The sequence below is a fragment of the Pleuronectes platessa genome, chromosome 9, assembly GCF_947347685.1.
Source record: "Pleuronectes platessa chromosome 9, fPlePla1.1, whole genome shotgun sequence".
In the NCBI taxonomy this organism is placed as follows: Eukaryota; Metazoa; Chordata; class Actinopteri; order Pleuronectiformes; family Pleuronectidae; genus Pleuronectes; species Pleuronectes platessa.
The window spans coordinates 26,796,172-26,861,886 of NC_070634.1; the positions used below are offsets into that span (position 1 = coordinate 26,796,172).

The 65,715-nt window shown below is 44.5% G+C and overlaps 7 protein-coding genes across 10 annotated transcripts in view; 1 reads left to right on the forward strand and 6 right to left on the reverse strand.

Moving 5' to 3' along the window:
• Positions 1-11,222, reverse strand: part of tut4 (terminal uridylyl transferase 4) — an 18,709-nt gene extending 7,487 nt beyond the window's left edge. Inside the window, exons 1-13 of one of the 3 annotated variants that reach the window (XM_053430317.1) lie at positions 10,429-11,222; positions 7,048-7,604; positions 6,808-6,959; positions 6,118-6,231; positions 5,829-6,006; positions 5,215-5,303; positions 5,066-5,117; positions 4,669-4,738; positions 3,545-3,671; positions 3,114-3,233; positions 921-1,115; positions 623-797; positions 14-534 (exon numbers count right to left, since the gene is read on the reverse strand). In XM_053430317.1, the coding sequence (XP_053286292.1) occupies positions 14-534; positions 623-797; positions 921-1,115; positions 3,114-3,233; positions 3,545-3,671; positions 4,669-4,738; positions 5,066-5,117; positions 5,215-5,303; positions 5,829-6,006; positions 6,118-6,231; positions 6,808-6,959; positions 7,048-7,522 (2,268 nt within the window). In that variant the 5' untranslated portion in view covers positions 7,523-7,604; positions 10,429-11,222. Of the gene's footprint in view, positions 1-13; positions 535-622; positions 798-920; positions 1,116-3,113; positions 3,234-3,544; positions 3,672-4,668; positions 4,739-5,065; positions 5,118-5,214; positions 5,304-5,828; positions 6,007-6,117; positions 6,235-6,807; positions 6,960-7,047; positions 7,605-10,428 lie in introns of all 3 variants that reach the window. The other 2 variants (XM_053430316.1, XM_053430318.1) reach the window with 2 other exon arrangements.
• gpx7 (glutathione peroxidase 7) lies at positions 10,172-14,874 on the forward strand. Of its 2 annotated transcripts, XM_053430319.1 has the most exons (4): positions 10,172-10,353; positions 11,674-11,774; positions 13,423-13,684; positions 14,413-14,874. In XM_053430319.1, the coding sequence occupies exons 1-4, from the start codon at positions 10,314-10,316 to the stop codon at positions 14,574-14,576; spliced, it is 567 nt and encodes a 188-aa protein (XP_053286294.1). In that variant the 5' UTR covers positions 10,172-10,313; the 3' UTR covers positions 14,577-14,874. The 2 variants fall into 2 exon arrangements, with proteins under 2 accessions (XP_053286294.1, XP_053286295.1); XM_053430320.1 differs by lacking the exons at positions 10,172-10,353; positions 11,674-11,774 and adding an exon at positions 10,819-11,528.
• A 2,731-nt stretch (positions 14,875-17,605) lies between these two features.
• On the reverse strand, positions 17,606-19,542 carry LOC128448729 (integumentary mucin C.1-like; the record flags this gene model as incomplete). The annotated part of the gene is made up of 2 exons (XM_053431500.1): positions 17,606-17,655; positions 19,200-19,542. Coding segments are annotated over 2 exons (393 nt in total), but the record flags the coding sequence as incomplete, so codon positions are not given.
• Positions 19,543-30,762: 11,220 nt separating this feature from the next.
• On the reverse strand, positions 30,763-31,956 carry LOC128448730 (integumentary mucin C.1-like; the record flags this gene model as incomplete). Its single annotated transcript, XM_053431501.1, has 2 exons — positions 30,763-31,320; positions 31,630-31,956. Coding segments are annotated over 2 exons (885 nt in total), but the record flags the coding sequence as incomplete, so codon positions are not given.
• Positions 31,957-41,652: 9,696 nt separating this feature from the next.
• Positions 41,653-42,795, reverse strand: LOC128448731 (mucin-2-like; the record flags this gene model as incomplete). The annotated part of the gene is made up of 2 exons (XM_053431502.1): positions 41,653-42,207; positions 42,478-42,795. Coding segments are annotated over 2 exons (873 nt in total), but the record flags the coding sequence as incomplete, so codon positions are not given.
• An 11,400-nt stretch (positions 42,796-54,195) lies between these two features.
• LOC128447908 (uncharacterized) lies at positions 54,196-54,774 on the reverse strand (the record flags this gene model as incomplete). Its single annotated transcript, XM_053430321.1, has 1 exon — positions 54,196-54,774. A coding segment is annotated over one exon (579 nt), but the record flags the coding sequence as incomplete, so codon positions are not given.
• Positions 54,775-60,900: 6,126 nt separating this feature from the next.
• On the reverse strand, positions 60,901-62,559 carry LOC128448732 (phospholipase A2 inhibitor and Ly6/PLAUR domain-containing protein-like; the record flags this gene model as incomplete). The annotated part of the gene is made up of 4 exons (XM_053431504.1): positions 62,497-62,559; positions 62,231-62,398; positions 61,990-62,106; positions 60,901-61,067 (listed from the first exon to the last, which is right to left on the reverse strand). Coding segments are annotated over exons 1-4 (477 nt in total), but the record flags the coding sequence as incomplete, so codon positions are not given.
• Between the last annotated feature and the right edge of the window lie 3,156 nt (positions 62,560-65,715).

The following is a 65,715-nucleotide window of genomic DNA, read 5'->3' on the forward strand; positions in this document are numbered from 1 at the left end:
TTAACATTATTACCTTCCCACCAGTGAAAATCATCTTATCAAACACATAGTGCAGATCCTCCGATGAAACATTCTCGTCCTTCTCTGATTCATCGTTTTCCTCCTCCCCCTCCTCGTCACTGTCCAGCAGGCCATTGGGACAGAGGGAGGGTCTGTTCCCCTCATTGAGAACCAGGTCCATGAGGCTGGCATCTAAAGTCCTCTCGTTTTTCTTTTTGGAAAAATCAGAACCATCTTCATCGTCGCTCTCAGGCTCCTCATCCTCCCTCATCCTCTGCTGCCCTCTCTGACTTCTTTCACCCCTCTCTTCGTCTTCCTCGTTGCTCACAGATGCGGCCTCCTTCCTCTCCGTTCCTTCCAGTTTATTTTCCAGTTCTTGCTTGCTGACTCCTCTGCTTCTCTGAGGGCCCCGGTGACCCCGTCTCTGAGGGCACGCAAAGTATTTGTAAGCGGAGCGGAAGCGCTCCTGGATGTACTCGAAAACCATTTGGCTGTTCAAGCTTCGTGCAACATTCCTCTTCAAGGCAAACGGATCTAAAAACGAAAAGGACACAAACACAGAGTGAAGTTCTGTTTTTGTCTTAAAGCCTTTATAGAAATTTCCAACAGAGAGGTCTCCTACCTTCAATAGCGAGCCTGCGGCGAGGCCAGTTCTTGGTTTCTCTAGAGAGGAGAACCTTTAAGCGGATGCTGATGATGGATTCTTCAAGCGCAAACTCCAGTGTGTAGAAACGCAAGAGCTCCAACCACAGCTGGCCCAACGTCACATCTTTACCCAGGTCTAAGGTTAAACGGGTCTATGAGGGGAGGTAACTGAGGGTTAGTTAAAAGCAGACTGAGAAGAATAATCAGTACAGTCCTTCATAAGAGTAGGAGAAGAATTCTAAACCCTCATACTGCGTGTGCTGTATGTGACTCACCAAACCCTCAGAATAATGAGAATCATCCAGTTTGCTCTTCTCCGGTTTGGAACCACCTCCTCCTCTGGCCTCGTTTCTGGTCTCCCCTCGTCCGTCTGTGGAGCTCGGAGGTCTGTGCTCCCATCGCACAAACATGTCCAGCGCAATTCCAGTTAGATGATACTCATCCACATGTTTCACATCGAAGCCTTCGATCTGACAACGCAAAAGAAAGTCAAGCTATCAGAGAGGACGTGTAAAAAAAACATGACTGTTTTTAAAGAGCCGTTACGTCATGACAGAAAAGTGAAAGTCGTCCAAAGCCAGTCAACGTAAAAATGTTACTTCATCATATAAACAATTTAAAAACCACAACAAGCAGAATAATTTCCTCAGAATATAAATCCTGATATTGGCTGAAGAAAACAAGTACACCAAGCTGGAAAAAACATTTCAGAACCAAAATGATACCAATGAACTAACGCACATACTACTGAGAACTTTACCCTATCACTAAATGCCACGGGGATAAAATCGCTCTGCCGCTCAAGTCTTACGCATCTTTGGTTTCAATGCTTCAGGTAAAAACAGTGTAGCCACCTCATGGATTCTGAAAATGATCATTTGGTTTAAGTGGATTTGTATGAGGGAAGCTTTGGCTTCCAGTTTCTTCACGTTGAGCTTAATCTGAGAGAAACCTGAACACAACATGTTTTAGACTCACAGGCTTTCTAATCGCAAGAAAGGCTCGGGGTCCAAATTGCATGAAAATCCAAAGCAGCGTTTTTTCCCTAACTTCAAAGCTGAGCATCAACTAAAATAACAATTTTATTTTCCTTGATTTTTCTAAAAAAGGTAATTAAATGAACAAATGACAAATATATAACCTAAGCTCCTGACCATAAACAAGAGAACTTGTGATCATGATTCTAATAACTATAATAACGCCGCAGATTTGTGACAATGGTTTGGTGCAGGCACGTTCTGAGTGGCGTGGCTCATGCAGGTAGCTCCTTCAGAAGACTCGACAGACGGGATAAACCTGCTCCTCCTTTACGTATTTAGACTCGTACATGCCACACTAATGGGGCCTCTGCTGCCGGTTATTAATTAGAAAATTGTCTATAATTATACTGAACTATTATTCAAAAGCAATACTCGACATTAAGCTCTAACATAAAAAATCTAACTCAGATCTTGTACAGAATTAAAGGAGTTTGTCCTTTAAAACTATAAAACTACTGAGCAGCAACACTTAGCAGTTAAACCCAGTGTATCACAGTGAATTATTAAAGTGATTAATTTTTCTTAAATATCAATCAAAAAAACGGTAAATTAGATCTAGAAAATTCATATCCTGAATTAGCTTCACTATTGTCATTATTCTCTGCAGATACCATGCAGTAAAGCTACTGATTCACGTGGGAGTCGTCCGATCCGTCCGGTTTAACCAGCACAACAGGCAGCTGTGACACTCCCCAGGTGGAGTCATGACACTAACCGCAGAATGACATTCTGGCCTCGGGATGCTATTCATGGAAACCTGTGGTCGGATGTTTATAATATTCTCTACAAGGAACTCGTCGCACTAAAGCCTGAGGGCGTCAAAAACAACTCCACCCGTCTTGAAGATAAAATCTCATTTAGAAATAGGTCATGAACCACAAATATTGGGGAGCAAGCACGACGGCACTAAATATAAGTTATGCTATTATGAAGAAGTTATAAAGTATGCAGCCAGGAAGATAAATTCACAAATATTTACACTTTTTTTCCATTTAACTCTGTATGTCCGTCTATGAGCAACTAAATGTGACAAATGCTAATGGGATCCAGGCCTGGTGGGATATGTCCCTCCAGGGAGTTCTGGGTCGACCCCTGCGACTCCAACCAGTTGGGAGTAACCGCATTCTGATAAGAGGCCTGAACAAATCTAACAGACCCTTTTCAAAGAGGATCAGCGGTTCTTACCCTGAACTCTTTAAAAACCCATTCTTTGGGTCTCTACCTCTCATTCATTCATGCGTTTAGAAAAAGGTTTAAAAAAGAAGAAACGCTGAGTCGTGGAGAGGATGTGGTGTCAGTCTCCATCTTACTCCCTCCTCATTTCCTGTTATCACTCTACTTTCAGCTACTGTTAAGAATAATAAAGAGAAAGAAAAACAAAAGCCGAGGAGGGGGGAAGCAGAGTGAAGAGTGCAACACTTCACCTACCCAGCGGCCCAGGTAGACGGGGAGGATGGGCTCTTTCCTCTGCTGCAGGAAGAAGATGACCATGAGGGCGAAGGAGTACGAGGGAATGCCACCTTCAGACTGGCAGTCGATGTGACACAGCTGCAGAGATCAAAACAAATGAAGTGGTTCAATTGTAAAATAATCACTTGTTATACTTTTAATATTAAGACAAATTACACACATTTTTCTCTGTTTCTTTCCTGTTAAGTGTTCTGAATGTAAAAAATCTAGTATCCTCCTTTGAAACGTGTCAAGTATCATTGAGTGACTCTTTAAAAAGCAAGTTTAAAAAAGAACTCAGACGTTGAGCCTTTGCTGCAATGTGCAGGAAAATAAGAAAACACTAAAATTCACTTGAATATCTTTATCATTTCTATTTCTCCTGAGGTGTCAGTCGCTCGCTGCCTTACCCTTGCCCAGTAGCGGAAGGCCAGCACCAGGGGGGCCAATCGGGGCTCCAGTTTCACCAGGGCTGCAAGGTGATTGGTGGTGAGGCAAGCGATGTCATTACCTGCACTCACTTTACAGATCAGGCCGCTGCACGGAGGTAAAGAAAGACAGCAATGAAACGCTGGAGACATTATTAAAAGGGAGTTATGTTTTCATTGCTGTTGGTCTGTTAGCAAGAATAAACTAAAACTGTGCCGATATCATGGAAACTTGGTGGAAGGGTGGGGTATGAGCAGAGGAAGTAGTAATTCATTTTTGTAGCTGATTTGATAAAGATGGAATTCTTTCTTTAGAATATTTAGAAGGCTGATATCTACTGAGTGCTTCTGGTTCTTGTTAGTTAATTCTGTATTTTACTGCCCAGGTGTGGCAGTAACAGGCTGTTGACTCTGGACATTAACTTAATGCTGCTCATTGTTGAAGGTCTTACAAGAAACTTTTAATTGTTGTAGATCTCTGCGACTCTGTGGACTGAGGCGGTGGCGTTTCCACTGTGACCCGTTTTAAAAATCTCGGTCCAGACACAGACATTTGTTTTGGAAGTAGTTTTAAAAACAAGACACAAATCCTGAACATATTCATATAAAAATGAATATACATAAAATATGAACCCATTTGTAAGTAAAGAAAATCTTCTAACAATATTATAACTGATTGAACAAAACCATTGAGCATTAAATACATTTATTCAGGTATGGGAAACCACACTTTCCCCTCCTCATATCTCCCCAGTTGTCTCATTTGCCATTTTAGTTCATACAGAGGCAGAAATATTGAACTAAGACCATTTGATGACCAGTTCAAAACTCCTTGTTGGGGCTTTAATGTAATTTTTCCTGAATGCGACCAGATATTTTGAGGATCCCTGTAGCACTGACCAAGTTGTAGTCATAAAATGTCCTTGAAAGTTGAAAACAAATACATTATTATAATAACAATTATTATATGATAACTACATACTGCAAACTAAAACTTAAGTAAACTCCCTTTCTTGGTATGAATGAAAATATGACAACTAATTAAAAATTAGGGAATATAAATTTAAAAAAAAACAGAAACCATGTGCATTGAAACCAACACTCACCTGATTGAGTCCCGACAGAAAATTGCAGGAACTTTGGCGTGAAAATCTGACTCAACCTCAGAGAACTCCGCTGAAGAGGAGAAACAAAACTGTGAAAATGAACTTCAGGAAAGTTTAAAAAAAACATAAATTACCTGCAACAACGCGGACAATAATTATGGATACGGTCTTAAAGGATTATTTATTTTTTTATACAAGATCAACGTAGATTATGAATTTCTAAGCAATGCATCTTGAAAATGTTCTGCTGTGTCTACATTTCATGCACCTTGCAAATACCATCTGACACATACAAGGCAACCTCATGAAATCCAGACCAACAAGAGGAGCCGGTTTCAGCATATAATGAACATGCGATTAAATCTGATGTCTTAACCGCAACCACAAAAGCACTCACGGCTTCTTTTGAGGATTTCCAGCACTTGAATCAAGACCTCGGGTTGTGTCATCTGGACGGAAAGAAGTAATTAGAGAGTGACAATGACGGACGTGTGTTATTACAGAGAACACTTTCTTTGTTTCGTGAAACACTAGAAGCTGACTCACTGAGGGAGGGTGCGTCACATCGATATTGATGTCGCTTGACTTGAAGGCAAATCGGGTGAGACATGAACCATAGAGACGGAGACAACAAGCTGCAAAACAGAGGGAAAGATATTTAGAAAATATGCACTGACTAAACTGAATATATGTTTGAACTTATCTGGAACAGTCATCCTGAAGAGGGCAGCAGAGTACAGAGAATCTTCTTGAAGCAACCTCAAGAACCAAAGGCTTTAAACACAATTTTATTAAGTGTATTTATTTGTTTATTTATTTAATACATCTTGGACTGTTTTATAGATAGATCACTTTATTATATTTTTAATAATAATTATTGTATTAACACACTAACAATACGAATTGTTTACAATCCTACATTTTCATCTGGTTTTACTCCTCACAGCATTTTATGATATTATCTTGTTCTCGTCTGTTAGTGTATTATGATTTTATCTGGATTGACAGATTGCCACTGGCTGTTGCCATCTCTGAAGAATAACCGGACAGAGAATGAGGAAGGTCTCATCTCAGAGAGACTTTAAATTCAAACATTCATCAAGTAACTTCCTTTTTAACACTATAAAAGACAAAGCTGGACGACATCACAGCATTACAACCTGAGAGATGCTTCTTTATGATCTCCTCCATCTTGATGACCACAGCCTTCCGAACCTCAAAGTCTTCCTCGGAGATCCCATGCTGTCTTGCTGTTTCTATGACGGCCGCGTCCACAGCCCCGAGCTGGGCAGCGGAGGGCGGCGGCAGAGCACGCAACTCGTTCTCCTCCTGTTTTTCCTGGACAGAAAATATAAATACCTGAATCCTAAACCTTTTTTTTTTCCAAAGAGCATTAACAAAATTTGAGTCCGAGGACAGCCAACACAAAGTACAATATAATACCCGTACCATGATGTTCTTCTTGTGTCTCTTCTCCTTGATGTGTTTGTGTGCTCCTTGAATGTTCTCAATGTGCACAGAACAGAGCTTGCATAGGTATTGATAGTTTGGATACTCGGGGGACTGCTGTCAAAAAAGAGGAAGAAGCAAAAACCATCAGTTGCTATGTTCTCTCGCAGTTTGAAGATTTTGTCGAGACAATAAACATCATATCCATCAACAATAAAATGCATTTTCCAGGAATCTCAGTCTGCAAAAAAGACTTTAAAGAAGCGTTTGAGACGATGATTGACGACCAAAGCAATGGGAGAGATATTAAAGCAGATTACAGATTTCATTGAGGAAAACACTGAAAAAGATTCTGATCCAGACGATGTTCCTGCTGAGCTGCTGACCAAGGCTCACTCAGAAGGAGACATGTTTGAAGAAAAGGCCAGCTTTGCAATATGCACCTGAATAAGCATGAGCTGATGTTGAAAGATTCTGCTAAAAACAACCACATCTGCAATTGTATTTTCCCTTCTCATTCTTATGTACACTCATACGTGGATATTTGAATTTCATAGTCAGTTGTTGTTTTTGTCCAATTTTGACTTTAACTAAATGAGTTAGAATAGTTATGCGATACAGAGACCAACTGTCCCCTGACAGACACCCAATGCCTCCCAGGCGTTTTCTATACATGGATAAGTTACTAACTTTGAGCAGTCGGTGGATGTAGTCTCTGTAGAGGCGCTCCTCTGCCTGTCGGAGGCCCAGCTGTTGCTCTGTCAGGGGTCTTTCCTCCACAGTGGGTCTCACCTCTGTGGCCTCATCAGACCGATGCATCAATGTTGCAGCTTTCATCCCCCCTACAACAGCCAAGAACATGCAGTTTACTTGACCCACATTTGGTGACGAAGAAACTACCCTCTCAGGAAAACCATTGTGCAAACCTACCATGGGACTTCTCCTTTGCAGGATTTATAATGGAGCTCCTGCCCTGCACTGCGAGCCCCCCCTCAGGTGCATCAGTCACAACAGGAGAGGTGGTCTCTCTGTTTGCTGAGGGGTTGCTGTCTGCAGAAAAATAGGCGCTGGAGTCGGGAACCTGTGACGTCAGCTGCTGCTGTGAGTTTGCTCCTTTGCCTCTCTCTCCAGAACTTGTTCTTCCAGTCAGTCTATTCAGCCTGGGCGGCCGTCCTCTCCTCTTCTCCTGGGGCGTGTCTGTGGTGCCTTTGCCTGGCCCACGGCTCCCCTGGCTGCCTATAATCTGGTCATCCTTCACACTGGTGAGGTGCTCTTTGCCGCGAGGTGCCGGTTTGGGGCCCTCTCTCTGCGCAGGAGCTTCTTTATAGGACTTCTCGCTGGACAAAGCTTTGGCTCCTCTCTGAGTCTGATTGACGGATTTTACTGGACCTATGGACTCATCCATCCCTCCTGTCCAGCTGCTGCTGCTGTCCCTGGTGGAGTCAACACCACGCTGAGGATTACCAGGCAGGCCGGCCACCTGAAATCTAGATTAAAAAAAACAATAAACCAGGGCTATCAATCTGAGTAGTGGGAGAAACACAACACAAAGCATTTAGACAGCCTGTACGTTTTTTTTTTTACCAGGTCAGTTGAAGAAAACTAAACAAATACACAAGTGAACATACATTGAGTGTAACGAGTTTATAAAAAGATTTTTACTACAAACGTATAAAGAATAAAATCCAACAGAAAACAAAACAATTGTCATTCTATTCTTTAAATCCTGTTTGGTTAATCCATCTTTTTTCAAAATAGTGGTGTAGTTGCATTTTTTGCGTTAGTAAAAACACACACACGTGTTTGTTCAACGTTTTCACATATGAATACATTCTTTCAGATCTGTCAATAATCAAACAATGGCAGTGGAGAAGTAATGAAAGATTATAGGGTTAGAGCTGTTTCTCTTGCATGTTATTATGTAATGACACATCTTTGGTCTTTCAGAATATGAAAGCTGGATTTTCCTTAAGAATTTGTTATATTTCAAAAGCTAAATCGCCAGTTGATAGATCAAAAATCAGATGAAAGGATAAATAATATTTTTTTGTTTTGGCCGAAATACAGATTTCCCAAGGTCTGGTGAAGAATTCATCAAATTCTTTATTCAAAGTAAAATTACATATATCTCACTGTATTTGTCAATGCTTGCATAGGGATGGGATTATATCACAGTATTACTTTATTTTCACGTTTTGGGAGCAGAACCCTATCCTGCCAGGTGATGTCCTTCCATCTCTTACTAGTCTTGTCACTCCTGGCGTGGCAGCGGTAAACGATGCCAGGAGTAACACCGGTGAGGTTTTGGGACGTGCTCTACAAGCGCTGGCTGTCTGCATGCTGGATGCAGCCTGGGTGCTGGTAGCCTCCTCATATTCACAATGTGTTAGTTTTAAAGTGACAGTTTCAAACAAAAACGTACTGGTATGGACATGGCATCAGAGGGGGACCACAAGATTCAAACCACTCATCTGCATAAATAATTGTAAATCCTGATTGAAGTTTGCCAAGAGGTACGGAGCCGAGCCACAAGGCTCTGAAACAAAGTGTTCTGACCTGATGAGACCAAGACAAAGTTCTCCTGTGAAGCTTGATGTGGTGTCATATCTGGAACTGTGTTAGAATCTTTACACATAAAACTCACGCTGGGAACAGCAGAATGAATTCACAAGTCTACACAAACATTTTGTCTGCCAGTTTACGGAGAAGTGACGCAAACTTCATCAACAGCACAACAATGACCCACTAACACAACAAAGGACTTCATCAGGGGGAAAAGTGGAAGGTTTTTGAGCAGCCAAGTCAGTCGCTGAACACAACAGAGCAGCATTTCACCTCCTGAAGAGGAGACTGGACTGAAGAGGCAGTGAAAAGCTTCACTACTGAAGGATGCCACAGATTGGTGAAGTCAGGGGTCCCAGGCTTGACAGTTAAAGCTTATGCAACCCATTATTAAATGTTTTTAATTAAAGTTCCTTTAAGGCAAACTGCTCCTTTACTTTTGTATAACCGTTCGGTGAGTCAAAGTCTGAAGCCGTAAAAAACAGGAAATAAAATCTGAACTCTTATCTGATATCATCATCATCTTTTGATATTTAACTCTAATGTCTTTATTATTATCTTAAAAAGGAACTTAGTGACAGAATTAGATTTTTTAATAGTGATGCATCAATGCGTAAACAGCCTCTTTAGCATTTCTCCGACATGAGCTCTGTAAAAGTGGGTCTGGATATAATCTGTTGTGTTGTTGTTTACAGCTCATCCACGTCGGCGTCACCAAAAGATCTGGAATCTCCTCGTCTTTCCAAGTTGAGGTCTTCGTCTTCTACGCGTACGGCTCCTCTTCTTCATCCTGAGATATTTATATTCTTCCAGTTTCACATCCATCACGTGTCAGAATCATCAGCACGTCCTCTCGCTCTCTGTGAGGCTTCCACACATTCCCCTGCTACATCTTTACATGGACTCACTCTGGCATTTCCCTGTTGTGTTTTACTGATGACTTAATTACTAAGGACTATTATATTATTTTAAGTAAAAAAAAATAGTCAGTGTGTTTTGTTACATCCCATCACTGATGGAGAAGTAGACACAAGCATATACTAAAGAGAAAATAGTGCTGGAGAGGAACAGAAGCAGTGATGTCATCTATTTAGTGGAGATTTTGCTTAAATTTTTACATTACATCGTGATGGGGGGGGGGGGGGGGGGTAGAGCAGAGGTAGGTTCAGATGAGACTTGAGTAAAAGTACACACGTATCCTCCATCAATTTTCTTAAATGTTAAAAGTTAAAGTACTTATATTACATAAAGATTGCTCCTTTTGGGCTTTTACTATTATTATTGCTGTTATCATTATTACTATTATTATAAGCTAAAGGAGGAGGTGTTGTCCATTTGTATCTTGAGCCGTTTAATGTACAAGTACTGCAGTAACCGAGGTACTTTCCACAGCTGCTGGAAACCAACACGCCCCATGTGCACAGAGGCAGAGCCGTGCAGGGGCGTTTGATCCGATTCACTGGTGGTACTGGTCCTGACTGCATGTGTTGATCCAGGTCACTGGTGGTACTGGTCCTGACTGCATGTGTTGATCCAGGTCACTGGTGGTACTGGTCCCGACTGCAGGTGTTTGATCCGGGTCACTGGTGGTACTGGTCCCGACTGGAGGTGTTTGATCCGGGTCACTGGTGGTAATGGTCCTGACTGGAGGTGTTGGAGCCGAGTCAGGCTCAGGTGAGAGGGGGGGGGGGGGCAGACTTTGACACAAACCACAGCACACGGAGAGGATCGACTCAAACAAACGCTCACCATTAAAACCAGCAGAGGATCCCCCGCGTTGTTTCTGAAGGGCTCCCGGTGACACCCAGGCGGCTCTCCGCTCAGCCGACTCCTCCGCTAGCTGCCCCGGCAGAGCTAGCTGCAGTTAGCCGCCGAGCCCCGGTCCGGCTGCGATAACAAATAGTCCCGGAACCGAGTGGTTAAACCCACGAACGCCCGGTGCCGACACGACCCACAGGAGCGGGAGAGGAGTCCCGGTACCGCCGGGAAGCTGCTCCGGTGTCACGGTCTAACTTCCTCCGCGCGTCTGCTCCTCTTCTTGTTTTTCTGGTCCCGCGGCCCCGCTCACAACAACCGCCGCCATGTTAGTTCACCACCGCGCTGCATGCTGGGAGTTACAGTGGCGATAAAGAGGCGCGCGCTGCGTTCAAGGACAATTGTGTAGTAAAGGACTTTCTTTCTCTCTCCTTCCATCTCCTTCTCTCTTTCTCTATCTCCTTCTCTCTCTCTTTCTCTTTCTTTCTCTGTCCTCTCTTTTTCTCTTTCTTTCTCTCTCTCCTTCTCTCTCTCTCTTTCTCTGTCCTTCTCTCTCTTTCTCTTTCTTTTTCTTTCCCGGTCCTTCTATCTCTTTCCCTTTCTATTTCTCTTTTTTTTGACCGTCTGTTTCGCTTTCTCTCTATTACTTTTTTCTTTATTTTTGTATTATTAAAACCGTTGTTATTGTTGAATTGTGACTTTATTCTTGTCATATTAAACTCCTGTTCACTGTTAAATTAGGACTCTATTCTTTTGGACTGTGTCCCTGGTCTTTGGTCTTATTTCCCTGCTTGATCCATCTCATGTGGTTGTTTGCTTCCGGGAAATGATGAAGGTGCACAGGAAGTGAATGGGGGGTTTTATTTTGAAGTGCAGCACATAGACAGTGTGTGTGCAGCCTGACTCCTGCAGGACTTTGCAGATCTGGTGCATGGTGATTTTAACAGTTTCCAGAGAAGATGATGCTCTCCGGGTTTCTCACCGTCCTACTGACTGTTCTCAGCTTCACTGAGAGCAAACAGAAAGACATGTACACCTTCAAGGTGGTGAACAGCAGAGGGAAGTTAGTTTCCCTGGAGAAATACCGGGGCTCGGTGAGACTTATAAATCAGACTCTCTCTCTCTCTCTCTCTCTCTCTCTCTCTCTCTCTCTCTCTCTCTCTGCATGTCTCGAGTCTTTGCATGAATGAACTCTGCATGGGAACTTCTTATTGTTCCGTGTCTCCTGTCCGACTGTAGTAACTAACCCTGTAGACAGAGGATCAGCTGATGTCCCATCATGCAGCCCCGCTGGTCTACGTGGCATCAGGCCTGAGCAGCAGAGTCTCCGTTCACAGCAGGTACCGAAGCCTTTTACGAAAGAAACACACAAACAATGTTCTCTGGGTTTATCAGGAGCCACTTAATTTAAACTTGCTGTTTCCCTTTATTCCTGGTAAATTAAAACTTTTTTCTCGTCACATTAAAACTTTTTTTCTCATTAAATTCCGCCTTTATTATCTTAATGTTACATTTCCCCCCTCGTTAAATTGTGACTTTATTCTTGTAATATTCACTTGCTTCTCGTTGTTTTAAAATGTTAAACTCTTACAATTGTGTGTGGGTGGGGGTGTGTGTGTGTGTGTGTGGGGGGGGGGGGGGGGTCCTCATTCAATTCGTACTATATTCTCTTAAAATTAACACTCTGAACCAATAAATTGTGACTCTATTCCCGTAAAATTAAAACCATTTTTTCAAAAGTATTCTAGAACACAATTGAGAAACCCATGGCAATAAACAAAATAGAGAAAGTATACAATTTGTGGGCAGCACAGGATTTATTTTACAGAGCTGAAGTTCTCCTACCTGACCTTTTCAAAAATCTTAAAATTGTATCCTCCCGACTGACCTTACATGGTTCCAGATTCTCCCATGACCGCACAGTTAGTCACAGTATTTAAAGCACTTCTTATATAGTGTTTCCTATTTGGGATTTAGTGGAACATACATATTAAATGAGATATTCTGTGGTGAAGGGAGCTCCTCCACACACAAGCTCCTGAAACACCTCGTCAGAAGAAGTGTAGATGAAGTGATGTCACATGATCACAAATAATCACACAAATTAAAGTTATTAACCCGTAAGATGAGCAGAATATGTTTCCTTTAAATCCCATGGTGCATTATCAGATTTGTCCGACTTCAAATTGCTTCCCTAGATTACGGTATCACAAGTCTGTCAGCGTGCGGTCAGACTGAGAGACGATAAATACAGAGAAAGCATAAACTTACTTTATCTGTGATGAGCTGCTCTTCTGTCCAAACTCTCCTGTGCTGACTGAGCTGAAGCATGAAGCTGTAACATGTAGTAACCTGCACTAACAGTTTCTCTGCTGTGTCTGTACTGAGGTGCATCAATGACCTCTGCACTAACATGTAAGATAAACAGGTAAACATCAATAAATAAAACGAAAAATACGTATTCATGGGAGTGGTATTAGATGAAAGAAGAATCGTTATTGTCCATTATCATCCAAAGATGAAAATAAGTGTTTTCCAGACACATCGCAGTTTTAGACACATTAAATCAGTTATTAGTTAAAGGTCCAGTGTGTAAGATTTAGGTGAAGGGGATCTACTGGCAGAAACTGAAGATAAAATAATCCCAGTGATGTTTTCACTAGCGTGTTTCATCTCATGACACATCAGCCCTAGATGTCACTAAATTCTACACACTCAACCTTTAATAATTAATAACAGTTTTGGTTTGTCTGTTTTATATCACTGCAAATTAAGTAAGTAAAATATTGTGTGGTCTTAAACTGCAGCTCCAATAAAACTGTTCTTATTTGACATGTATTCATATCTGAAAACATGCTTACAAACAAATTGATGACGTGTGCAGAGCCTGTTCTGTACATCACAGGTGTGAAACAGCTCTTGACACTCCCCTGGGTGTTGTTTGCTGACACTCAGTTTTAGTTTTACAGTAAGTTTCTGTGGCTTCAGGTGTCCCTGGTGGTGAATGTAGCCAGTGAATGTGGCTTCACAGAGGAACACTACAAAGACCTGCAGCAGCTCCAGCGGGACTTTGGGCCATATCACTTCAACGTGCTGGCATTTCCCTGCAACCAGTTTGGGCAGCAGGAGCCCGGCAGCGACAAGGAGATTGACAGCTTTGTGCGCAGAGTCTACGGCGTCTCCTTCCCCCTGTTCAGTAAAATCTCTATTGTCGGAACTGGAGCCAACAATGTCTACAAGTACCTGGTCGGTGAGTGACATGACATGCTGGTGTTATTTCTTTCTTAAATCACATGAAGCAAATTAGCTTGAAAGTCAACCAGGGTTCTATGAAAGACAGTGGAACCTGGTGGATCTCATACAAGTGACGAGAATGAGTATGACACGGAATACAAAACACAGAATGTACTGACATCATATGAGGAGGTATCAAAGTGTTTACCACATGAGAAGAGTTTATTTGTGCTGGTTCCTACAAAGGTGTAGTAGTTTAGGAGCAGCAATAGGAGTTGCAAGAAGAAGAGGTTTGTTGTGAGTCAGCAAACAATAGCAGAGACAAAAGGAAGGAATGATTAAGTGCCACTGATGGTACACACACGTTCACACCCTGTTTACTTTCTTTAACAAATGATAATCAATTCTAAAGGCATCGTGGGAAAGCAACATATGTGAGGGATTAGTGATGTAATAAAAAAGGAAGATTCAAAGCTTTAGAACAATAACATTTTTTTATATATTTTTTAAAAGTGCATAACGTCCTTGGAAGCTCTGAAAAAAGGGCATAAATAATAAAACGGTTGTGTCTCTTGAGGATGTAATCTACCAAATGTCTACGGATCCAAAGTTTTGTAAAATGCTGGAAACAAGTCAAAGGTGGTGTCACCTTTATTGGGGGCTCTTTACTTCAAGAAATACAATTCAGGGGGAAAACAGAATGTTTTTAAAATCTTTGTTTTCTTCTTCTCTGACTTTCTGCAGAGGCTTCTGGAAAAGAACCTGACTGGAATTTCTGGAAGTATCTGATTGATGTTAACGGCAAAGTGGTGGACACATGGGGACCAAAAGTGCCTGTGAAAGAAATCCGACCTAAAGTAGCTGAAATGGTGCGGCAGATAATCCTAAAGAAGAAAGAAGAGCTTTAACCCCTTGTTTCAACACAGTGTTTTGCAGAACGAGATTCAATACGAACAAGACGGACAAACGTAAAGCTTGTATGTTGGTTGTACAATCTGACTGTTTGATATGATAAAGCAATGGCAAATTCTAATTGCTTTCAGAAAGCACTGATGTAACACCACTATGTTTTTACAAGTCAATGTTAAGTTGTATCAGGTGCATGACTTTAGAAAGTGAGGTTATATGCCTAGGAACCCCTGTTTCCCTGTTTGTAAGTCATATGGATTTTATGTCTGATTTATGGAATAAATGTTTGATACCTTTCTTTATTTATAATACTTTTTGGAAAACAAATTAAGAACAACCTGATTGTTAATAGAAAGCCCATACAATATAGAAAGCAGCAAATATTTCATTAGTTTGTAATTTTACATACATTTATACCCATTTACATGTTTTTTTCCCCTTCCTTAAATTTGAAAGTCCAATTTGAGTCATGTGAAAGAGTCACCACCACAGTTTATTAACATCTTAAGCAAAGGAAAATATAATTTGATAGTTGAAAACAATTAAAACTATAAAGACACAATATTGGTTTTCAAGTTCTCCCAAAAACTTAACTGAGCTGTGATTTTGATTTAAATCTTGCACCTGTATAGCCTGACGTTGTCATACTCACAATTCTAGTCAGAATGTGAGTCTGATACCGCTCCATTGGGCTGTGATTATGGGGCGTGTTTCAACCGAACCAGGAAATAAAATTCCTCTTCGCTCAATTGGATAGACCTACAACCAATCAGAGCAATGTAGTATGTGACGTATGTAAAGCGATGCATAGTTGTTGTCAACAGAACTCAACTGCACGCACGCTGGAAGAAGTAGAAGAGGATCAATGAAAACGATTTTTGCCGGGGTTGTAAAACAAATTGAGAGAAACAGTTAATGTAACAGTCTTAATGTAAGATTTTAGTGCATTTGAAATACACAGGTTTTGGAGGAAAAGTTAGTAACTTCCACTTTAATTGGAAACATTCCAGTCAAATTAAAGCTGATGAATAAATTCAAAACTTTACACTTTTTACATTTTTTAAGTCATTAAAGTTAAATTTGAGTTGTGTGTACATAGTTAGACATCAGACGTCATCTGGTGGCTTCATAGTTCCTTCATCATATTCTAAAATAGGATGAAATGAAGGAATCTAATCAACAAATGAAGCATTCCCATCGTGATATAACAGGCATCACTGGCAGAGGCTGTAGCTGCCTGTGATGTTGAGTTGGAATTTGTTGCTAGGGTGGAGGACATTGCTGTTGTTAGAGGGACAGTAGATGTTGTTGGGAGAACAGTTTCTTCAGAAGATACAGTTGGAGAAGTAGTTTTAGTTGTTGGTTTAGAAGTTGTTGTAGTTGGTGCAGTAGCCTCAGATGACCGACCCCAAAGAACATGTACTCATTGTTATATTCCACAAGTTGACGTAAAGACATTTACACACTAGCCGATGTAGTGGATCCAGCAGTGGAGGAGAAGGAGTAGAGGAGGTCTGCCAAAGCTGTACATGTAAAAGTTGTCTGACTTGACATTTAATAAATAATATCTTTTGTTTCTATAGCACTAGAAGAGGAAGGTGTCATGATCCACTCCCTGGCCTTCTTTCCTCCGTGTGTGTGTGTGAATGAATGAGCACTGATATGTGTGGCATGCCTAGTATGTGTGAGTGTGATTGGTGCAGGTCTGGGAGTGGGTGGGGTTTCCCTCTGGGGGTCATCACCTCTAATCACCTGCTGCCATGTGTGTTTGTGTGTGTGTGTGTGTGTGTATGTGTGTGTGTGTGTGTGGACCGTGGTCTCCACGCCTCTCACCTCCAGATTATACAGTCTGCAGTAGTATCAACCAGCATTGGCTTGAAATCCTGCTTCGTATTCGTGGTGTGTTCAAACTGCTTCCACTTTGTGTCCCTGCTCATCCCAGGTGACTAATCAGCCAGCAGGTTAGTCACCTGTCTCTCCTGCTTGTTTCCTGCGGAGCCACTGGGCTTCCTCTGCTGTCGCTCCACAATTCAGCCATTCCGTCCCTCGAGACTTCCTGTACCAAAACCATTTATCATCATTGAATAATTATTAGAAAACTTTTGCTATACTGCCAGTCGTTGTCTGAGCTGTGTTTGGGCATAACTCCGGCTTCACCAATGCAAGAAGAAGCATGTGACACATCCTACTGCTGTCATAATAATAAAAAAAAAATTACGATCTCAAATACATGTATTCAAATTATGTATTTATGTCCATATCTAGAATAGAAAAGGTTTCTCTAGTAAAGCAGCTGGGAAAACTTATAAAGTATTATTTGAAGAAGCTGGTCCCGATATGATTTTATCAGGAAGATTGACAGCAGTAATGAAGATGTTTTTTTAAGTAGTTTAATGAATGATTACAACATATAATGCAGTAAATATTTTCTTCTTTTGTGTAATAACACACATTTATCATCATTCCCATCTTTTATGGCCTTAATCTAATATGAAAGCAAATTGTGTCATATACAAAAGAGTAACCACAACAAGTTTTTTCCTACATTTTCACCATGAGAAAAGACTAAAGAAAAGCAGTGAATTAATTAATTAATTGAGAGAGTTAAAAGATGGTATTTATTTGATTAGAATTTCACACGTGTACTGATTCACATATTATTATACAATTTAGTATTATAATATTTTTAAATAAGGTATCATAGTTGTACAAGTTGCAAAAAAAGTTAAATAAGGTCAAATGTATAACAGTATTCAGTCCACTTTAAATATAAACACAGATTTGTGAAGAAATCCCCAGTGAGTATGATCCCGTGAAGATATTTATGTTTCACTTAAATTAAGGTAAATAAATTGAACAAAAGTTAAAGTTTTGTGTGCATGTGTCTATATCATTGGTGCTGACTTAGCTCACTTTAACTTCACCCAGACCCTATCCCCTTTTGACTAAATAGGTATTTTATAATCTGTGTGACTACCAATCAAAGATGGCAGCAAGTACACCAAAGACCAGACTTCTAAAGGTTATCTCAGAGTCCTTCCAGTGGATTCAAAGGTTCATCCACATTTGTCCTGAAATCTAAAACAGGATGAATATGAGAAGTCCAATCAGCAGATGCAGCATTCCCATTCTGACACAACAGGCATCACTGGCAGTGGTTGTTGTATTTGTAGCTGCCTGTGTCGAGGTTGTTGTGGATGTGGTGGCAGCAGCAGTTGGGGTATTGGCTGCTGAAGTTAGGGCAGTGCTTGTTGTCGTTTGGGTAGTGGTTGGTGTAGTTTGTGTAGTGGTTGTTGTCATTGGGGTAGTGGTTGTTGTAGTTGGCGTGGTGGTTGTTGTTGTTGGGGTAGTGGTTGTTTTAGTTGGGGCAGTGGTAGTTGGGGTTGTGGTTGTTTTAGTTGGGGTAGTTGTAGCTGTGGTTGGGTTAGTGGTTGTTGTGGTTGGGTTAGTGGTTGTTGTAGTTGGGGTAGTGGTTGTTGTAGTTGGGGTAGTGGTTGTTGTAGTTGGGGTAGTGGTAGCTGTGGTTGGGTTAGTGGATGTTGTAGTTGGGGTAGGGGTTGTTGTAGTTGGGGTAGTGGTTGTTGTAGTTGGGGTAGTGGTTGTTGTAGATGGGGTAGTGGTTGTTGTAGATGGGATAGTTGTTGTTGTAGTTGGGGTAGTGGTTGTTGTAGATGGGGTAGTGGTTGTTGTATATGGGGTAGTGGTTGTTGTTATTGGGATAGTTGTTGTTGTAGATGGGGTAGTGGTTCTTGTAGTTGGGATAGTTGTTGTTGTAGTTGGGGTAGTGGTTGTTGATGTTGGGGTGGTGGTAGTTGTAGTTGGGCTACTGGTTGTTGTAGTTAGGGTAGTGGTTGTTGTAGATGGGGAAGTGGTTGTTGTTGCTTGGGTAGTGTTTTTTTTAGTTACGGCCATGGTTGTAGGGGTAGTGGTTGTTGTAGTTGGGGTAGTGGTTGTTTTAGTTGGGGTAGTGGTTGTTGGGGAAGTGGTTGTTGTAGTTGGGGTAGTGGTTGTTGTAGTTGGAGTAGTGGTTGTCGTTGTTGGGGTAGTGGTTGTTGTAATTGGGGTAGTGGTAGTTGTAGTTAGGGTAGTGGTTGTTGTAGTTGGGGTAGAGGTTGTTGTAGTTGGGGTAGTGGTTGTTTTAGTTGGGGTAGTGGTTGTTGGGGAAGTGGTTGTTGTAGTTGGGGTTGTGGTTGTTGTAGTTGGGGTAGTGGTAGCTGTGGTTGGGTTAGTGGTTGTTGTAGTTGGGGTAGTGGTTGTTGTAGTTGGGGTACTTGTTGTTGTTGTTGGGGTAGAGGTTGTTGTAGTTGGGGTAGTGGTTGTTGTAGTTGGGGTAGTGGTTGTTGATGTTGGGGTAGTGGTTGTTGTAGTTGGCGTAGTGGTTGTTGTAGTTGGGGTAGTGGTTGTTGTAGTTGGGGTAGTGGTTGTTGTAATTGGGGTAGTGGTAGTTGTAGTTAGGGTAGTGGTTGTTGTAGTTGGGGTAGAGGTTGTTGTAGTTGGGGTAGTGGTTGTTTTAGTTGGGGTAGTGGTTGTTGGGGAAGTGGTTGTTGTACTTGGGGTTGTGGTTGTTGTAGTTGGGGTAGTGGTAGCTGTGGTTGGGTTAGTGGATGTTGTAGTTGGGGTACTTGTTGTTGTAGTTGGGGTCGTGGTTGTTGTAGTTGGGGTAGTGGTTGTTGTTGTTGTTGGGATGGTGGTAGTTGTAGTTGGGCTACTGGTTGTTGTAGTTGGGGTAGTGGTTGTTTTAGTTGGGGTAGTGGTAGTTTGGGTAGTGGTTGTTGTAGTTGGGGCAGTGGTAGTTGGGGTTGTGGTTGTTGTAGTTGGGGTAGTGGAAGTTGTGGTTTGAGTAGTGGTTGTTGTAGTTGGGGTAGAGGTTGTTGTAATTGGGGTAGTGGTTGTTGTAGTTGGGGTAGTGGTTGTTGATGTTGGGGTAGTGGTTGTTGTAGTTGGCGTAGTGGTTGTTGTAGTTGGGGTAGTGGTTGTTGTAGTTGGGCTAGTGGTTGTTGTAGTTGGGGTAGTGGTTGTTGTTGTTGGGGTCGTGGTTTTTGTAGTTGGGGTAGTGGTTGTTGTCGGGGTCGTGGTTGTTGTAGTTGGCATAGTGGTTGTTGTAGTGGGCATAGTGGTCGTTGTATTTGGGGGAGTGGTTGTTGTTATTGGGGTAGTGGTTGTTGTAGCAGGAGTGGTTGTTGTTGGGGTAGTTGTTGTTGTAGTTGGGGTAGTGGTTGTTTTAGTTGGGGTAGTGGTTGTTGGGATCATTGTTGTTGTAGTCTTGGTAGTCGTTGTTGTGGTTGGGATCGTGGTTGTTGTTGTTGGGCTAGTAGTTGTTGTGGTTGGGGTAGTGGTTGTGATAATTGGGGTAGTGGTTGTTGTAGTTGGGGTAGTGGTTGTTGTAGTTGGGGTAGTTGTTGTTGTAGTTGGGATCATGGTTGTTGTAGACTGGGTAGTCGTTATTGTGGTTGGGGTAGTTGTTGTTGTAGTTGGGGTAGTGGTTGTTGTTGTTGGGGAAGTGGTTGTTGTTGTTGGGCTAGTGGTTGTTGTGGTTGGGGTAGTGGTTGTTGTAGTTGGGGTAGTGGTTGTTGTTGTTGGGGTAGTGTTTGTTGTCGTAGGGGTAGTGGTTGTTGTGGTTGGGGTCGTGGTTGTTGTAGTTGGGGTAGTGGTTGTTATTGTTGGGGTAGTTGTTGTTGTAGTTGGGGTAGTGGTTGTTGTAGTTGGGGTAGTGGTTGTTGTTGTTTGGGTAGTGGTTTTTGTTTTCGGGGTCGTGGTTGTTGTAGTTTGGCTAGTGGTTGTTGTAGTTGGAGTAGTGGTTGTTGTAGTTGGCGTGGTGGTTGTTGATGTTGGGGTAGTGGTTGTTGTTGGGGTGTTGGTAGTTGTACTTGGGCTACTGGATGTTGTAGTTGGGGTAGTGGTTGTTTTAGTTAGGCTAGTGGTAGTTGGGGTCGTGGTTGTTGTAGTTGGGGTCGTAATTGTTGTAGTTGGGATAGTGGTTGTTGTGGTTGGGGTAGTGGTTGTTGTTGTTGGGGTAGTGGTTGTTGTAGTTGGGGTAGTGGTTGTTGTAGTTGGAGAAGTCATTGTTGTTGTTGGGGTAGTGGTTGTTGTTGTTGGGGTAGTGTTTGTTGTCGTTGGGGTAGTGGTTGTTGTGGTTGGGGTCGTGGTTGTTGTAGTTGGGGTAGTGGTTGTTATTGTTGGGGTAGTTGTTGTTGTAGTTGGGGTAGTGGTTGTTGTAGTTGGGGTAGTGGTTGTTGTTGTTTGGGTAGTGGTTTTTGTTTTCGGGGTCGTGGTTGTTGTAGTTGGGCTAGTGGTTGTTGAAGTTGGAGTAGTGGTTGTTGTAGTTGGAATGGTGGTTGTTGATGTTGGGGTAGTGGTTGTTGTTGGGGTGTTGGTAGTTGTACTTGGGCTACTGGATGTTGTAGTTGGGGTAGTGGTGGTATTAGTTAGGCTAGTGGTAGTTGGGGTCGTGGTTGTTGTAGTTGGGGTCGTAATTGTTGTAGTTGGGATAGTGGTTGTTGAAGTTTGGATCGTGGTCGTTGTCGTTGGGATCATGGTTGTTGTAGACTGGGTAGTCGTTGTTGGGGTAGTTGTTGTTGTAGTTGGGGTAGTGGTTGTTGTAGTTGGGGTAGTGGTTGTTGTTGTTTGGGTAGTGGTTTTTGTTTTCGGGGTCGTGGTTGTTGTAGTTGGGCTAGTGGTTGTTGTAGTTGGAGTAGTGTTTGTTGTAGTTGGAATGGTGGTTGTTGATGTTGGGGTAGTGTTTGTTGTCGTAGGGGTAGTGGTTGTTGTGGTTGGGGTCGTGGTTGTTGTAGTTGGGGTAGTGGTTGTTATTGTTGGGGTAGTTGTTGTTGTAGTTGGGGTAGTGGTTGTTGTAGTTGGGGTAGTGGTTGTTGTAGTTGGGGTAGTGGTTGTTGTTGTTTGGGTAGTGGTTTTTGTTTTCGGGGTCGTGGTTGTTGTAGTTGGGCTAGTGGTTGTTGTAGTTGGAGTAGTGGTTGTTGTAGTTGGAATGGTGGTTGTTGATGTTGGGGTAGTGGTTGTTGTTGTTGGGGTAGTGTTTGTTATCGTAGGGGTAGTGGTTGTTGTGGTTGGGGTCGTGGTTGTTGTAGTTGGGGTAGTGGTTGTTATTGTTGGGGTAGTTGTTGTTGTAGTTGGGGTAGTGGTTGTTGTAGTTGGGGTAGTGGTTGTTGTTGTTTGGGTAGTGGTTTTTGTTTTCGGGGTCGTGGTTGTTGTAGTTGGGCTAGTGGTTGTTGTAGTTGGAGTAGTGGTTGTTGTAGTTGGCGTGGTGGTTGTTGATGTTGGGGTAGTGGTTGTTGTTGGGGTGTTGGTAGTTGTACTTGGGCTACTGGATGTTGTAGTTGGGATAGTGGTTGTTTTAGTTAGGCTAGTGGTAGTTGGGGTCGTGGTTGTTGTAGTTGGGGTCGTAATTGTTGTAGTTGGGATAGTGGTTGTTGTAGTTTGGATCGTGGTCGTTGTCGTTGGGATCATGGTTGTTGTAGACTGGGTAGTCGTTATTGTGGTTGGGGTAGTTGTTGTTGTAGTTGGGGTAGTGGTTGTTGTTGTTGGGGAAGTGGTTGTTGTTGTTGGGCTAGTGGTTGTTGTGGTTGGGGTAGTGGTTGTTGTAGTTGGGGTAGTGGTTGTTGTAGCTGGGGTAGTGGTTGTTATTGTTGGGTTCATGGTTGTTGTGGTTGGGGTAGTGGTTATTGTGGTTGGGGTCGTGGTTGTTGTAGTTTGGCTCGTTGTTGTTGTGGTTGGGCTAGTGGTTGTTGTGGTTGGGGTAGTGGTTGTTGTAGTTGGGGTCGTGGTTGTTGTTTTTGGGCTAGTGGTTGTTGTGGTTGGGGTAGTGGTTGTTCTAGTTGGGGTCGTGGTTGTTGTAGTTTGGCTCGTGGTTGTTGTGGTTGGGCTAGTGGTTGTTGTGGTTGGGGTAGTTGTTGTTGTAGTTGGGGTCGTGGTTGTTGTAGTTGGTGTACTGGTTGTTGTTGTTGGGATAGTGGTTGTTGTAGTTGGTGTAGTGGTTGTTGTAGTTATGGCCATGGTTATAGGAGTAGTTGTTGTTGTAGTTGGGGTCGTGGTTGTTGTAGTTGGTGTACTGGTTGTTGTTGTTGGGATAGTGGTTGTTGTAGTTGGTGTAGTGGTTGTTGTAGTTATGGCCATGGTTATAGGAGTAGTGGTTGTTGTAGTTGGGGTAGTCGTTGTTGTGGTTGGGGTAGTGGTTGTTGTGGTTGGGGTCGTGGTTCTTGTTGTTGGGGTCGTGGTTGTTGTAGTTTGGCTCGTGGTTGTTGTGGTTGGGGTAGTGGTTGTTGTTGTTGGGGTAGTGGTTGTTGTAGTTGGGGTAGTGGTTGTTGTAGTTGGAGAAGTCATTGTTGTTGTTGGGGTAGTGGTTGTTGTTGTTGGGGTAGTGTTTGTTGTCGTTGGGGTAGTGGTTGTTGTGGTTGGGGTCGTGGTTGTTGTAGTTGGGGTAGTGGTTGTTTTTGTTGGGGTAGTTGTTGTTGTAGTTGGGGTAGTGGTTGTTGTAGTTGGGGTAGTGGTTGTTGTTGTTTGGGTAGTGGTTTTTGTTTTCGGGGTCGTGGTTGTTGTAGTTGGGCTAGTGGTTGTTGTAGTTGGAGTAGTGGTTGTTGTAGTTGGAATGGTGGTTGTTGATGTTGGGGTAGTGGTTGTTGTTGGGGTGTTGGTAGTTGTACTTGGGCTACTGGATGTTGTAGTTGGGGTAGTGGTTGTTTTAGTTAGGCTAGTGGTAGTTGGGGTCGTGGTTGTTGTAGTTGGGGTCGTAATTGTTGTAGTTGGGATAGTGGTTGTTGTAGTTTGGATCGTGGTCGTTGTCGTTGGGATCATGGTTGTTGTAGACTGGGTAGTCGTTATTGTGGTTGGGGTAGTTGTTGTTGTAGTTGGGGTAGTGGTTGTTGTTGTTGGGGAAGTGGTTGTTGTTTTTGGGCTAGTGGTTGTTGTGGTTGGGGTAGTGGTTGTTGTAGTTGGGGTAGTGGTTGTTGTTGTTGGGGTAGTGTTTGTTGTCGTAGGGGTAGTGGTTGTTGTGGTTGGGGTCGTGGTTGTTGTAGTTGGGGTAGTGGTTGTTATTGTTGGGGTAGTTGTTGTTGTAGTTGGGGTAGTGGTTGTTGTAGTTGGGGTAGTGGTTGTTGTTGTTTGGGTAGTGGTTTTTGTTTTCGGGGTCGTGGTTGTTGTAGTTGGGGTAGTGGTTGTTGTAGCTGGGGTAGTGGTTGTTATTGTTGGGTTCGTGGTTGTTGTGATTGGGGTAGTGGTTATTGTAATTGGGAAAGTGGTAGTTGGGGTCGTGGTTGTTGTTGTTGGGGTCGTGGTTGTTGTGGTTGGGGTCGTGGTTGTTGTAGTTTGGCTCGTTGTTGTTGTTGTTGGGGTCGTGGTTGTTGTCGTTGGGGTAGAGGTTGTTGTGGTTGGGGTCGTGGTTGTTGTTGTTGGGGTCGTGGTTGTTGTAGTTTGGCTCGTGGTTGTTGTGGTTGGGCTAGTGGTTATTGTAGTTGGGGTAGTTGTTGTTGTAGATGGGGTCGTGGTTGTTGTTGTTGGGGTCGTGGTTGTTATCGTTGGGGTAGAGGTTGTTGTGGTTGGGGTCGTGGTTGTTGTAGTTGGGGTAGTGGTTGTAATTGTTGGGGTCGTGGTTGTTGTTGTTGGGGTAGTGGCTGTTGTGGTTCGGGTCGTGGTTGTTGTAGTTGGGGTAGTCGTTGTTGTTGTTGGGGTAGTGGTCGTTGGGTTCATGGTTGTTGTAGTTGGTGTAGTGGTTGTTGTAGTTTGGGTAGTGGTTTTTGTAGTTGGGGTCGTTGTTGTAGTTGGGGTAGTGGTAGTTGCAGTTGGGGTAGTGGTTGTTGTAGTTGGGGTAGTGGTTGTTGTAGTTGGGGTAGTGTTAGTTGTAGTTGGGGTAGTGGTTGTTGTAGTTGGGGTAGTGGTTGTTGTAGTTGGGGTAGTGGTAGTTGTAGTTGGTGTAGTGGTTGTTGTAGTTGGGGTAGTGGTTGTTGTAGTTGGGGTAGTGGTAGTTGTAGTTGGTGTAGTGGTTGTTGTAGTTGGGGTAGTGGTAGTTGTAGATCGGGTAGTGGTTGTTGTAGTTGGGGTCGTTGTTATTGGTGGGGTCGTGGTTGTTGTTGTTGGGGTCGTGGTTGTTGTAGTTGGGGTAGTGGTTGTTGTAGTTGGAGAAGTCGTTGTTGTTGTTGGGGTAGTGGTTGTTGTTGTTGGGGTAGTGTTTGTTGTCGTTGGGGTAGTTGTTGTTGTTGTTGGGGTCGTGGTTGTTGTAGTTGGGGTAGTTGTTGTTATTGTTGGGTTCGTGGTTGTTGTTGTTGGGTTCGTGGTTGTTGTAGTTGGGGTAGTTGTTGTTGTTGTTGTAGTTGGGCTATTGGTTGTTGTAGTTGGAGTAGTTGTCGTTGGGGTCATGGGTGTTGTAGTTGGCGTAGTTGTTGTTGTAGTTGGGGTAGTGGTTGTTTTAGCTGGGTTTGTGGTTTTTGTAGTTGGGATAGTGGTTGTTTTAGTTGGGGTATTGGTAATTGGGGTCATGGTTGTTGTTGTTGGGGTAGTGGTTGTTGTAGTTGGGGTAGCGGTTGTTGTTGTTGGGGTCGTGGTTGTTGTTGTTGGGGTCGTGGTTGTTATTGTTGGGGTAGTGGTTCTTGTAGTTGGGTTAGTGGTAGTTGTGGTTTGGTTACTGGTTGTTGTGGTTGGGGTAGTGGTTGTTGTAGTTGGTGTAGTGGTTGTTGTAGTTATGGCCATGGTTATAGGGGTAGTGGTTGTTGTAGTTGGGGTAGTTGTTGTTGTAGATGGGATCGTGGTTGTTGTTGTTGGGGTCGTGGTTGTTGTCGTTGGGGTAGAGGTTGTTGTGGTTGGGGTCGTGGTTGTTGTAGTCGGGGTAGTGGTTGTAATTGTTGGGGTCGTGGTTGTTGTTGTTGGGGTAGTGGCTGTTGTGGTTGGGGTAGTGTTAGTTGTAGTTGGGGTAGTGGTTGTTGTAGTTGGGCTCGTGGTTGTTGTGGTTGGGTTAGTGGTTGTTGTTGTTGGGCTCGTGGTTGTTGTGGTTGGGTTAGTGGTTGTTGTTTTTGGGCTCGTGGTTGTTGTAGTTGGTGTAGTGGTTGTTGTAGTTATGGCCATGGTTATAGGAGTAGTGGTTGTTGTAGTTGGTGTAGTGGTTGTTGTAGTTTGGGTAGTGGTTGTTGTAGTTGGTGTAGTGGTTGTTGTAGTTGGGGTAGTGGTTGTTGTAGCTGGGGTTGTGGTTGTTGGGGTCGTTGTTGTAGTTGGGGTAGTGGTAGTTGTAGTTGGGGTAGTGGTTTTAGTAGTTGGGGTAGTGGTTGTTGTAGTTCGGGTAGTGTTAGTTGTAGTTGGGGTAGTGGTTGTTGTAGTTGGGGTAGTGGTTGTTGTAGTTGGAGAAGTTGTTGTTGTTGTTGGGGTAGTGGTTGTTTTAGTTGGGGTAGTGGTAGTTGTAGTTGGTGTAGTGGTTGTTGTAGTTGGGGTAGTGGTAGTTGTAGATGGGGTAGTGGTTGTTGTAGTTGGTGTAGTAGTTGTTGTAGTTGGGCTAGTGGTTGTTGTAGTTGGGGTAGAGGTTGTTGTTGTTGGGGTAGTGGTTGTTGTAGTTGGGGTAGTGGTTGTTGTAGTTATGGCCATGGTTATAGGAGTAGTGGTTGTTGTAGTTGGTGTAGTGGTTGTTGTAGTTTGGGTAGTGGTTGTTGTAGTTGGGGTAGTGGTAGTTGTAGTTGGGGTAGTGGTTGTTGTAGTTGGAGAAGTCGTTGTTGTTGTTGGGGTAGTGGTTGTTTTTGTTGGGGTAGTGGTTGTTGTAGTTGGTGTAGTGATTGTTGTAGTTGGGGTAGTGGTTGTTGTAGTTGGGGTAGTGGTTGTTGTAGTTGGAGAAGTCGTTGTTGTTGTTGGGGTAGTGGTTGTTTTAGTTGGGGTAGTGGTAGTTGTAGTTGGTGTAGTGGTTGTTGTAGTTGGGGTAGTGGTAGTTGTAGATGGGGTAGTGGTTGTTGTAGTTGGTGTAGTAGTTGTTGTAGTTGGGGTCGTGGTTGTTGTAGTTGGGGTAGTTGTTGTTATTGTTGGGTTCGTGGTTGTTGTTGTTGGGGTAGTGGTTGTTGTAGTTGGGGTAGTTGTTTTTATAGTCGGGGTCGTGGTTGTTGTAGTTGGGCTATTGGTTGTTGTAGTTGGGGTAGTTGTCGTTGGGGTCATGGGTGCTGTAGTTGGCGTAGTTGTTGTTGTAGTTGGGGTAGTGGTTGTTTTAGCTGGGTTTGTGGTTTTTGTAGTTGGGATAGTGGTTGTTGTAGTTGGGGTATTGGTAATTGGGGTCATGGTTGTTGTTGTTGGGGTAGTGGTTGTTGTAGTTGGGGTAGTGGTTGTTGTTGTTGGGGTCGTGGTTGTTGTTGTTGGGGTCGTGGTTGTTATTGATGGGGTAGTGGTTCTTGTAGTTGGGTTAGTGGTAGTTGTGGTTGGGGTACTGGTTGTTGTGGTTGGGGTAGTGGTTGTTGTAGTTGGTGTAGTGGTTGTTGTAGTTATGGCCATGGTTATAGGGGTAGTGGTTGTTGTAGTTGGGGTAGTTGTTGTTGTAGATGGGATCGTGGTTGTTGTTGTTGGGGTCGTGTTTGTTGTCGTTGGGGTAGAGGTTGTTGTGGTTGGGGTCGTGGTTGTTGTAGTTGGAGAAGTCGTTGTTGTTGTTGGGGTAGTGGTTGTTGTTGTTGGGGTAGTGTTTGTTGTAGTTGGTGTAGTGATTGTTGTAGTTGGGGTAGTGGTTGTTGTAGTTATGGCCATGGTTATAGGAGTAGTGGTTGTTGTAGTTGGGGTAGTTGTTGTTGTAGTTGGGGTAGTGGTATTTGTAGTTGGTGTAGTGGTTGTTGTAGTTATGGCCATGGTTATAGGAGTAGTGGTTGTTGTAGTTGGGGTAGTGGTTGTTGTAGTTGGGGTAGTGGTAGTTGTAGTTGGTGTAGTGGTTGTTGTAGTTGGGGTAGTGGTTGTTGTAGTTGGGGTAGTGGTAGTTGTAGTTGGTGTAGTGGTTGTTGTAGTTGGGGTAGTGGTAGTTGTAGATCGGGTAGTGGTTGTTGTAGTTGGGGTTGTTGTTATTGGTGGGGTCGTGGTTGTTGTTGTTGGGGTCGTGTTTGTTGTAGTTGGGGTAGTGGTTGTTGTAGTTTGAGAAGTCGTTGTTGTTGTTGGGGTAGTGGTTGTTGTTGTTGGGGTAGCGTTTGTTGTCGTTGGGGTAGTGGTTGTTGTGGTTGGGGTCGTGGTTGTTGTAGTTGGGGTAGTTGTTGTTATTGTTGGGTTCGTGGTTGTTGTTGTTGGGGTAGTGGTTGTTGTAGTTGGGGTAGTTGTTGTTGTAGTCGGGGTCGTGGTTGTTGTAGTTGGGCTATTGGTTGTTGTAGTTGGGGTAGTTGTCGTTGGGGTCATGGGTGTTGTAGTTGGCGTAGTTGTTGTTGTAGTTGGGGTAGTGGTTGTTGTAGTTGGGGTAGTGGTTGTTGTTGTTGGGGTCGTGGTTGTTGTTGTTGGGGTCGTGGTTGTTATTGATGGGGTAGTGGTTCTTGTAGTTGGGTTAGTGGTAGTTGTGGTTGGGGTACTGGTTGTTGTGGTTGGGGTAGTGGTTGTTGTAGTTGGTGTAGTGGTTGTTGTAGTTATGGCCATGGTTATAGGGGTAGTGGTTGTTGTAGTTGGGGTAGTTGTTGTTGTAGATGGGATCGTGGTTGTTGTTGTTGGGGTCGTGTTTGTTGTCGTTGGGGTAGAGGTTGTTGTGGTTGGGGTCGTGGTTGTTGTAGTTGGAGAAGTCGTTGTTGTTGTTGGGGTAGTGGTTGTTGTTGTTGGGGTAGTGTTTGTTGTAGTTGGTGTAGTGATTGTTGTAGTTGGGGTAGTGGTTGTTGTAGTTATGGCCATGGTTATAGGAGTAGTGGTTGTTGTAGTTGGGGTAGTTGTTGTTGTAGTTGGGGTAGTGGTATTTGTAGTTGGTGTAGTGGTTGTTGTAGTTATGGCCATGGTTATAGGAGTAGTGGTTGTTGTAGTTGGGGTAGTGGTTGTTGTAGTTGGGGTAGTGGTAGTTGTAGTTGGTGTAGTGGTTGTTGTAGTTGGGGTAGTGGTTGTTGTAGTTGGGGTAGTGGTAGTTGTAGTTGGTGTAGTGGTTGTTGTAGTTGGGGTAGTGGTAGTTGTAGATCGGGTAGTGGTTGTTGTAGTTGGGGTTGTTGTTATTGGTGGGGTCGTGGTTGTTGTTGTTGGGGTCGTGTTTGTTGTAGTTGGGGTAGTGGTTGTTGTAGTTTGAGAAGTCGTTGTTGTTGTTGGGGTAGTGGTTGTTGTTGTTGGGGTAGCGTTTGTTGTCGTTGGGGTAGTGGTTGTTGTGGTTGGGGTCGTGGTTGTTGTAGTTGGGGTAGTTGTTGTTATTGTTGGGTTCGTGGTTGTTGTTGTTGGGGTAGTGGTTGTTGTAGTTGGGGTAGTTGTTGTTGTAGATGGGATCGTGGTTGTTGTTGTTGGGGTCGTGGTTGTTGTCGTTGGGGTAGAGGTTGTTGTGGTTGGGGTCATGGTTGTTGTAGTTGGGGTAGTGGTTGTAATTGTTGGGGTCGTGGTTGTTGTTGTTGGGGTAGTGGCTGTTGTGGTTGGGGTAGTGTTAGTTGTAGTTGGGGTAGTGGTTGTTGTTTTTGGGCTCGTGGTTGTTGTAGTTGGTGTAGTGGTTGTTGTAGTTATGGCCATGGTTATAGGAGTAGTGGTTGTTGTAGTTGGTGTAGTGGTTGTTGTAGTTTGGGTAGTGGTTGTTGTAGTTGGGGTAGTGGTAGTTGTAGTTGGGGTAGTGGTTGTTGTAGTTGGTGTAGTGGTTGTTGTAGTTGGGGTAGTGGTTGTTGTAGCTGGGGTTGTGGTTGTTGGGGTCGTTGTTGTAGTTGGGGTAGTGGTAGTTGTAGTTGGGGTAGTGGTTGTTGTCGTTGGGGTAGTGGTTGTTGTAGTTCGGGTAGTGTTAGTTGTAGTTGGGGTAGTGGTTGTTGTAGTTGGGGTAGTGGTTGTTGTAGTTGGAGAAGTCGTTGTTGTTGTTGGGGTAGTGGTTGTTGGGGTAGTGGTTGTTGTAGTTTGTGTAGTGATTGTTGTAGTTGGGGTAGTGGTTGTTGTAGTTGGGGTAGTGGTTGTTGTAGTTGGAGAAGTCGTTGTTGTTGGGGTAGTGGTTGTTGTAGTTGGGGTAGTTGTAGTTGTAGTTGGTGTAGTGGTTGTTGTAGTTGGGGTAGTGGTAGTTGTAGATCGGGTAGTAGTTGGTGTAGTAGTTGTTGTAGTTGGGGTAGTGGTTGTTGTAGGCGGGGTAGTGGTTGTTGTAGTTGGGGTAGTGGTTGTTGTAGTTGGGCTAGTGGTTGTTGTAATTGGAGAAGTGGTTGTTGTTATTGGGGTAGAGGTTGTTGTTGTTGGGGTAGTGGTTGTTGTAGTTGGGGTAGTGATTGTTGTAGTTGGGGTAGTGTTAGTTGTAGTTGGGGTACTGGTTGTTGTAGTTGGGGTAGTGGTTGTTGTAGTTGGAGAAGTCGTTGTTGTTGTTGGGGTAGTGGTTGTTGTTGTTGGGGTAGTGTTTGTTGTAGTTGGTGTAGTGATTGTTGTAGTTGGGGTAGTGGTTGTTGTAGTTATGGCCATGGTTATAGGAGTAGTGGTTGTTGTAGTTGGGGTAGTGGTTGTTGTAGTTGGGGTAGTGGTAGTTGTAGTTGGTGTAGTGGTTGTTGTAGTTGGGGTAGTGGTTGTTGTAGTTGGGGTAGTGGTAGTTGTAGTTGGTGTAGTGGTTGTTGTAGTTGGGGTAGTGGTAGTTGTAGATCGGGTAGTGGTTGTTGTCGTTGGGGTAGTGGTTGTTGTGGTTGGGGTCGTGGTTGTTGTGGTTGGGGTAGTGGTTGTTGTAGTTGGTGTAGTGGTTGTTGTAGGTATGGCCATGGTTATAGGGGTAGTGGTTGTTGTAGTTGGGGTAGTTGTTGTTGTAGATGGGATCGTGGTTGTTGTTGTTGGGGTCGTGGTTGTTGTCGTTGGGGTAGAGGTTGTTGTGGTTGGGGTCATGGTTGTTGTAGTTGGGGTAGTGGTTGTAATTGTTGGGGTCGTGGTTGTTGTTGTTGGGGTAGTGGCTGTTGTGGTTGGGGTAGTGTTAGTTGTAGTTGGGGTAGTGGTTGTTGTAGTTGGGCTCGTGGTTTTTGTGGTTGGGTTAGTGGTTGTTGTTTTTGGGCTCGTGGTTGTTGTAGTTGGTGTAGTGGTTGTTGTAGTTATGGCCATGGTTATAGGAGTAGTGGTTGTTGTAGTTGGTGTAGTGGTTGTTGTAGTTTGGGTAGTGGTTGTTGTAGTTGGGGTAGTGGTAGTTGTAGTTGGGATAGTGGTTGTTGTAGTTGGTGTAGTGGTTGTTGTAGTTGGGGTAGTGGTTGTTGTAGCTGGGGTTGTGGTTGTTGGGGTCGTTGTTGTAGTTGGGGTAGTGGTAGTTGTAGTTGGGGTAGTGGTTGTTGTCGTTGGGGTAGTGGTTGTTGTAGTTCGGGTAGTGTTAGTTGTAGTTGGGGTAGTGGTTGTTGTAGTTGGGGTAGTGGTTGTTGTAGTTGGAGAAGTCGTTGTTGTTGTTGGGGTAGTGGTTGTTGTTGTTGGGGTAGTGGTTGTTGTAGTTTGTGTAGTGATTGTTGTAGTTGGGGTAGTGGTTGTTGTAGTTGGGGTAGTGGTTGTTGTAGTTGGAGAAGTCGTTGTTGTTGGGGTAGTGGTTGTTGTAGTTGGGGTAGTTGTAGTTGTAGTTGGTGTAGTGGTTGTTGTAGTTGGGGTAGTGGTAGTTGTAGATCGGGTAGTGGTTGTTGTAGTTGGTGTAGTAGTTGTTGTAGTTGGGGTAGTGGTTGTTGTAGGCGGGGTAGTGGTTGTTGTAGTTGGGGTAGTGGTTGTTGTAGTTGGGCTAGTGGTTGTTGTAATTGGAGAAGTGGTTGTTGTTATTGGGGTAGAGGTTGTTGTTGTTGGGGTAGTGGTTGTTGTAGTTGGGGTAGTGGTTGTTGTAGTTGGGGTAGTGTTAGTTGTAGTTGGGGTACTGGTTGTTGTAGTTGGGGTAGTGGTTGTTGTAGTTGGAGAAGTCGTTGTTGTTGTTGGGGTAGTGGTTGTTGTTGTTGGGGTAGTGTTTGTTGTAGTTGTTGTAGTGATTTTTGTAGTTGGGGTAGTGGTTGTTGTAGTTATGGCCATGGTTATAGGAGTAGTGGTTGTTGTAGTTGGGGTAGTGGTTGTTGTAGTTGGGGTAGTGGTAGTTGTAGTTGGTGTAGTGGTTGTTGTAGTTGGGGTAGTGGTTGTTGTAGTTGGGGTAGTGGTAGTTGTAGTTGGTGTAGTGGTTGTTGTAGTTGGGGTAGTGGTAGTTGTTGATCGGGTAGTGGTTGTTGTCGTTGGGGTAGTGGTTGTTGTGGTTGGGGTCGTGGTTGTTGTATTTGGGGTAGTTGTTGTTGTAGTTGGGGTAGTGGTTGTTGTAGTTGGGGTAGTTGTTGTTGTAGTCGGGGTCGTGGTTGTTGTAGTTGGGCTATTGGTTGTTGTAGTTGTCGTTGGGGTCATGGGTGTTGTAGTTGGCGTAGTTGTTGTTGTAGTTGGGGTAGTGGTTGTTTTAGCTGGGTTTGTGGTTTTTGTAGTTGGGATAGTGGTTGTTGTAGTTGGGGTATTGGTAATTGGGGTCATGGTTGTTGTTGTTGGGGTAGTGGTTGTTGTAGTTGGGGTAGTGGTTGTTGTTGTTGGGGTCGTGGTTGTTGTTGTTGGGGTCGTGGTTGTTATTGTTGGGGTAGTGGTTCTTGTAGTTGGGTTAGTGGTAGTTGTGGTTGGGGTACTGGTTGTTGTGGTTGGGGTAGTGGTTGTTGTAGTTGGTGTAGTGGTTGTTGTAGTTATGGCCATGGTTATAGGGGTAGTGGTTGTTGTAGTTGGGGTAGTTGTTGTTGTAGATGGGATCGTGGTTGTTGTTGTTGGGGTCGTGGTTGTTGTCGTTGGGGTAGAGGTTGTTGTGGTTGGGGTCGTGGTTGTTGTAGTTGGGGTAGTGGTTGTAATTGTTGGGGTCGTGGTTGTTGTTGTTGGGGTAGTGGCTGTTGTGGTTGGGGTAGTGTTAGTTGTAGTTGGGGTAGTGGTTGTTGTAGTTGGGCTCGTGGTTGTTGTGGTTGGGTTAGTGGTTGTTGTTTTTGGGCTCGTGGTTGTTGTAGTTGGGGTAGTGGTTGTTGTAGTTATGGCCATGGTTATAGGAGTAGTGGTTGTTGTAGTTGGTGTAGTGGTTGTTGTAGTTTGGGTAGTGGTTGTTGTAGTTGGTGTAGTGGTAGTTGTAGTTGGGGTAGTGGTTGTTGTAGTTGGTGTCGTGGTTGTTGTAGTTGGGGTAGTGGTTGTTGTAGCTGGGGTTGTGGTTGTTGGGGTCGTTGTTGTAGTTGGGGTAGTGGTAGTTGTAGTTGGGATAGTGGTTGTTGTAGTTGGGGTAGTGGTTGTTGTAGTTCGGGTAGTGTTAGTTGTAGTTGGGGTAGTGGTTGTTGTAGTTGGGGTAGTGGTTGTTGTAGTTGGAGAAGTCGTTGTTTTTGTTGGGGTAGTGGTTGTTGTTGTTGGGGTAGTGGTTGTTGTAGTTGGTGTAGTGACTGTTGTAGTTGGGGTAGTGGTTGTTGTAGTTGGGGTAGTGGTTGTTGTAGTTGGAGAAGTCGTTGTTGTTGTTGGGGTAGTGGTTGTTGTAGTTGGGGTAGTGGTAGTTGTAGTTGGTGTAGTGGTTGTTGTAGTTGGGGTAGTGGTAGTTCTAGATCGGGTAGTGGTTGTTGTAGTTGGTGTAGTAGTTGTTGTAGTTGGGGTAGTGGTTGTTGTAGGCGGGGTAGTGGTTGTTGTAGTTGGGGTAGTGGTTGTTGTAGTTGGGCTAGTGGTTGTTGTAGTTGGAGAAGTGGTTGTTGTTATTGGGGTAGAGGTTGTTGTTGTTGGGGTAGTGGTTGTTGTAGTTGGGGTAGTGGTTGTTGTAGTTGGGGTAGTGTTAGTTGTAGTTGGGGTACTGGTTGTTGTAGTTGGGGTAGTGGTTGTTGTAGTTGGAGAAGTCGTTGTTGTTGTTGGGGTAGTGGTTGTTGTTGTTGGGGTAGTGTTTGTTGTAGTTGGTGTAGTGATTGTTGTAGTTGGGGTAGTGGTTGTTGTAGTTATGGCCATGGTTATAGGAGTAGTGGTTGTTGTAGTTGGGGTAGTTGTTGTTGTAGTTGGGGTAGTGGTATTTGTAGTTGGTGTAGTGGTTTTTGTAGTTATGGCCATGGTTATAGGAGTAGTGGTTGTTGTAGTTGGGGTAGTGGTTGTTGTAGTTGTCGTTGGTGTAGTGGTTGTTGTAGTTGGGGTAGTGGTAGTTGTAGATCGGGTAGTGGTTGTTGTCGTTGGGGTAGTGGTTGTTGTGGTTGGGGTCGTGGTTGTTGTAGTTGGGGTAGTTGTTGTTATTGTTGGGTTCGTGGTTGTTGTTGTTGGGGTAGTGGTTGTTGTAGTTGGGGTAGTTGTTGTTGTAGTCGGGGTCGTGGTTGTTGTAGTTGGGCTATTGGTTGTTGTAGTTGTCGTTGGGGTCATGGGTGTTGTAGTTGGCGTAGTTGTTGTTGTAGCTGGGGTAGTGGTTGTTTTAGCTGGGTTTGTGGTTTTTGTAGTTGGGATAGTGGTTGTTGTAGTTGGGGTATTGGTAATTGGGGTCATGGTTGTTGTTGTTGGGGTAGTGGTTGTTGTAGTTGGGGTAGTGGTTGTTGTTGGGGTCGTGGTTGTTGTTGTTGGGGTCTTGGTTGTTATTGTTGGGGTAGTGGTTCTTGTATTTGGGTTAGTGGTAGTTGTGGTTGGGGTACTGGTTGTTGTGGTTGGGGTAGTCGTTGTTGTAGTTGGGGTAGTGGTTGTTGTAGGCGGGGTAGTGGTTGTTGTAGTTGGGGTAGTGGTTGTTGTAGTTGGGCTAGTGGTTGTTGTAATTGGAGAAGTGGTTGTCGTTATTGGGGTAGAGGTTGTTGTTGTTGGGGTAGTGGTTGTTGTAGTTGGGGTAGTGGTTGTTGTAGTTATGGCCATGGTTATAGGAGTAGTGGTTGTTGTAGTTGGGGTAGTTGTTGTTGTAGTTGGGGTAGTGGTATTTGTAGTTGGTGTAGTGGTTGTTGTAGTTATGGCCATGGTTATAGGAGTAGTGGTTGTTGTAGTTGGGGTAGTGGTTGTTGTAGTTGTAGTTGGTGTAGTGGTTGTTGTAGTTGGGGTAGTGGTAGTTGTAGATCGGGTAGTGGTTGTTGTCGTTGGGGTAGTGGTTGTTGTGGTTGGGGTCGTGGTTGTTGTAGTTGGGGTAGTTGTTGTTATTGTTGGGTTCGTGGTTGTTGTTGTTGGGGTAGTGGTTGTTGTAGTTGGGGTAGTTGTTGTTGTAGTCGGGGTCGTGGTTGTTGTAGTTGGGCTATTGGTTGTTGTAGTTGTCGTTGGGGTCATGGGTGTTGTAGTTGGCGTAGTTGTTGTTGTAGTTGGGGTAGTGGTTGTTTTAGCTGGGTTTGTGGTTTTTGTAGTTGGGATAGTGGTTGTTGTAGTTGGGGTATTGGTAATTGGGGTCATGGTTGTTGTTGTTGGGGTAGTGGTTGTTGTAGTTGGGGTAGTGGTTGTTGTTGTTGGGGTCGTGGTTGTTGTTGTTGGGGTCTTGGTTGTTATTGTTGGGGTAGTGGTTCTTGTAGTTGGGTTAGTGGTAGTTGTGGTTTGGGTACTGGTTGTTGTGGTTGGGGTAGTCGTTGTTGTTGTTGGGGTAGTGGTCGTTGGGTTCATGGTTGTTGTAGTTGGAGCAGTGGTTGTTGTAGTTGGGGTAGTCGTTGTTGTTGTTGGGGTAGTGGTCGTTGCGTTCATGGTTGTTGTAGTTGGCGCAGTGGTTGTTGTAGTTGGTATAGTGGTAGTTGTAGTTGGTGTAGTGGTAATTGGGGTCGTGTTTGTTGTTGTTGGGGTAGTGGTTGCTTTAGTTGGGATAGTGGTTGTTGTTGTTGGGGTCGTGGTTGTTGTTGTTGGGGTTTTGGTTGCTGTAGTTGGGTTAGTGGTTGTTGTTGTTGGGGTCGTGGTTGTTGTTTTTGGGGTCGTGGTTGTTGTAGTTTCGATAGTGGTTGTTGTAGTTGGGGTAGTGGTAATTGGGGTCGTGGTTGTTGTTCTTGGGGTAGTGGTTGTTGTGGTTGGGTTAGTGGTTGTTGTAGTTGGGGTCTTGGTTGTTGTAGTTGGGATAGTGGTTGTTGTAGTTGGGATCGTGGTTGTTGTTGTTTGGCTAGTAGTTGTTGTGGTTGGGGTAGTGGTTGTGGTAATTGGGGTAGTGGTTGTTGTAGTTGGGGTAGTTGTTTTTGTAGTTGGGCTCGTTGTTGTTGTGGTTGGGGTAGTGGTTGTTGTAGTTGGGGTCGTGGTTGTTGTAGTTGGGATATTGGTTGTTGTAGTTGGGCTCGTGGTTGTTGTGGTTGGGTTAGTGGTTGTTGTGGTTGGGCTCGTGGTTGTTGTTGGGTTAGTGGTTGTTGTTGTTCGGGTAGTGGTTGTTTTAGTTGGTATAGTGGTTGTTGTAGTTATGGCCATGGTTATAGGAGTAGTGGTTGTTGTAGTTGGTGTAGTGGTTGTTGTAGTTTGGGTAGTGATTGTTGTAGTTGGGGTAGTGGTAGTTGTATTTGGGGTAGTGGTAGTTGTAGTTGGTGTAGTGGTTGTTGTAGTTGGGGTAGTGGTTGTTGTTGTTGGGGTAGTGGTTGTTGTAGCTGGGATTGTGGTTGTTGGGGTCGTTGTTGTAGTTGGGGTATTGGTAGTTGTAGTTGGGGTAGTGGTTGTTCTAGTTGGGGTAGTGGTTGTTGTAGTTGGGATAGTGGTTGTTGTAGTTGGTGTAGTGGTTGTTGTAGTTGGGGTAGTGGTAGTTGTAGTTGGTGTAGTGATTGTTGTATATGGTGTAGTGGTTGTTGTAGTTGGGGTAGTGGTTGTTGTAGGCGGGGTAGTGGTTGTTGTAGTTGGAGAAGTGGTTGTTGTAGTTGGGGTAGTGGTAGTTGTAGTTGGGGTAGTGGTTGTTGTAGTTGGGGTCGTGGTTGTTGTAGTTGGGATATTGGTTGTTGTAGTTGGGCTCTTGGTTGTTGTGGTTGGGTTAGTGGTTGTTGTTGTTGGGTTCGTGGTTGTTGTGGTTGGGTTAGTGGTTGTTGTTGTTGGGCTCGTTGTTGTTGTAGTTGGTGTAGTGGTTGTTGTAGTTATGGCCATGGTTATAGGAGTAGTGGTTGTTGTAGTTGGTGTAGTGGTTGTTGTAGTTTGGGTAGTGGTTGTTGTAGTTGGGGTAGTGGTAGTTGTAGTTGGGGTAGTGGTTGTTGTAGTTGGTGTAGTGGTTGTTGTAGTTGGGGTAGTGGTTGTTGTAGCTGGGGTTGTGGTTGTTGTAGTTGGGGTAGTGGTAGTTGTAGTTGGGGTAGTGGTAGTTGTAGTTGGGGTAGTGGTTGTAATTGTTGGGGTCGTGGTTGTTGTTGTTGGGGTAGTGGCTATTGTGGTTGGGGTAGTGTTAGTTGTAGTTGGGGTAGTGGTTGTTGTAGTTGGGCTCGTGGTTGTTGTGGTTGGGTTAGTGGTTGTTGTTGTTGGGATCGTGGTTGTTGTGGTTGGGTTAGTGGTTGTTGTTTTTGGGCTCGTGGTTGTTGTAGTTGGTGTAGTGGTTGTTGTAGTTATGGCCATGGTTATAGGAGTAGTGGTTGTTATAGTTGGTGTAGTGGTTGTTGTAGTTTGGGTAGTGGTTGTTGTAGTTGGGGTAGTGGTAGTTGTAGTTGGGGTAGTGGTTGTTGTAGTTGGTGTAGTGGTTGTTGTAGTTGGGGTAGTGGTTGTTGTAGCTGGGGTTGTGGTTGTTGGGGTCGTTGTTGTAGTTGGGGTAGTGGTAGTTGTAGTTGGGGTAGTGGTTGTTGTAGTTGGGGTAGTGGTTGTTGTAGTTCGGGTAGTGTTAGTTGTAGTTGGGGTAGTGGTTGTTGTAGTTGGGGTAGTGGTTGTTGTAGTTGGAGAAGTCGTTGTTGTTGTTGGGTTAGTGGTTGTTGTTGTTGGGGTAGTGGTTGTTGTAGTTGGTGTAGTGATTGTTGTAGTTGGGGTAGTGGTTGTTGTAGTTGGGGTAGTGGTTGTTGTAGTTGGAGAAGTCGTTGTTGTTGTTGGGGTAGTGGTTGTTGTAGTTGGGGTAGTGGTAGTTGTAGATCGGGTAGTGGTTGTTGTAGTTGGTGTAGTAGTTGTTGTAGTTGGGGTAGTGGTTGTTGTAGGCGGGGTAGTGGTTGTTGTAGTTGGGGTAGTGGTTGTTGTAGTTGGGCTAGTGGTTGTTGTAGTTGGAGAAGTGGTTGTTGTTATTGGGGTAGAGGTTGTTGTTGTTGGGGTAGTGGTTGTTGTAGTTGGGGTAGTGGTTGTTGTAGTTGGGGTAGTGTTAGTTGTAGTTGGGGTAGTGGTTGTTGTAGTTGGGGTAGTGGTTGTTGTAGTTGGAGAAGTCGTTGTTGTTGTTGGGGTAGTGGTTGTTGTTGTTGGGGTAGTGTTTGTTGTAGTTGGTGTATTGATTGTTGTAGTTGGGGTAGTGGTTGTTGTAGTTATGGCCATGGTTATAGGAGTAGTGGTTGTTGTAGTAGGGGTAGTTGTTGTTGTAGTTGGGGTAGTGGTAGTGGTATTTGTAGTTGGTGTAGTGGTTGTTGTAGTTATGGCCATGGTTATAGGAGTAGTGGTTGTTGTAGTTGGGGTAGTGGTTGTTGTAGTTGGGGTAGTGGTAGTTGTAGTTGGTGAAGTGGTTGTTGTAGTTGGGGTAGTGGTTGTTGTAGTTGGGGTAGTGGTAGTTGTAGATCGGGTAGTGGTTGTTGTCGTTGGGGTAGTGGTTGTTGTGGTTGGGGTCGTGGTTGTTGTAGTTGGGGTAGTTGTTGTTATTGTTGGGTTCGTGGTTGTTGTTGTTGGGGTAGTGGTTGTTGTAGTTGGGGTAGTGGTTGTTTTAGCTGGGTTTGTGGTTTTTGTAGTTGGGATAGTGGTTGTTGTAGTTGGGGTATTGGTAATTGGGGTCATGGTTGTTGTTGTTGGGTTAGTGGTTGTTGTAGTTGGGGTAGTGGTTGTTGTTGTTGGGGTCGTGGTTGTTGTTGTTGGGGTCGTGGTTGTTATTGTTGGGGTAGTGGTTCTTGTAGTTGGGTTAGTGGTAGTTGTGGTTGGGGTACTGGTTGTTGTGGTTGGGGTAGTGGTTGTTGTAGTTGGTGTAGTGGTTGTTGTAGTTATGGCCCTGGTTATAGGGGTAGTGGTTGTTGTAGTTGGGGTAGTTGTTGTTGTAGATGGGATCGTGGTTGTTGTTGTTGGGGTCGTGGTTGTTGTCGTTGGGGTAGAGGTTGTTGTGGTTGGGGTCGTGGTTGTTGTAGTTGGGGTAGTGGTTGTAATTATTGGGGTCGTGGTTGTTGTTGTTGGGGTAGTGGCTGTTGTGGTTCGGGTCGTGGTTGTTGTAGTTGGGGTCGTGGTTGTTGTCGTTGGGGTAGAGGTTGTTGTGGTTGGGGTCGTGGTTGTTGTAGTTGGGGTCGTGGTTGTAATTATTGGGGTAGTCGTTGTTGTTGTTGGGGTAGTGGTCGTTGGGTTCATGGTTGTTGTAGTTGGAGCAGTGGTTGTTGTAGTTGGGGTAGTCGTTGTTGTTGTTGGGGTAGTGGTCGTTGCGTTCATGGTTGTTGTAGTTGGCGCAGTGGTTGTTGTAGTTGGTATAGTGGTAGTTGTAGTTGGTGTAGTGGTAATTGGGGTCGTGTTTGTTGTTGTTGGGGTAGTGGTTGCTGTAGTTGGGATAGTGGTTGTTGTTGTCGGGGTCGTGGTTGTTGTTGTTGGGGTTTTGGTTGCTGTAGTTGGGGTAGTGGTTGTTGTTGTTGGGGTCGTGGTTGTTGTTTTTGGGGTCGTGGTTGTTGTAGTTTCGATAGTGGTTGTTGTAGTTGGGGTAGTGGTAATTGGGGTCGTGGTTGTTGTTCTTGGGGTAGTGGTTGATGTGGTTGGGTTAGTGGTTGTTGTAGTTGTGGTCTTGGTTGTTGTAGTTGGGATAGTGGTTGTTGTAGTTGGGATCGTGGTTGTTGTTGTTTGGCTAGTAGTTGTTGTGGTTGGGGTAGTGGTTGTGGTAATTGGGGTAGTGGTTGTTGTAGTTGGGGTAGTTGTTTTTGTAGTTGGGCTCGTTGTTGTTGTGGTTGGGGTAGTGGTTGTTGTAGTTGGGGTCGTGGTTGTTGTAGTTGGGATATTGGTTGTTGTAGTTGGGCTCGTGGTTGTTGTGGTTGGGTTAGTGGTTGTTGTGGTTGGGCTCGTGGTTGTTGTTGGGTTAGTGGTTGTTGTTGTTCGGGTAGTGGTTGTTTTAGTTGGTATAGTGGTTGTTGTAGTTATGGCCATGGTTATAGGAGTAGTGGTTGTTGTAGTTGGTGTAGTGGTTGTTGTAGTTTGGGTAGTGATTGTTGTAGTTGGGGTAGTGGTAGTTGTATTTGGGGTAGTGGTAGTTGTAGTTGGTGTAGTGGTTGTTGTAGTTGGGGTAGTGGTTGTTGTTGTTGGGGTAGTGGTTGTTGTAGCTGGGATTGTGGTTGTTGGGGTCGTTGTTGTAGTTGGGGTATTGGTAGTTGTAGTTGTGGTAGTGGTTGTTCTAGTTGGGGTAGTGGTTGTTGTAGTTGGGATAGTGGTTGTTGTAGTTGGTGTAGTGGTTGTTGTAGTTGGGGTAGTGGTAGTTGTAGTTGGTGTAGTGATCGTTGTAGTTGGTGTAGTGGTTGTTGTAGTTGGGGTAGTGGTTGTTGTAGGCGGGGTAGTGGTTGTTGTAGTTGGAGAAGTGGTTGTTGTAGTTGGGGTAGTGGTAGTTGTAGTTGGGGTAGTGGTTGTTGTAGTTGGGGTCGTGGTTGTTGTAGTTGGGATATTGGTTGTTGTAGTTGGGCTCTTGGTTGTTGTGGTTGGGTTAGTGGTTGTTGTTTTTGGGTTCGTGGTTGTTGTGGTTGGGTTAGTGGTTGTTGTTGTTGGGCTCGTGGTTGTTGTAGTTGGTGTAGTGCTTGTTGTAGTTATGGCCATGGTTATAGGAGTAGTGGTTGTTGTAGTTGGTGTAGTGGTTGTTGTAGTTTGGGTAGTGGTTGTTGTAGTTGGGGTAGTGGTAGTTGTAGTTGGGGTAGTGGTTGTTGTAGTTGGTGTAGTGGTTGTTGTAGTTGGGGTAGTGGTTGTTGTAGCTGGGGTTGTGGTTGTTGTAGTTGGGGTAGTGGTAGTTGTAGTTGGGGTAGTGGTAGTTGTAGTTGGGGTAGTGGTTGTAATTGTTGGGGTCGTGGTTGTTGTTGTTGGGGTAGTGGCTGTTGTGGTTGGGTTAGTGGTTGTTGTAGTTGGGGTCTTGGTTGTTGTAGTTGGGATAGTGGTTGTTGTAGTTGGGATCGTGGTTGTTGTTGTTTGGCTAGTAGTTGTTGTGGTTGGGGTAGTGGTTGTTGTAGTTGGGTTATTGGTTGTTGTGGTTGGGGTAGTGGTTGTTGTAGTTTGGGTAGTGGTTGTTGTAGTTGGGGTAGTGGTTATTGTAGTTGGGGTAGTGGTTGTTGTAGTTATGGCCATGGTTATAGGGCTATTGGTTGTTGTAGTTGGGGTAGTGGTTGTTGTTGTTGGGGTTGTGGTTGTTGTTGTTGCGGTCGTGGTTGTTGTCGTTGGGGTAGTGGTTGATGTGGTTGGGGTAGTGGTTGTTGTAGTTGGTGTAGTGGTTGTTGTAGTTGGGGTAGTGGTTGTTGTAGGAGGGGTAGTCGTTGTTGTAGTTGGGGTGGTGGTTGTTGTAACTGGGGTTAAGGTTGTTGTTGTTGGGGTGGTGGTTGTTGTAGTTGGGCTAGTGGTTGTTGTAGTTGGGCTAGTGGTTGTTGTAATTGGGTTAGGTGTAGTTGTAGCTGGGGTAGTGGTTGTTGTAGTTAGGGTAGTTGTTGTTGTAGTTGGGTTAGTGGTTGTTGTAGCTGGGGTAGTGGTTGTTGTTGTTGGGGTAGTGGTTTTTGTAGTTGGGCTAGTTGTTTTTGTAGTTGGGGTAGTGGTAGTTGTAGTTGGGGTAGTGGATGTTGTAGTTGGAGAAGTGGTTGTTGTTGTTGTTGTAAGTGGGGTAGTGGTTGTTGTAGTTGGTGAAGTGGTTGTTGTAGTTGGGATAGTGGTTGTTGTAGTTGGGGTAGTGGTAGTTGTAGTTGGGGTAATGGTTGTTGTAGTTGGGGCAGTGGTTGTTGTAGTTGGTATAGTGGTTGTTGTAGTTGGGGTAGTGGTTGTTGTAGGCGGGGTAGTGGTTGTTGTAGTTGGACAAGTGGTTGTTGTAGTTGGGGTAGTGGTTGTTGTAGTTGGGGTAGTGGTAGTTGTAGTTGGGGTAGTGGTTGTTGTAGTTGGGGTAGTGGTTGTTGTAGTTGGAGAAGTGGTTGTTGTTGTTGGTGTAGTGGTTGTTGTCGTTGGTGTAGTGGTTGTTGTAGTTGGGGTAGTGTTTGTTGTGGTTGGGGTAGTGGTTGTTGTTGTTGGGGTTGGGGTTTTTGTCGTTGGGGTAGTGGTTGTTGTTGTTGCGGTCGTGGTTGTTGTCGTTGGGGTAGTGGTTGATGTGGTTGGGGTAGTGGTTGATGTGGTTGGGGTAGTGGTTGTTGTAGTTGGTGTAGTGGTTGTTGTAGTTGGGGTAGTGGTTGTTGTAGGCGGGGTAGTGGTTGTTGTAGTTGGGGTAGTGGTTGTTGTAGTTGGGGTAGTGGTTGTTGTAGTTGGAGAAGTGGTTGTTGTTGGTGTAGTGGTTGTTGTAGTTGGTGTATTGGTTGTTGTTGTTGGGGTAGTGGTAGTTGTAGTTGGGGTAGTGGTTGTTGTAGTTTGTGTAGAGGTTGTTGTTGTTGGGGTAGTGGTTGTTGTAGGCGGGGTAGTGGTTGTTGCAGTTGGTGTAGTGGTTGGAGAGGTCGTTGTTGTTGTAGTGGGGGTAGTGGTTGTTGTAGTTGGGGTAGTGGTTGTTGTAGTTGGGGTAGTGGTTGTTGTAGTTGGGGTAGTGGTAGTTGTAGTTGGTGTAGTGGTTGTTGTAGTTGGGGTAGTGGTTGTTGTAGTTGGGGTAGTGGTAGTTGGGGTACTGGTTGTTGTAGTTGGTGTAGTGGTTGTTGTAGTTGATGTAGTGGTTGTTGTAGTTGGGGTAGTGGTTGTTGTAGTTGGTGTAGTGTTTGTTGTAGTTGGGGTAGTGGTTGTTGTAGTTCGGGTAGTTGTTGTTGTAGTTGGGGTAGTGGTTGTTGTAGTTGGAGAAGTGGTTGTTGTTGTTGGTGTAGTGGTTGTTGTAGTTGGAGTAGTGGTTGTTGTAGTTGGGGTAGTGGTTGTTGTAGTTGGGGTAGTGGTAGTTGTAGTTGGGGTAGTGGTTGTTGTAGTTGGTGTTGCGGTTGTTGTAGTTGGGGTAGTGGTTGTTGTAGGTGGGGTAGTGGTTGTTGTAGTTGGGGTAGTTGTTGTTGTAGTGGGGGTAGTGGTTGTTGTAGTTGGTGTAGTGGTTGTTCTAGTTGGGGTAGTGGTTGTTGTAGCTGGGGTAGTGGTTGGAGAGGTCGTTGTTGTTGTAGTTGGGGTAGTGGTTGTTGTAGTTGGGGTAGTGGTTGTTGTAGTTGGGGTAGTGGTTGTTGTTGTTGGGCTAGTGGTTGTTGTAGTTGGTGTAGTGGTTGTTGTAGTTGGGGTAGTAGTTGTTGTAGCTGGGGTAGTGGTAGTTGTAGTTGGGGTAGTGGTTGTTGTAGTTGGTGTAGTGGTTGTTGTAGTTGGGGTAGTGGTTGTTGTAGGCGGGGTAGTGGTTGTTGTAGTTGGGGTAGTGGTTGTTGTAGTTGGTGTAGTGGTTGTTGTAGTTGGAGTAGTGGTTGTTGTAGTTGGGGTAGTGGTTGTTGTAGTTGGGGTAGTGGTTGTTGTAGCTGGGGTTGTTGTTGTTGTTGTTGGGGTCGTTGTTGTTGGTGGGGTTGTGGTTGTTGTTGGGGTAGTGGTTGTTGTAGTTGGGGTTGTGGTTGTTGTTGTTGGGGTCGTGGTTGTTGTTGTTGGGGTAGTGGTTGTTTTAGTTGGTGTAGTGATTGTTGTAGTTGGGGTAGTTGTTTTTGTAGTTGGGGTAGTGGTAGTTGTAGTTGGTGTAGTGGTTGTTGTAGTTGGGGTAGTGGTAGTTGTAGATCGGGTAGTGGTTGTTGTAGTTGGGGTCGTTGTTGTAGTTGGGGTAGTGGTTGTTGTTGTTGGGGTCGTGGTTGTTGTAGTTGGAGTAGTGGTTGTTGTAGTTGGGGTAGTGGTTGTTGTTGTTGGGGTAGTGGTTGTTGTAGTTGGGGCAGTGTTAGTTGTAGTTGGGGTAGTGGTTGTTGTAGTTGGGGTAGTGGTTGTTGTAGTTGGAGAAGTCGTTGTTGTTGTTGGGGTAGTGGTTGTTGTAGTTGGTGTAGTGGTTGTTGTACTTGGGGTAGTGGTTGATGTAGGCGGGGTAGTGGTTGTTGTAGTTGGGGTAGTGGTTGTTGTTGTTGGTGTAGTGGTTGTTGTAGTTGGGGTAGTGGTTGTTGTTGTTGGGGTAGTGGTTGTTGTTGTTGGGGTTGTGGTTGTTGTTGTTGGGGTCGTTGTTGTTGGTGGGGTTGTGGTTGTTGTTGGGGTAGTGGTTGTTGTAGTTGGGGTAGTGGTTGTTGTTGTTGGGGTCGTGGTTGTTGTTGTTGGGGTAGTGGTTGTTGTAGTTGGTGTAGTGATTGTTGTATTTGGGGTAGTGGTTGTTGTAGTTGGGGTAGTGGTAGTTGTAGTTGGTGTAGTGGTTGTTGTAGTTGGGGTAGTGGTAGTTGTAGATCGGGTAGTGGTTGTTGTAGTTGGGGTCGTTGTTGTAGTTGGGGTAGTGGTTGTTGTGGTTGGGGTCGTGGTTGTTTTTGTTGGGGTAGTGGTTGTTGTAGCTGGGGTTGTGGTTGTTGTTGTTGGGGTCGTTGTTGTTGGTTGGGTTGTGGTTGTTGTTGTTGGGGTAGTGGTTGTTGTAGTTGGGGTAGTGTTAGTTGTAGTTGGGGTAGTGGTTGTTGTAGTTGGGGTAGTGGTTGTTGTAGTTGGAGAAGTCGTTGTTGTTGTTGGGGTAGTGGTTGTTGTAGTTGGTGTATTGATTGTTGTAGTTGGGGTAGTGGTTGTTGTAGTTATGGCCATGGTTATAGGAGTAGTGGTTGTTGTAGTAGGGGTAGTTGTTGTTGTAGTTGGGGTAGTGGTATTTGTAGTTGGTGTAGTGGTTGTTGTAGTTATGGCCATGGTTATAGGAGTAGTGGTTGTTGTAGTTGGGGTAGTGGTTGTTGTAGTTGGGGTAGTGGTAGTTGTAGTTGGTGAAGTGGTTGTTGTAGTTGGGGTAGTGGTTGTTGTAGTTGGGGTAGTGGTAGTTGTAGATTGGGTAGTGGTTGTTGTCGTTGGGGTAGTGCTTGTTGTGGTTGGGGTCGTGGTTGTTGTAGTTGGGGTAGTTGTTGTTATTGTTGGGTTCGTGGTTGTTGTTGTTGGGGTAGTGGTTGTTGTAGTTGGGGTAGTGGTTGTTTTAGCTGGGTTTGTGGTTTTTGTAGTTGGGATAGTGGTTGTTGTAGTTGGGGTATTGGTAATTGGGGTCATGGTTGTTGTTGTTGGGTTAGTGGTTGTTGTAGTTGGGGTAGTGGTTGTTGTTGTTGGGGTCGTGGTTGTTGTTGTTGGGGTCGTGGTTGTTATTGTTGGGGTAGTGGTTCTTGTAGTTGGGTTAGTGGTAGTTGTGGTTGGGGTACTGGTTGTTGTGGTTGGGGTAGTGGTTGTTGTAGTTGGTGTAGTGGTTGTTGTAGTTATGGCCCTGGTTATAGGGGTAGTGGTTGTTGTAGTTGGGGTAGTTGTTGTTGTAGATGGGATCGTGGTTGTTGTTGTTGGGGTCGTGGTTGTTGTCGTTGGGGTAGAGGTTGTTGTGGTTGGGGTCGTGGTTGTTGTAGTTGGGGTAGTGGTTGTAATTATTGGGGTCGTGGTTGTTGTTGTTGGGGTAGTGGCTGTTGTGGTTCGGGTCGTGGTTGTTGTAGTTGGGGTCGTGGTTGTTGTCGTTGGGGTAGAGGTTGTTGTGGTTGGGGTCGTGGTTGTTGTAGTTGGGGTCGTGGTTGTAATTATTGGGGTAGTCGTTGTTGTTGTTGGGGTAGTGGTCGTTGGGTTCATGGTTGTTGTAGTTGGAGCAGTGGTTGTTGTAGTTGGGGTAGTCGTTGTTGTTGTTGGGGTAGTGGTCGTTGCGTTCATGGTTGTTGTAGTTGGCGCAGTGGTTGTTGTAGTTGGTATAGTGGTAGTTGTAGTTGGTGTAGTGGTAATTGGGGTCGTGTTTGTTGTTGTTGGGGTAGTGGTTGCTGTAGTTGGGATAGTGGTTGTTGTTGTCGGGGTCGTGGTTGTTGTTGTTGGGGTTTTGGTTGCTGTAGTTGGGGTAGTGGTTGTTGTTGTTGGGGTCGTGGTTGTTGTTTTTGGGGTCGTGGTTGTTGTAGTTTCGATAGTGGTTGTTGTAGTTGGGGTAGTGGTAATTGGGGTCGTGGTTGTTGTTCTTGGGGTAGTGGTTGATGTGGTTGGGTTAGTGGTTGTTGTAGTTGTGGTCTTGGTTGTTGTAGTTGGGATAGTGGTTGTTGTAGTTGGGATCGTGGTTGTTGTTGTTTGGCTAGTAGTTGTTGTGGTTGGGGTAGTGGTTGTGGTAATTGGGGTAGTGGTTGTTGTAGTTGGGGTAGTTGTTTTTGTAGTTGGGCTCGTTGTTGTTGTGGTTGGGGTAGTGGTTGTTGTAGTTGGGGTCGTGGTTGTTGTAGTTGGGATATTGGTTGTTGTAGTTGGGCTCGTGGTTGTTGTGGTTGGGTTAGTGGTTGTTGTGGTTGGGCTCGTGGTTGTTGTTGGGTTAGTGGTTGTTGTTGTTCGGGTAGTGGTTGTTTTAGTTGGTATAGTGGTTGTTGTAGTTATGGCCATGGTTATAGGAGTAGTGGTTGTTGTAGTTGGTGTAGTGGTTGTTGTAGTTTGGGTAGTGATTGTTGTAGTTGGGGTAGTGGTAGTTGTATTTGGGGTAGTGGTAGTTGTAGTTGGTGTAGTGGTTGTTGTAGTTGGGGTAGTGGTTGTTGTTGTTGGGGTAGTGGTTGTTGTAGCTGGGATTGTGGTTGTTGGGGTCGTTGTTGTAGTTGGGGTATTGGTAGTTGTAGTTGTGGTAGTGGTTGTTCTAGTTGGGGTAGTGGTTGTTGTAGTTGGGATAGTGGTTGTTGTAGTTGGTGTAGTGGTTGTTGTAGTTGGGGTAGTGGTAGTTGTAGTTGGTGTAGTGATCGTTGTAGTTGGTGTAGTGGTTGTTGTAGTTGGGGTAGTGGTTGTTGTAGGCGGGGTAGTGGTTGTTGTAGTTGGAGAAGTGGTTGTTGTAGTTGGGGTAGTGGTAGTTGTAGTTGGGGTAGTGGTTGTTGTAGTTGGGGTCGTGGTTGTTGTAGTTGGGATATTGGTTGTTGTAGTTGGGCTCTTGGTTGTTGTGGTTGGGTTAGTGGTTGTTGTTTTTGGGTTCGTGGTTGTTGTGGTTGGGTTAGTGGTTGTTGTTGTTGGGCTCGTGGTTGTTGTAGTTGGTGTAGTGCTTGTTGTAGTTATGGCCATGGTTATAGGAGTAGTGGTTGTTGTAGTTGGTGTAGTGGTTGTTGTAGTTTGGGTAGTGGTTGTTGTAGTTGGGGTAGTGGTAGTTGTAGTTGGGGTAGTGGTTGTTGTAGTTGGTGTAGTGGTTGTTGTAGTTGGGGTAGTGGTTGTTGTAGCTGGGGTTGTGGTTGTTGTAGTTGGGGTAGTGGTAGTTGTAGTTGGGGTAGTGGTAGTTGTAGTTGGGGTAGTGGTTGTAATTGTTGGGGTCGTGGTTGTTGTTGTTGGGGTAGTGGCTGTTGTGGTTGGGTTAGTGGTTGTTGTAGTTGGGGTCTTGGTTGTTGTAGTTGGGATAGTGGTTGTTGTAGTTGGGATCGTGGTTGTTGTTGTTTGGCTAGTAGTTGTTGTGGTTGGGGTAGTGGTTGTTGTAGTTGGGTTATTGGTTGTTGTGGTTGGGGTAGTGGTTGTTGTAGTTTGGGTAGTGGTTGTTGTAGTTGGGGTAGTGGTTATTGTAGTTGGGGTAGTGGTTGTTGTAGTTATGGCCATGGTTATAGGGCTATTGGTTGTTGTAGTTGGGGTAGTGGTTGTTGTTGTTGGGGTTGTGGTTGTTGTTGTTGCGGTCGTGGTTGTTGTCGTTGGGGTAGTGGTTGATGTGGTTGGGGTAGTGGTTGTTGTAGTTGGTGTAGTGGTTGTTGTAGTTGGGGTAGTGGTTGTTGTAGGAGGGGTAGTCGTTGTTGTAGTTGGGGTGGTGGTTGTTGTAACTGGGGTTAAGGTTGTTGTTGTTGGGGTGGTGGTTGTTGTAGTTGGGCTAGTGGTTGTTGTAGTTGGGCTAGTGGTTGTTGTAATTGGGTTAGGTGTAGTTGTAGCTGGGGTAGTGGTTGTTGTAGTTAGGGTAGTTGTTGTTGTAGTTGGGTTAGTGGTTGTTGTAGCTGGGGTAGTGGTTGTTGTTGTTGGGGTAGTGGTTTTTGTAGTTGGGCTAGTTGTTTTTGTAGTTGGGGTAGTGGTAGTTGTAGTTGGGGTAGTGGATGTTGTAGTTGGAGAAGTGGTTGTTGTTGTTGTTGTAAGTGGGGTAGTGGTTGTTGTAGTTGGTGAAGTGGTTGTTGTAGTTGGGATAGTGGTTGTTGTAGTTGGGGTAGTGGTAGTTGTAGTTGGGGTAATGGTTGTTGTAGTTGGGGCAGTGGTTGTTGTAGTTGGTATAGTGGTTGTTGTAGTTGGGGTAGTGGTTGTTGTAGGCGGGGTAGTGGTTGTTGTAGTTGGACAAGTGGTTGTTGTAGTTGGGGTAGTGGTTGTTGTAGTTGGGGTAGTGGTAGTTGTAGTTGGGGTAGTGGTTGTTGTAGTTGGGGTAGTGGTTGTTGTAGTTGGAGAAGTGGTTGTTGTTGTTGGTGTAGTGGTTGTTGTCGTTGGTGTAGTGGTTGTTGTAGTTGGGGTAGTGTTTGTTGTGGTTGGGGTAGTGGTTGTTGTTGTTGGGGTTGGGGTTTTTGTCGTTGGGGTAGTGGTTGTTGTTGTTGCGGTCGTGGTTGTTGTCGTTGGGGTAGTGGTTGATGTGGTTGGGGTAGTGGTTGATGTGGTTGGGGTAGTGGTTGTTGTAGTTGGTGTAGTGGTTGTTGTAGTTGGGGTAGTGGTTGTTGTAGGCGGGGTAGTGGTTGTTGTAGTTGGGGTAGTGGTTGTTGTAGTTGGGGTAGTGGTTGTTGTAGTTGGAGAAGTGGTTGTTGTTGGTGTAGTGGTTGTTGTAGTTGGTGTATTGGTTGTTGTTGTTGGGGTAGTGGTAGTTGTAGTTGGGGTAGTGGTTGTTGTAGTTTGTGTAGAGGTTGTTGTTGTTGGGGTAGTGGTTGTTGTAGGCGGGGTAGTGGTTGTTGCAGTTGGTGTAGTGGTTGGAGAGGTCGTTGTTGTTGTAGTGGGGGTAGTGGTTGTTGTAGTTGGGGTAGTGGTTGTTGTAGTTGGGGTAGTGGTTGTTGTAGTTGGGGTAGTGGTAGTTGTAGTTGGTGTAGTGGTTGTTGTAGTTGGGGTAGTGGTTGTTGTAGTTGGGGTAGTGGTAGTTGGGGTACTGGTTGTTGTAGTTGGTGTAGTGGTTGTTGTAGTTGATGTAGTGGTTGTTGTAGTTGGGGTAGTGGTTGTTGTAGTTGGTGTAGTGTTTGTTGTAGTTGGGGTAGTGGTTGTTGTAGTTCGGGTAGTTGTTGTTGTAGTTGGGGTAGTGGTTGTTGTAGTTGGAGAAGTGGTTGTTGTTGTTGGTGTAGTGGTTGTTGTAGTTGGAGTAGTGGTTGTTGTAGTTGGGGTAGTGGTTGTTGTAGTTGGGGTAGTGGTAGTTGTAGTTGGGGTAGTGGTTGTTGTAGTTGGTGTTGCGGTTGTTGTAGTTGGGGTAGTGGTTGTTGTAGGTGGGGTAGTGGTTGTTGTAGTTGGGGTAGTTGTTGTTGTAGTGGGGGTAGTGGTTGTTGTAGTTGGTGTAGTGGTTGTTCTAGTTGGGGTAGTGGTTGTTGTAGCTGGGGTAGTGGTTGGAGAGGTCGTTGTTGTTGTAGTTGGGGTAGTGGTTGTTGTAGTTGGGGTAGTGGTTGTTGTAGTTGGGGTAGTGGTTGTTGTTGTTGGGCTAGTGGTTGTTGTAGTTGGTGTAGTGGTTGTTGTAGTTGGGGTAGTAGTTGTTGTAGCTGGGGTAGTGGTAGTTGTAGTTGGGGTAGTGGTTGTTGTAGTTGGTGTAGTGGTTGTTGTAGTTGGGGTAGTGGTTGTTGTAGGCGGGGTAGTGGTTGTTGTAGTTGGGGTAGTGGTTGTTGTAGTTGGTGTAGTGGTTGTTGTAGTTGGAGTAGTGGTTGTTGTAGTTGGGGTAGTGGTTGTTGTAGTTGGGGTAGTGGTTGTTGTAGCTGGGGTTGTTGTTGTTGTTGTTGGGGTCGTTGTTGTTGGTGGGGTTGTGGTTGTTGTTGGGGTAGTGGTTGTTGTAGTTGGGGTTGTGGTTGTTGTTGTTGGGGTCGTGGTTGTTGTTGTTGGGGTAGTGGTTGTTTTAGTTGGTGTAGTGATTGTTGTAGTTGGGGTAGTTGTTTTTGTAGTTGGGGTAGTGGTAGTTGTAGTTGGTGTAGTGGTTGTTGTAGTTGGGGTAGTGGTAGTTGTAGATCGGGTAGTGGTTGTTGTAGTTGGGGTCGTTGTTGTAGTTGGGGTAGTGGTTGTTGTTGTTGGGGTCGTGGTTGTTGTAGTTGGAGTAGTGGTTGTTGTAGTTGGGGTAGTGGTTGTTGTTGTTGGGGTAGTGGTTGTTGTAGTTGGGGCAGTGTTAGTTGTAGTTGGGGTAGTGGTTGTTGTAGTTGGGGTAGTGGTTGTTGTAGTTGGAGAAGTCGTTGTTGTTGTTGGGGTAGTGGTTGTTGTAGTTGGTGTAGTGGTTGTTGTACTTGGGGTAGTGGTTGATGTAGGCGGGGTAGTGGTTGTTGTAGTTGGGGTAGTGGTTGTTGTTGTTGGTGTAGTGGTTGTTGTAGTTGGGGTAGTGGTTGTTGTTGTTGGGGTAGTGGTTGTTGTTGTTGGGGTTGTGGTTGTTGTTGTTGGGGTCGTTGTTGTTGGTGGGGTTGTGGTTGTTGTTGGGGTAGTGGTTGTTGTAGTTGGGGTAGTGGTTGTTGTTGTTGGGGTCGTGGTTGTTGTTGTTGGGGTAGTGGTTGTTGTAGTTGGTGTAGTGATTGTTGTATTTGGGGTAGTGGTTGTTGTAGTTGGGGTAGTGGTAGTTGTAGTTGGTGTAGTGGTTGTTGTAGTTGGGGTAGTGGTAGTTGTAGATCGGGTAGTGGTTGTTGTAGTTGGGGTCGTTGTTGTAGTTGGGGTAGTGGTTGTTGTGGTTGGGGTCGTGGTTGTTTTTGTTGGGGTAGTGGTTGTTGTAGCTGGGGTTGTGGTTGTTGTTGTTGGGGTCGTTGTTGTTGGTTGGGTTGTGGTTGTTGTTGTTGGGGTAGTGGTTGTTGTAGTTGGGGTAGTGTTAGTTGTAGTTGGGGTAGTGGTTGTTGTAGTTGGGGTAGTGGTTGTTGTAGTTGGAGAAGTCGTTGTTGTTGTTGGGGTAGTGGTTGTTGTAGTTGGTGTATTGATTGTTGTAGTTGGGGTAGTGGTTGTTGTAGTTATGGCCATGGTTATAGGAGTAGTGGTTGTTGTAGTAGGGGTAGTTGTTGTTGTAGTTGGGGTAGTGGTATTTGTAGTTGGTGTAGTGGTTGTTGTAGTTATGGCCATGGTTATAGGAGTAGTGGTTGTTGTAGTTGGGGTAGTGGTTGTTGTAGTTGGGGTAGTGGTAGTTGTAGTTGGTGAAGTGGTTGTTGTAGTTGGGGTAGTGGTTGTTGTAGTTGGGGTAGTGGTAGTTGTAGATTGGGTAGTGGTTGTTGTCGTTGGGGTAGTGCTTGTTGTGGTTGGGGTCGTGGTTGTTGTAGTTGGGGTAGTTGTTGTTATTGTTGGGTTCGTGGTTGTTGTTGTTGGGGTAGTGGTTGTTGTAGTTGGGGTAGTGGTTGTTTTAGCTGGGTTTGTGGTTTTTGTAGTTGGGATAGTGGTTGTTGTAGTTGGGGTATTGGTAATTGGGGTCATGGTTGTTGTTGTTGGGTTAGTGGTTGTTGTAGTTGGGGTAGTGGTTGTTGTTGTTGGGGTCGTGGTTGTTGTTGTTGGGGTCGTGGTTGTTATTGTTGGGGTAGTGGTTCTTGTAGTTGGGTTAGTGGTAGTTGTGGTTGGGGTACTGGTTGTTGTGGTTGGGGTAGTGGTTGTTGTAGTTGGTGTAGTGGTTGTTGTAGTTATGGCCCTGGTTATAGGGGTAGTGGTTGTTGTAGTTGGGGTAGTTGTTGTTGTAGATGGGATCGTGGTTGTTGTTGTTGGGGTCGTGGTTGTTGTCGTTGGGGTAGAGGTTGTTGTGGTTGGGGTCGTGGTTGTTGTAGTTGGGGTAGTGGTTGTAATTATTGGGGTCGTGGTTGTTGTTGTTGGGGTAGTGGCTGTTGTGGTTCGGGTCGTGGTTGTTGTAGTTGGGGTCGTGGTTGTTGTCGTTGGGGTAGAGGTTGTTGTGGTTGGGGTCGTGGTTGTTGTAGTTGGGGTCGTGGTTGTAATTATTGGGGTAGTCGTTGTTGTTGTTGGGGTAGTGGTCGTTGGGTTCATGGTTGTTGTAGTTGGAGCAGTGGTTGTTGTAGTTGGGGTAGTCGTTGTTGTTGTTGGGGTAGTGGTCGTTGCGTTCATGGTTGTTGTAGTTGGCGCAGTGGTTGTTGTAGTTGGTATAGTGGTAGTTGTAGTTGGTGTAGTGGTAATTGGGGTCGTGTTTGTTGTTGTTGGGGTAGTGGTTGCTGTAGTTGGGATAGTGGTTGTTGTTGTTGGGGTCGTGGTTGTTGTTGTTGGGGTTTTGGTTGCTGTAGTTGGGGTAGTGGTTGTTGTTGTTGGGGTCGTGGTTGTTGTTTTTGGGGTCGTGGTTGTTGTAGTTTCGATAGTGGTTGTTGTAGTTGGGGTAGTGGTAATTGGGGTCGTGGTTGTTGTTCTTGGGGTAGTGGTTGATGTGGTTGGGTTAGTGGTTGTTGTAGTTGTGGTCTTGGTTGTTGTAGTTGGGATAGTGGTTGTTGTAGTTGGGATCGTGGTTGTTGTTGTTTGGCTAGTAGTTGTTGTGGTTGGGGTAGTGGTTGTGGTAATTGGGGTAGTGGTTGTTGTAGTTGGGGTAGTTGTTTTTGTAGTTGGGCTCGTTGTTGTTGTGGTTGGGGTAGTGGTTGTTGTAGTTGGGGTCGTGGTTGTTGTAGTTGGGATATTGGTTGTTGTAGTTGGGCTCGTGGTTGTTGTGGTTGGGTTAGTGGTTGTTGTAGTTCGGGTAGTTGTTGTTGTAGTTGGGGTAGTGGTTGTTGTAGTTGGGATAGTGGTTGTTGTAGTTGGTGTTGCGGTTGTTGTAGTGGGGGTAGTGGTTGTTGTAGTGGGGGTAGTGGTTGTTGTAGTTGGTGTAGTGGTTGTTGTAGTTGGGGTAGTGGTTGTTGTAGCTGGGGTAGTGGTTGGAGAGGTCGTTGTTGTTGTAGTTGGGGTAGTGGTTGTTGTAGTTGGGGTAGTGGTTGTTGTAGTTGGGGTAGTGGTTGTTGTTGTTGGGCTAGTGGTTGTTGTAGTTGGTGTAGTGGTTGTTGTAGTTGGGGTAGTAGTTGTTGTAGCTGGGGTAGTGGTAGTTGTAGTTGGGGTAGTGGTTGTTGTAGTTGGTGTAGTGGTTGTTGTAGTTGGGGTAGTGGTTGTTTTAGGCGGGGTAGTGGTTGTTGTAGTTGGGGTAGTGGTTGTTGTAGTTGGTGTAGTGGTTGTTGTAGTTGGAGTAGTGGTTGTTGTAGTTGGGGTAGTGGTTGTTGTAGTTGGGGTAGTGGTTGTTGTAGCTGGGGTTGTGGTTGTTGTTGTTGGGGTCGTTGTTGTTGGTGGGGTTGTGGTTGTTGTTGGGGTAGTGGTTGTTGTAGTTAGGGTTGTGGTTGTTGTTGTTGGGGTCGTGGTTGTTGTTGTTGGGGTAGTGGTTGTTTTAGTTGGTGTAGTGATTGTTGTAGTTGGGGTAGTTGTTTTTGTAGTTGGGGTAGTGGTAGTTGTAGTTGGTGTAGTGGTTGTTGTAGTTGGGGTAGTGGTAGTTGTAGATCGGGTAGTGGTTGTTGAAGTTGGGGTCGTTGTTGTAGTTGGGGTAGTGGTTGTTGTTGTTGGGGTCGTGGTTGTTGTAGTTGGAGTAGTGGTTGTTGTAGTTGGGGTAGTGGTTGTTGTAGTTGGGGTAGTGGTAGTTGTAGTTGGGGTAGTGGTTGTTGTAGTTGGTGTTGCGGTTGTTGTAGTGGGGGTAGTGGTTGTTGTAGTTGGTGTAGTGGTTGTTGTAGTTGGGGTAGTGGTTGTTGTAGCTGGGGTAGTGGTTGGAGAGGTCGTTGTTGTTGTAGTAGGGGTAGTGGTTGTTGTAGTTGGGGTAGTGGTTGTTGTAGTTGGGGTAGTGGTTGTTGTTGTTGGGCTAGTGGTTGTTGTAGTTGGTGTAGTGGTTGTTGTAGTTGGGGTAGTAGTTGTTGTAGCTGGGGTAGTGGTAGTTGTAGTTGGGGTAGTGGTTGTTGTAGTTGGTGTAGTGGTTGTTGTAGTTGGGGTAGTGGTTGTTGTAGGCGGGGTAGTGGTTGTTGTAGTTGGGGTAGTGGTTGTTGTAGTTGGTGTAGTGGTTGTTGTAGTTGGAGTAGTGGTTGTTGTAGTTGGGGTAGTGGTTGTTGTAGTTGGGGTAGTGGTTGATGTAGCTGGGGTTGTGGTTGTTGTTGTTGGGGTCGTTGTTGTTGGTGGGGTTGTGGTTGTTGTTGGGGTAGTGGTTGTTGTAGTTGGGGTTGTGGTTGTTGTTGTTGGGGTCGTGGTTGTTGTTGTTGGGGTAGTGGTTGTTTTAGTTGGTGTAGTGATTGTTGTAGTTGGGGTAGTTGTTGTTGTAGTTGGGGTAGTGGTAGTTGTAGTTGGTGTAGTGGTTGTTGTAGTTGGGGTAGTGGTAGTTGTAGATCGGGTAGTGGTTGTTGTAGTTGGGGTCGTTGTTGTAGTTGGGGTAGTGGTTGTTGTTGTTGGGGTCGTGGTTGTTGTAGTTGGAGTAGTGGTTGTTGTAGTTGGGGTAGTGGTTGTTGTTGTTGGGGTAGTGGTTGTTGTAGTTGGGGCAGTGTTAGTTGTAGTTGGGGTAGTGGTTGTTGTAGTTGGGGTAGTGGTTGTTGTAGTTGGAGAAGTCGTTGTTGTTGTTGGGGTAGTGGTTGTTGTAGTTGGTGTAGTGGTTGTTGTACTTGGGGTAGTGGTTGATGTAGGCGGGGTAGTGGTTGTTGTAGTTGGGGTAGTGGTTGTTGTTGTTGGTGTAGTGGTTGTTGTAGTTGGGGTAGTGGTTGTTGTTGTTGGGGTAGTGGTTGTTGTTGTTGGGGTTGTGGTTGTTGTTGTTGGGGTCGTTGTTGTTGGTGGGGTTGTGGTTGTTGTTGGGGTAGTGGTTGTTGTAGTTGGGGTAGTGGTTGTTGTTGTTGGGGTCGTGGTTGTTGTTGTTGGGGTAGTGGTTGTTGTAGTTGGTGTAGTGATTGTTGTATTTGGGGTAGTGGTTGTTGTAGTTGGGGTAGTGGTAGTTGTAGTTGGTGTAGTGGTTGTTGTAGTTGGGGTAGTGGTAGTTGTAGATCGGGTAGTGGTTGTTGTAGTTGGGGTCGTTGTTGTAGTTGGGGTTGTGGTTGTTGTGGTTGGGGTCGTGGTTGTTTTTGTTGGGGTAGTGGTTGTTGTAGCTGGGGTTGTGGTTGTTGTTGTTGGGGTCGTTGTTGTTGGTTGGGTTGTGGTTGTTGTTGTTGGGGTAGTGGTTGTTGTAGTTGGGGTAGAGGTTGTTGTTGTTGGGGTCGTGGTTGTTGTTGTTGGGGTAGTGGTTGTTGTAGTTGGTGTAGTGATTGTTGTAGTTGGGGTAGTGGTTGTTGTAGTTGGGGTAGTGGTAGTTGTTGTTGGGGTGGTGGTTGTTGTAGTTGGGCTAGTGGTTGTTGTAATTGGGTTAGGTGTAGTTGTAGCTGGGGTAGTGGTTGTTGTAGTAAGGGTAGTTGTTGTTGTAGTTGGGGTAGTGGTTGTTGTAGCTGGGGTAGTGGTTGTTGTTGTTGGGGTAGTGGTTTTTGTAGTTGGGCTAGTTGTTGTTGTAGTTGGGGTAGTGGTAGTTGTAGTTGGGGTAGTGGATGTTGTAGTTGGAGAAGTGGTTGTTGTTGTTGTTGTTGTAAGTGGGGTAGTGGTTGTTGTAGTTGGTGAAGTGGTTGTTGTAGTTGGGGTAGTGGTTGTTGTAGTTGGGGTAGTGGTAGTTGTAGTTGGGGTAATGGTTGTTGTAGTTGGTTTAGAGGTTGTTGTAGTTGGGGTAGTGGTTGTTGTAGTTGGGGTAGTGGTTGTTGTAGTTGGAGAAGTCGTTGTTGTTGTTGTTGGGGTAGTGGTTGTTGTAGTTGGGGTAGTGGTTGTTGTAGTTGATGTAGTGGTTGTTGTAGTTGGGGTAGTGGTTGTTGTATTTGGGGTAGTGGTAGTTGTAGTTGGGGCAGTGGTTGTTGTTGTTGGGGTAGTGGTTGTTGTAGCTGGGGTTGTGGCTGTTGTTGTTGGGGTCGTTGTTGTTGGTGGGGTTGTGGTTGTTGTTGTTGGGGTAGTGGTTGTTGTAGTTGGGGTAGTGGTTGTTGTTGTTGGGGTAGTGGTTGTTGTAGTTGGGTTATTGGTTGTTGTGGTTGGGGTAGTGGTTGTTGTAGTTTGGGTAGTGGTTGTTGTAGTTGGGGTGGTGGTTATTGTAGTTGGGGTAGTGGTTGTTGTAGTTATGGCCATGGTTATAGGGCTATTGGTTGTTGTAGTTGGGGTAGTGGTTGTTGTTGTTGGGGTTGTGGTTGTTGTTGTTGCGGTCGTGGTTGTTGTCGTTGGGGTAGTGGTTGATGTGGTTGGGGTAGTGGTTGTTGTAGTTGGTGTAGTGGTTGTTGTAGTTGGGGTAGTGGTTGTTGTAGTTGGGGTATTGGTTGTTGTAGGAGGGGTAGTCGTTGTTGTAGTTGGGGTGGTTGTTGTTGTTGTTGGTGTAGTGGTTGTTTTAGTTGGGGTATTGGTTGTTGTTGTTGGGGTAGTGGTTGTTGTAACTGGGGTTTTGGTTGTTGTTTTTTGGGTGGTGGTTGTTGTAGTTGGGCTAGTGGTTGTTGTAGTTGGGCTAGTGGTTGTTGTAATTGGGTTAGGTGTAGTTGTAGCTGGGGTAGTGGTTGTTGTAGTTAGGGTAGTTGTTGTTGTAGTTGGGGTAGTGGTTGTTGCAGTTGGTGTAGTGGTTGGAGAGGTCGTTGTTGTTGTAGTGGGGGTAGTGGTTGTTGTAGTTGATGTAGTGGTTGTTGTAGTTGGGGTAGTGGTTGTTGTGGTTGGGGTAGTGGTAGTTGTAGTTGGGGCAGTGGTTGTTGTAGTTGGGGCAGTGGTTGTTGTAGTTGGTATAGTGGTTGTTGTAGTTGGAGAAGTGGTTGTTGTTGTTCGTGTAGTGGTTGTTGTAGTTGGTGTAGTGGTTGTTGTAGTTGGGGTAGTGCTTATTGTGGTTGGGGTAGTGGTTGTTGTTGTTGGGGTTGGGGTTTTTGTCGTTGGGGTAGTGGTTGTTGTTGTTGCGGTCGTGGTTGTTGTCGTTGGGGTAGTGGTTGATGTGGTTGGGGTAGTGGTTGATGTGGTTGGGGTAGTGGTTGTTGTAGTTGGTGTAGTGGTTGTTGTAGTTGGGGTAGTGGTTGTTGTAGGCGGGGTAGTGGTTGTTGTAGTTGGGGTAGTGGTTGTTGTAGTTGGGGTAGTGGTTGTTGTAGTTGGAGAAGTGGTTGTTGTTGTTGGTGTAGTGGTTGTTGTAGTTGGTGTATTGGTTGTTGTAGTTGGGGTAGTGGTAGTTGTAGTTGGGGTAGTGGTTGTTGTAGTTGGTGTAAAGGTTGTTGTAGTTGGGGTAGTGGTTGTTGTAGGCGGGGTAGTGGTTGTTGCAGTTGGTGTAGTGGTTGGAGAGGTCGTTGTTGTTGTAGTGGGGGTAGTGGTTGTTGTAGTTGGGGTAGTGGTTGTTGTAGTTGGGGTAGTGGTTGTTGTAGTTGGGGTAGTGGTAGTTGTAGTTGGTGTAGTGGTTGTTGTAGTTGGGGTAGTGGTTGTTGTAGGTGGGGTAGTGGTAGTTGTAGTTGGGGTACTGGTTGTTGTAGTTGGTGTAGTGGTTGTTGTAGTTGATGTAGTGGTTGTTGTAGTTGGGGTAGTGGTTGTTGTAGTTGGTGTAGTGTTTGTTGTAGTTGGGGTAGTGGTTGTTGTAGTTGGGGTAGTGGTTGTTGTAGTTGGGGTAGTGGTTGTTGTAGTTGGAGAAGTGGTTGTTGTTGTTGGTGTAGTGGTTGTTGTAGTTGGGGTAGTGGTTGTTGTAGTTGGGGTAGTGGTAGTTGTAGTTGGGGTAGTGGTTGTTGTAGTTGGTGTTGCGGTTGTTGTAGTTGGGGTAGTGGTTGTTGTAGGTGGGGTAGTGGTTGTTGTAGTTGGGGTAGTTGTTGTTGTGGTGGGGGTAGTGGTTGTTGTAGTTGGTGTAGTGGTTGTTGTAGTTGGGGTAGTGGTTGTTGTAGCTGGGGTAGTGGTTGGAGAGGCCGTTGTTGTTGTAGTTGGGGTAGTGGTTGTTGTAGTTGGGGTAGTGGTTGTTGTAGTTGGGGTAGTGGTTGTTGTTGTTGGGCTAGTGGTTGTTGTAGTTGGTGTAGTGGTTGTTGTAGTTGGGGTAGTAGTTGTTGTAGCTGGGGTAGTGGTAGTTGTAGTTGGGGTAGTGGTTGTTGTAGTTGTTGTAGTGGTTTTTGTAGTTGGAGTAGTGGTTGTTGTAGTTGGGGTAGTGGTTGTTGTAGTTGGGGTAGTGGTAGTTGTAGTTGGGGTAGTGGTTGTTGTAGTTGGTGTAGTGGTTGTTGTAGTTGGGGTAGTGGTTGTTGTAGGCGGGGTAGTGGTTGTTGTAGTTGGGGTAGTGGTTGTTGTAGTTGGGGTAGTGGTTGTTGTAGTTGGGGTAGTGGTAGTTGTAGTTGGGGTAGTGGTTGTTGTAGTTGGTGTTGCGGTTGTTGTAGTTGGGGTAGTGGTTGTTGTAGGTGGGGTAGTGGTTGTTGTAGTTGGGGTAGTTGTTGTTGTAGTTGGGGTAGTGGTTGTTGTAGTTGGTGTAGTGGTTGTTGTAGTTGGGGTAGTGGTTGTTGTAGCTGGGGTAGTGGTTGGAGAGGTTGTTGTTGTTGTAGTTGGGATAGTGGTTGTTGTAGTTGGGGTAGTGGTTGTTGTAGTTGGGGTAGTGGTTGTTGTTGTTGGGCTAGTGGTTGTTGTAGTTGGTGTAGTGGTTGTTGTAGTTGGGGTAGTAGTTGTTGTTGTTGGGGTAGTGGTTGTTGTTGTTGGGGTAGTGGTAGTTGTAGCTGGGGTTGTGGTGGTTGTAGTTGGTGTAGAGGTTGTTGTAGTTGGGGTAGTGGTTGTTGTAGTTGGATAAGTGGTTGTTGTTGTTGGTGTAGTGGTTGTTGTAGTTGGTGTAGTGGTTGTTGTAGTTGGGGTAGTGGTAGTTGTAGTTGGGGTAGTGGTTGTTGTAGTTGGGGTAGTGGTAGTTGTAGTTGGGGTAGTGGTTTTTGTAGTTGGTGTAGAGGTTGTTGTAGTTGGGGTAGTGGTTGTTGTAGTTGGAGAAGTGGTTTTTGTTGTTGGTGTAGTGGTTGTTGTAGTTGGGGTAGTGGTAGTTGTAGTTGGGGTATTGGTTGTTGTAGTTGGTGTAGTGGTTGTTGTAGTTGGGGTAGTGGTAGTTGTAGTTGGGGTATTGGTTGTTGTAGTTGAGGTAGTGGTTGTTGTAGTTGGTGTAGTGGTTGTTGTAGTTGGGGTAGTGGTAGTTGTAGTTGGGGTATTGGTTGTTGTAGTTGGTGTTGTGGTTGTTGTAGTTGGGCTAGTGGTTGTTGTAGGCGGGGTAGTGGTTGTTGTAGTTGGGGTAGTTGTTGTTGTAGTTGGTTTAGGGGTTGTTGTAGTTGGTGTAGTGGTTGTTGTAGTTGGGGTAGTTGTTGTTGTAGTTGGGGTAGTGTTTGTTGTAGCTGGGGTAGTGGTAGTTGTAGTTGGGGTAGTGGTTGTTGTAGTTGGTGTAGTGGTTGTTGTAGTTGGGGTAGTGGTTGTTGTAGGCGGGGTAGTGGTTGTTGTAGTTGGGGTAGTGGTTGTTGTAGTTGGTGTAGTGGTTGTTGTAGTTGGGGTAGTGGTTGTTGTTGTTGTTGTTGGGGTAGTGGTTGTTGTAGCTGGGGTAGTGGTTGTTGTTGTTGGGGTAGTGGTTGTTGTAGCTGGGGTTGTGGTTGTTGTTGTTGGTTTGGTGGTTGTTGTAGTTGGGCTAGTGGTTGTTGTTGGCGGGGTAGTGGTTGTTGTAGTTGGGGTAGTGGTAGTTGTAGTTGGGGTAGTGGTTGTTGTAGTTGGTGTAGAGGTTGTTGTAGTTGGGGTAGTGGTTGTTGTAGGCGGGGTAGTGGTTGTTGTAGTTTGTGTAGTGGTTGTTGTAGTTGGGGTAGTGGTTGTTGTAGCTGGGGTAGTGGTTGTTGTTGTTGGGGTAGTGGTTGTTGAAGTTGGGGTAGTGGTTGTTTTAGTTGGAGAGGTCGTTGTTGTTGTAGTTGGGGTAGTGGTTGTTGTAGTTGGTGTAGTGGTTGTTGTAGTTTGGGTAGTGGTTGTTGTAGCTGGGGTAGTTGTTGTTGTAGTTGGGGTAGTGTTTGTTGTAGCTGGGGTAGTGGTAGTTGTAGTTGGGGTAGTGGTTGTTGTAGTTGGTTTAGTGGTTGTTGTAGTTGGGGTAGTGGTTGTTGTAGGCGGGGTAGTGGTTGTTGTAGTTGGGGTAGTGGTTGTTGTAGTTGGTGTAGTTGTTGTTGTAGTTGGGGTAGTGGTTGTTGTTGTTGTTGTTGGGGTAGTGGTTGTTGTTGTTGGGGTAGTGGTTGTTGTAGCTGGGGTTGTGGTTGTTGTTGTTGGGGTAGTGGTTGTTGTAGTTGGGCTAGTGGTTGTTGTAGTTTGGTTAGGTGTAGTTGTAGCTGGGGTAGTGGTTGTTGCAGTTGGGATAGTTGTTGTTGTAGTTGGGGTAGTGGTTGTTGTTGTTGGGGTAGTGGTTGTTGAAGTTGGGGTAGTGGTCGTTGTAGTTGGAGAGGTCGTTGTTGTTGTAGTTGGGGTAGTGGTTGTTGTAGTTGGGGTAGTGGTAGTTGTAGTTGGGGTAGTGGTAGTTGTAGTTGTAGTTGGGGTAGTGGTTGTTGTAGTTGGTGTAGTGGTTGTTGTAGTTGGGGTAGTGGTTGTTGTAGGCGGGGTAGTGGTTGTTGTAGTTGGGGTAGTTGTTGTTGTAGTTGGGGTAGTGGTTGTTGTAGTTGGTGTAGTGGTTGTTGTAGTTGGGGTAGTGGTTGTTGTAGCTGGGGTAGTTGTTGTTGTAGTTGGGGTAGTGTTTGTTGTAGCTGGGGTAGTTGTAGTTGTAGTTGGGGTAGTGGTTGTTGTAGTTGGTGTAGTGGTTGTTGTAGTTGGGGTAGTGGTTGTTGTAGGCGGGGTAGTGGTTGTTGTAGTTGGGGTAGTGGTTGTTGTAGTTGGTGTAGTGGTTGTTGTAGTTGGGGTAGTGGTTGTTGTTGTTGGGGTAGTGGTTGTTGTTGTTGGGGTAGTGGTTGTTGTAGCTGGGGTAGTGGTAGTTGTAGTTGGGGTAGTGGTTGTTGTAGTGAGAGTGTTACACAAACTAGTCCCACAACAGGCTGGTCCACTGGTAATGGTACCAACATCTTGCATGAAAGGCAGTGACCCCAGGCTGGTAGCAGCTGCACACAGATTTGTAGATGCACAGCCAAAAGCTGGAGAAGTGCCGCCCGTATTTGTCACTAAAGATGAAACACAATTGTAGGTTTGTTAGTTGGATAATTTCAGAGAGAATTCTTCACTTTAAGAATAACTAGAATTCACAAGGAAATGTTTTTGATGACAGTAATTAACATTAGTCGTTGCCATGGTTACAATCGTGCAGTATTTTAACATCGCACCTTATTACTGACATGTACACGTGTACTTCAGGACCTCGTGACATTACTGATTTCACAGTTATATATTCTCATGTGTGCAACAGTGAATATGTGTGATCCAATCCAACCACACCCTTCAACTATACTGGTTGTTTTCAGAGGTGATACAGGCCTGAATCTTTCAACCAGCAGAGGGCAGCAGAACTCTGTGTTTCAGTCCGATGTTAAGTTACTTGTCTCAGTGAAAGAAGCAAGTCCACAATTTAAACATACGTTCACGTCAGTCAAAATGAACTAAATCTAACTCAATTAATGAGTTTGTTCAATGTTTATTGTTGTGCAGTATTTATCTCATGTTTTCAAAGCTGTTACCATTTCTTAGTTCAATTATTATTAAAACAAAGAATTGTTCATTTAAGTCATTTTGGAATCAAAGAAACTCACAATGAGCAAAAACGTTTTGGTTGAGAAATTAAGAGATTTTTATTTCGTCATGGTGCTAATACAAGAAATCGTGCCAAACAAAAGATGCAAAACTAGATTACAATTATCTAAGAAAAACAGAGCCTTTTAAAAATATATATATATCTCTGAATTTTCAAGATAATTATCTACGAAAAATATATTATAAATATTTAATTAAAGTGCTTTAAATGTTTAGTACATGAGTAAATATATATTAACTCTTCACTCTTTAGTATGAATATGTTAAAAATACTTAAAGGTAGTAGAATAGGTTTGAAGTAAACTCTGTTTAAATGCAGTATATATGAAGAAGACTTACCACTGGCTTGAAAGCAGCGATCCTCTGTTCCCTTACATTGTACTGAAGAGCTGCAATCAGAGGTGACGGGGTTACAAACGTGACACTGTAGACTGTTATCTGCTGGAACCACAGGGACTGAAACAGACAAAAAATGATACTGTTTATTAGAGGAAGAGAGAAGATGGAAGTGTTATGGATTAAAAACAGAACATTTCAGGAGAAGGATGCAGATTAATAAGACTCATCTACATCTACTTACAAGGCAGAGTGTTGGAGTTGCAGCTGTCTGTGTTGCAGCATGTAGCACTTGCAAGTGCACTGGAAACACCCAAGTTAACTGAAAATGTCTGAGAGCCTGTGGCTGGACACAGGGAGGGGGGGGCACAGGCCTTGTAGATTTGCTGTCCAGGAGTCCCAGATGAAACGGCTGCAGAGTCAAAGTGCAGTTTGTTAATGGTGATGGAAAGCACACGTCACTTTGCAGTACATGTATTTCACTGGAAAGTAACTTGTAGAGAAGTTTACCTTGAATGGAAGCTGTGATACACATCGTGCCTGTGGGACATGGAACTGCTGCTGTGGTTGAACAGGCAGCATCTGTAACATCTGTACAAGTTTCACACACAAGTGCTTCACCTGCAATGTGGAGAAAAATAGTCACTGATATGTTGATCTGATCTAAATTGTGGTTCATAAAGGCTCAAACATCTTTTCACTGTTCAAAAGGAGTTTCAGACATATGGGTTGTAATTTAAATATAAATAGACACTACATACAGTCCTGTGAAAAAGTATTTGCCCCCTTCCTGGTTTCTTATGTTGTTGCATATTTGTCACACTTAAATGTTTCAGATCATCAAACCAGTTTTTATATTTAACAAAGATAACCCAAGTAAATACAAAATGCAGTTTTTAAATCATGATTTCACTTATTAAGGGGAAAAAGCTATCCAAACCTACCTGGCCCTATGTGAAAAAGTAATTGCACCCCATGATAAATCATGAATGAATTGTGATTAACAACATTTTTTTGGAAAGCTGAATTCAATTTCACTAGCTACACCCAGGCCTGATTACTGCCAGACCTGTTGAATAAAGAAATAACTTAAATAGAACCTGTCTGACAAAGTGAAGTAGGCTAAAAGATCTCAAAAAGCAACACATCGTGCCTCGATCTAAAAGAAATTCCAAAACAGATGAGAAACAAAGTAATTGACATGTATCAGTCTGGAAAGGGTTATGAAGCCATAAGGCTTTGGGACTTCAGTGAACCACGGTGAGAGCCATTATCCACATATGGAGAAGACTTGGAACAGTGGTGAACCTTCCCAGGAGTGGCTGGCATACCAAAATTACTCCAAGAGCGCATCGATACTCCGGCGACCTTGAGTATCCTGAAAGGCGCCTTATAAATAAAATGTATTATTATTATTATTATTATTATTATCCAGGAGGTCATAAAAGACCCCAGAACAACATCTAAGGAACTGCAGGCCTCACTTGCCTCAATTAAGGTCAGTGTTCATGATTCAGCAATAAGAAAGACACTGGGCAAAAATGGCATCCATGGCAGAGTTCCAAGACAAAAGCCACTGCTGACCAAAAATAACACAAAGGCTCGTCTCACATTTGCCAAAAAACATCTTGATGATCACAAAGACTTTTGGGCAAATATTTTGTGGACTGACGAAACAAAAGATGAACTTTTGGAAGATGTGTGCCGCGTCACATCTGGCGTAAAACTAACACAGCATTTCATAAAAACAACATCATAGCAACAGTCAAACATGGTGGTGGTAGTGTGATGGTCTGGGGCTATTTTGCAGCTTCAGGACCTGGACGACTTGCCACAATTGATGGAACCATGAATTCTGCTCTCTACCAGAAAATCCTGAAGGAGAATGTCCGGCCATCAGATTTGACCTCAAGCTCAAGTGGACTTGGGTTATGCAGCAGGACAATGATCCGAAACACACCAGCTTGTCCACCTCTGAATGGCTCAAAAAAACAAAATAAAGGTTTTGGAGTGGCCTAGTCAAAGTCTGGACTTAAATCGGATTGAGATGCTGTGGCATGACCTTAAACAAGCAGTTTATACTAAAAGAAAACTACAATGTGGCTGAATTAAAACTATTCTGCAAAGAAGAGTGGGCCAAAATTCCTCCACAGCGATGTGTAAGACTCATTGCCAGTTATCGCAAATGCTTGATTGCAGTTGTTGCCGCCAAGGGTGGCACAACCAGTTATTAGGTTTAGGGGGCAATTACTTTTTCACAAAGGACCAGGTAGGTTTGGATAGCTTTTTCCCCTTAATAAGTGAAATCATGATTTAAAAACTGCATTTTGTATTTACTTGGGTTATCTTTGTCTAATAATAAAATTTGTTTGATGATCTGAATCGAAAAATCTGGAAGGGGGCAAATACTTTTTCACAGCACTGTACATGACTCTAAATTATTTCATCTGCTTCCTACCTGTTTAGTCTGTTTCTTGTACTGCTGTACTGTAACTTATGAATATATCCTCTGAGGATCTATAGAGCCTCCTTATATTTTCAAGGACATTAAATTACTTCTTTTAAGTGGAACAAACAGCTGGTGAATATTATTGTTAACATTTTTAAAACTAGATTTAAAAGAGGTACTGTTGTAGCTGCTGAATCAGTATTGTAGAGATAATTAGTTACCTGTGCTGGAGAGCGCCCAGATGAGATTCAGAGAAAGAAGCAGCTTCATCATGATGAACAGGTAAGTTCAGTAGATTCCTTATACGACCTCTCATCAACACGGAGGCACTTTATATACTCTACAGGTGATGAACGCCTGTATGACTGATACATGTCTGAATATCTCAGTGATTGGGCGTGTTTCCATTTTTACAGCGTGATCATTCAAACTGTCATTCTCTCTTTTGTCACATAGAAAACACATCAACACACCTAAACACACCTACTTTAACTTCGTCACTGTTCACCTCTTTAGGATTGTCCACCAAAAAGAAAAAGTATAAAACATAGACCTACATTTCCCTCAGGATCAAAAACTCATGTCACAAAGTAACTTTCTGTCCAATTTGAAAGAATCTTTTAAAACACCATGGAAAATTATGAAAATATGTCTAGAGCATAAAAAGCCTCACAAGTTGTAGCTTATATTTACTGATGTATTAGAATGTTACACAATTATCAAAATCAAAACATTTTATCTCCCAAACTGTAATGATAACCATTAGATCTTCGGACATTCCCATGGTTTTGCTCAGTTTGCATTTGTATTAAATATAACTCCCTCGTAAAATGTATACATTTGACACCTGATTGAGGATTGAGTTAACAAACTTCTATTAGCAGCATAATTTTCATTAAAATATTGTTGTATAATTTGATCAGAACCCAAAATAAAATAAAAGCAAAAATCAATGACCATGTTATGCATCAGCCTGTGTTCTGAGAGGGAGAAGTCCCAGCTGTGGGTTTGACCGAATAATTTTTTTTCTTATAATTATCATAAGTGCTTCTATCATTACATAAAAGATTTCATGGTAGTTTCAATATCGACTTAGTCCCTCCTACCTCTCTTTCTGTTATTCTAATGCTTAAATCTTTTTCATGTACATTGATGGTCATTTTTTAAACTTAATGGAAAAAGAGCTGTCTGACAGCTGCAGACGTGGCAACAGTTCATTGAGATACTTCACATGCAGCAGTGTCATCGTCGCAGGAGTTATACCAAACCTGTCTGGTCCA

Bases quoted from the DNA above. Each gene is read 5' to 3' on its own strand.
- gpx7 (XM_053430319.1), top strand. From the start codon at position 10,314: ATGGTCCTGACTGGAGGTGTTGGAGCCGAGTCAGGCTCAG. The intron at 10,354-11,673 runs GTGAGAGGGGGG...GTCCGACTGTAG, and splicing joins TGGAGCCGAGTCAGGCTCAG to TAACTAACCCTGTAGACAGA. The intron at 11,775-13,422 runs GTACCGAAGCCT...CTGTGGCTTCAG, and splicing joins AGAGTCTCCGTTCACAGCAG to GTGTCCCTGGTGGTGAATGT.